General features: G+C 32.1%; 5 protein-coding genes across 5 annotated transcripts in view; all 5 read left to right on the top strand.

Annotated features, from left to right (window-relative positions):
- The first annotated feature begins 4,699 nt into the window (after nt 1-4,699).
- Nucleotides 4,700-12,456, top strand: LOC134705040 (neuroligin-2-like). The gene is made up of 7 exons (XM_063563814.1): nt 4,700-4,946; nt 5,278-5,436; nt 5,917-6,065; nt 7,398-7,402; nt 10,655-10,840; nt 11,628-11,839; nt 12,319-12,456. Exons 1-7 carry the CDS (start codon nt 4,755-4,757, stop codon nt 12,454-12,456), a joined length of 1,041 nt encoding a protein of 346 aa, XP_063419884.1. The 5' UTR covers nt 4,700-4,754.
- A 1,836-nt stretch (nt 12,457-14,292) lies between these two features.
- Nucleotides 14,293-17,755, top strand: LOC134692046 (acetylcholinesterase-like). Its single transcript, XM_063552406.1, has 5 exons — nt 14,293-14,378; nt 15,001-15,062; nt 15,947-16,085; nt 16,764-16,899; nt 17,512-17,755. Exons 3-5 carry the CDS (start codon nt 15,986-15,988, stop codon nt 17,708-17,710), a joined length of 435 nt encoding a protein of 144 aa, XP_063408476.1. The 5' UTR covers nt 14,293-14,378; nt 15,001-15,062; nt 15,947-15,985; the 3' UTR covers nt 17,711-17,755.
- A 4,800-nt stretch (nt 17,756-22,555) lies between these two features.
- On the top strand, nt 22,556-26,130 carry LOC134705050 (neuroligin-2-like). Its single transcript, XM_063563825.1, has 4 exons — nt 22,556-22,597; nt 23,438-23,596; nt 24,636-24,780; nt 25,934-26,130. Exons 1-4 carry the CDS (start codon nt 22,556-22,558, stop codon nt 26,128-26,130), a joined length of 543 nt encoding a protein of 180 aa, XP_063419895.1.
- A 14,461-nt stretch (nt 26,131-40,591) lies between these two features.
- On the top strand, nt 40,592-55,308 carry LOC134692054 (cholinesterase 1-like). The gene is made up of 11 exons (XM_063552419.1): nt 40,592-40,832; nt 41,742-41,900; nt 42,793-42,937; nt 45,134-45,319; nt 46,190-46,398; nt 46,756-46,885; nt 47,907-47,996; nt 50,493-50,551; nt 51,631-51,769; nt 52,389-52,524; nt 53,947-55,308. The coding sequence occupies exons 1-11, from the start codon at nt 40,650-40,652 to the stop codon at nt 54,116-54,118; spliced, it is 1,608 nt and encodes a 535-aa protein (XP_063408489.1). The 5' UTR covers nt 40,592-40,649; the 3' UTR covers nt 54,119-55,308.
- Nucleotides 55,309-67,368: 12,060 nt separating this feature from the next.
- Nucleotides 67,369-72,089, top strand: part of LOC134692062 (cholinesterase-like) — a 17,422-nt gene continuing 12,701 nt past the window's right edge. Inside the window, exons 1-5 of the mRNA XM_063552429.1 lie at nt 67,369-67,658; nt 68,321-68,479; nt 70,239-70,383; nt 70,720-70,905; nt 71,461-71,669. Coding sequence (XP_063408499.1) covers nt 67,473-67,658; nt 68,321-68,479; nt 70,239-70,383; nt 70,720-70,905; nt 71,461-71,669 — 885 coding nt within the window. The 5' untranslated portion in view covers nt 67,369-67,472. The remainder of the gene's footprint in view (nt 67,659-68,320; nt 68,480-70,238; nt 70,384-70,719; nt 70,906-71,460; nt 71,670-72,089) is intronic.

The following is a 72,089-nucleotide window of genomic DNA, read 5'->3' on the forward strand; positions in this document are numbered from 1 at the left end:
ACATCTTGCCGCAAACAGGGTATAGTTACTAGAAGTACTATAAAAATACAATAATGAAAAAACTACCATTGTAACTTATTATTTTCTATTACTTACATATATAACAACAAGAATATAAGAATATTTTGATACTAAAAGGGGTTTGAAAGTACAGTATAGGTTGCACTTTGTAAATCACGTGTGATTTGCAAGTCACGCCTCTTTTGGGGAGAAATTGAATGTGCACTAAATACTGCTACTGTTTACATAGTTGTTGCCATGGATGCAAAGTTTTTTTTTTTTAATTAAGACTTGATTGGAGAATTAAATGGATATAAATAAAAATGTCTATTTATTTAACTTATTTTTCAGGAGGACTGGAAGACATTTGGGTGTTGAGTCAAATTTAATGGAAAAATTCAGTGCGAACCTGCAATGTTTATAAATGGAGGGCAGTAAAACTTGAAAATATGCCGCACAGCTATATGTTTTTATTAGTGCAAAAAAAAGTAGTGCATGTCTCCTTTCCAGGGAAATCTAACATTCTCCTCAAAACTTCCTGAATGAAGAGTGACTGCATATGCAATTTAGGCAGTTCCTATGGAAAATTGCATTGCTGGTTTTACACAAGTGCAACCTATAAGGTAAATAATGGGAATTCACCCCTCAGCCTCCCTGGGATCCCAATTTCGGACCCCTTTTGGGTTTTCATTTTACAGAAACAACATGGAATCATTTTGGAATGCATTGGCTTTAGCTTTGTCTAAGAAAAGTGAAAAAAATCATGGAAATTATGACTGTACAGTGTGGGTTGGAGCTTTGGAGCATGGGGTCTATGGGAAAAAAGTTATGAATTGGCCTGATGGCACTAGAACTCTTGAAAGAGCTCACAGATTATCTTATATGCTAGATAAAAGAATATTAAAAGAAAATCTTCCCCGTTTCTCTCCAAACGGTGATCCTTTAGATATTTCACACCTTTGCCATAACCCCAAATGTATTAAACCGGAGCACCTGATCTTAGAGTCGCACAGTATAAACATAGAGAGAATTTTCTGTAGACGGGCAAAACAGTGTACAAATAATCATTTACCGTGTTGTCTTATCTGATGCAGGTAATTTATTTATTTTTAACATGTCTTGATCGGAGTTTTTTGGCAAACGAATACTCTTGAGGTTGTTTTGCGGCCAGTCGTTTTGTCGGTAAAAGTTTGTTTTTCTCATAGTCTTTTTCCTCTTGATGCTCATCATATATTTTATACAGTTCATGTTTTTTTGAGCATCTCTGATCTGTGTACTTCTTTGACTGCTTATATGATTTATGTTTTTCATTATGTTGTTGAATATTTTTCAGACCATGGGCAGCACGACTTCCTGGTTCGATGGGAACCCCAGCCGCTTGACAGAGTTTCACGATGGATTCTCCAGGGCCATTATTTACGTTATGTATAGCTGTATGTACCCTTCCTTTATAGTTTCTGGTAAATGTTACATTGCTAGGTACAGTTGCACGTATTGCACGGTTAGTTGCTTCAGCTTTTTGTGTGTTAGTGTTTTTGCATGTACGGTTTAGCATGGTAGGTCCAAGGCGATATTTTACGCATTCACGTAACAATGCTGCTGTGTTCTCTGATTTATTTAATTTAAAGTTATTTTTCAGATAAGCTGATTTTTCAGTCCATGTCTTCAAACTGTTCCTATTTGAACAAACAAGGGAATATTTTGTACAACCATTATGATCGCCCTGATAGCAAGAAACTATAGCATGACATGCATATGATAGGTGAACTTTTACCCGTACAGAGTCCATATTGAATTTATCAAAGGCAGCATTGTACTCTGCCTGACAACGTGCTGCCATATCTAATGCAAACCTTTTTAGCATTTTATCTTTCTCTGAAACTAATCGTGCCGGCATTATTTCCTTCAGACCTGACATTTTTTTAATAAAATTTCTATGATTTGCGGACACATGTCTCGTATCTAGAAAATGAATTGGCTGAGTATTGGTTGTACCAGCTTTAAAGAGAGACTCTGCAGCTCTAAATGCACTGCTGTCAGGGTCAGTGGTAATTTCTTGAACTTCCAGACCATCATTTTTCAGGTCTAACAAGCAGTCTTTAGCCCATCGCTCCTCACTGCCTATGCTGTCATGCATTTCAATGTTTGCGGAACAGTGACCTTTGTGAGATTTAACTTTTGTTTTTGTTTTATGTTCACTCTTATTTGAGCAAAGCTTAGACACTTGTCTTGTGCTTACAATACTGTGCTTATAAGTATTATTTTCTAACATGTTATACGTACATTGAGTAGCTGGTTGAAATGGTGTTTTACCCATTCCGGAATAAATAGGGTTATTATACATTCCGTCGGCCTGAATGTTAATAATATTAGGATTATCACCTCTTAATATGTTTATTTCCTTCAGTAATTTTCTTTTCTGAACCAAATCCTTTTGATTGTACTCTTCTATAATTTCAGAAACAACATTAGCACTGTGTTGCATACTTGAAGTGGAAGGAGCTGGTATATTAGAACCAAGAAATAATTTCTGTAGACCAGTTGTGCTGATAGCTATGTGATTAAGTGCGACTTGTATGGATAGATTAATAGCTGCTGTTCGACGACCACGTTTCTTTGCGATCACCTCATTGTAAAGGTTGAACATTTTTGAATGGTAAGAACACTTATTGCAGCTTGCCTTTTCCCTCCAGGCAGCCCCTCTTTGCTGTTCTGCACTTAAATCCCATGATATGAACCCTGTACACATAGGGGATATTTTTCTGTGTTCTATGAAAACCTCATTCCACATCTGTTCAAGTTCATTGATCCGAAGGAGTCGAAAACTATTTTTCTCTGACCTGAAGTTGAAAAATGTTGCCAAAATTGAAGTGAATTAGTTTTTTATTTGTAAAAACTAAGTTTTGGAAAGGTGAAAATAATTTTATTTTGAATTACCTCCCTTACAATAGTGTTTTCTTTAAATAAGCTTTTTGATCAAATTTACTCTCAAAAGTGCATATTTTTTTCTTTGCCTGTGTTTTTATATATATTATATATAAAAATCATGCACTATTTAATTCTTGAAAATATATATAGGACTAGAAATTTAAAAATAAGTATTATCCTAGCTTGCATTTTCTTCAGCTGTCACATTTAAAGAATTGGCATATAAGACACATGCCTTTTTCTTCATAGTTGTTTATAAGTGACTTTTTTAAGCAAGTTTAATTATTTTTGAAAGCTTAATAACAAAAAAAAGTATTCTTACCCTGTTTTTGTTTCATTTTCAGCACATTTTTCAACTTCTGTTTTTGTCGGAGGCTTCGGCCTTAGAAAGCGAGCTGATTTTGTAGAGGCAGGAATGAGTTGAACATTCTTATTATGAACAGATTTAGTCACTAAGTCATACAAGTCTTTTGGTAGTCTCACAAATTTGCCTTTTTCAGCAGGTAAAGTCTTATTTCTGTATTTTTTCCCCTTATTATATGGCTTGTTTCCTTTCTGAAATGTGTATTTCCTTAGACGCCATGGGATTAGACCCATTGTTATTGTAAGAATTGTTTGAAATGCACTTTATTCCAGTATTTTAATATTTAAATAACAAATATAGGACCTTACAACTAAACAATCATGAATGACTAAGTTTTTTGTTTATATCAGATGGTACTGAAGGTGACCCCAGATGTAAGATTTTTTATATAAATCATATAAAAATCATCATGATGGTTAATCTCATTATTTTGTAATTTGACAAGTTCATATAATTTGACCTCTCTTCATTGAATTTTTTTATCAGTGCTGACAGGCTTGTGTGCTATAACATAAACAGAAAGTAAAGATAAGGTGTATGTTTTTGTTATAGGGATAGTTTTTTGAAGCTTGTATGACAACTTTTTATGCATTTTATGGTATAGTACATAAAGAAAACAAAAATTCTACAAAATAAACAGATTGTAGTAAAACTAACCATGATTCAAATAGCTATTACACAAAGGTACAAGAAAAACACAAATATATAATGAGTTTATTAAGTAGACAAAAAAAAATATAAATTGCATAAAAAAAAAAAAAATAGTGAACAGGAAAAAAACACATCTTGCCGCAAACAGGGTATAGTTACTAGAAGTACTATAAAAATACAATAATGAAAAAACTACCATTGTAACTTATTATTTTCTATTACTTACATATATAACAACAAGAATATAAGAATATTTTGATACTAAAAGGGGTTTGAAAGTACAGTATAGGTTGCACTTTGTAAATCACGTGTGATTTGCAAGTCACGCCTCTTTTGGGGAGAAATTGAATGTGCACTAAATACTGCTACTGTTTACATAGTTGTTGCCATGGATGCAAAGTTTTTTTTTTTTAATTAAGACTTGATTGGAGAATTAAATGGATATAAATAAAAATGTCTATTTATTTAACTTATTTTTCAGGAGGACTGGAAGACATTTGGGTGTTGAGTCAAATTTAATGGAAAAATTCAGTGCGAACCTGCAATGTTTATAAATGGAGGGCAGTAAAACTTGAAAATATGCCGCACAGCTATATGTTTTTATTAGTGCAAAAAAAAGTAGTGCATGTCTCCTTTCCAGGGAAATCTAACATTCTCCTCAAAACTTCCTGAATGAAGAGTGACTGCATATGCAATTTAGGCAGTTCCTATGGAAAATTGCATTGCTGGTTTTACACAAGTGCAACCTATAACGATCGTAAAATCAAAAATATTGTATTCAAGTAATATCAAGGGGATATTTTAAGTTAAAATGTTTATATCTTTATTTTTTTGTTTAATATTCATTAATGAGATTTCTTCTTACTCAAATTACGGACCGACTCGAAAAACAATTTACGGATGGATTCGTGGGAAAGTCACTTCGCGTATTCCAGGATTAAATGTTGAGGAATATTTAGGAATGCCATATGCATTGCCACCTATTGGACAGTTTCGTTTTAAGGTATGATTAGTTATTTCATTTTGAAAGCGGGTTTTTGTCAAACAAAATTAAGTGGAAATATTCTCTTGACAATAATGCCATGCCACATCTTCTTATTTTATGATATACGTAAAGAAACATCATTTCATTAAAAATTCTACTTTTTTAATTGTTGAATTAGTTTGTTCTTTTCCCTTCATACAATATTGAAAGCGTTAGATTTTGTCAGTTTTCATTTTATCCTCTTGTTAAATTTGCGTTGGATTTTTTTTTATATTTAGTTTAATCTTGAGGTATAGCATTTATATCCTTGTTTGATTGTTTTTTCCCTTTTTTTATTTTTTTATTTCAGAGACCACATGAACCATACAAATGGCACCCTAGGGTTTTAAAAACAACAACAATTCCTCCTGCATGTCAAACTATAAATCTTGCCTACATACAGTGGCACAAACCAGGATTCACAAACCTCAACGAAGACTGCTTATACATGAACATTTATAAACCTCTGGTATGTTAAATATACAATAATGTTTGAAAAGATGGTTGCCATCGAGTTTAGTAATATGCACCTTGAAAACTTAAAAGTCTACTTATTGAAATTCAAATCCTTGCAGTGTTTGCAGTTTTGCACGAAATGAATGTGAAAAAAAAAACCCAACTAATAGAATATGCGAGAAAGAATATAGAAATATATCAATGATGATACCTGATAAACCAATGTCTTCTGAAAATCTGGAAGATTTATATTACTTTTGATTCTCAAATTCAAGGAACGAAGGATGACCTTATCATTCTTGTCGTTAAGAAAATATAAAGTATGTGTTTAATTCAGAGAATATTAATGTGTATAGCAACCTCTTAATTTGCTGTTCTTCGCGACTGTTTTAAAGAGATCGCGTCCATCGTAGTCTTTTATCGTTTCAAACGCATCTTCCTGAATTACTTTTAAAACATTCTCAAATCACATAACATTTTATTTTGTAATTAGACCCGTCAACGAAAGCTGCCAGTCTTACTGTTTATACATGGAGGGTCTAACTCTGATGGTATGGGTGCTATGGTAGACGGAGACATATTAGCGGCATATGGACAAATAATTGTTGTGACATTCAATTTCAGAGTAAGCGTTCTAGGAATGTATACGGTTCTATAGATACTTGAATCTTTTGAATAGCATCTTGATTATTCCATTGAATTAAAAGGGTTTTTAACTTATGATTTGGCCTTTTTTTGTAAATGTTTGAAGTGAAAATTCGATAAGGTTTTATCAATTGCAATATTTCTGGTGGTTTTGTGACGTCTAAAACGTCAACAAATTTTGTTAAATTCGGGATTTTGTGGATAGTTTGACAGATTTTTGAAAAAATTACATCTGCTTCACCATTCGCCCAACAATTTGTTTTTTTTGCTGAAATGTTAATTTTATATACAATACTCTTTAATTGTTTATTCAACGTTTCAATAGTCGAGTGATTGGTCTATGAAATCAGATAAATCAATATGTAGAAAAATTTACTAAAATAAAAAAAAATGCTATCTTTATTTGGCCCATATTTTTATTACATTTGAATAGCTATACAACTTTTCTTATGATACTTTGATCAAACGAGATGACGACCAGTAATTAGAACACATCAATCATCAGGTATTCCGGTATCACATTAGTAATAACTTATCAAAACAGTGATATCACTAATGTAAATCATCATAAGATCCGTGACGAGTCTAAACAATTCTAATGGTATGGAAAATTAAGTATGAGTGAAACTGAGACAACTCACATCAAGTCACAATTTGTAAAAGGAAATCATTGTAGGTCAAAGTACATCCTTAAACACGGTGGTTTACATGGCTGTCATATTGTACATTTCGAAGGAGAAAGTATCACTTAATGCTGAACAACAAATTAAATACTAGTACTTGAAAGCTGAAACATCAGATACAAAATAGAAGTTAAAATTAGAAAGGTACAATCAAATAAATAAGTTGGCACAATGCCATGGCACAAAACCGGAAAAAGACCAAAAGATAAACAGCAGTATACAAAACATACGACTGAGCAACAAGATGTTTCTTTGACAACCCAGATCTTTAACATTTGTATTTTATTTCGGATTTTAATGTATTGTATGGCCTCAAGTACCACTGAATTGGCATTTCTGGTCGAAATTTGCATCTGATGCTTAGAAGTAGTACCGTTAATGGCAATTTTGTAATCATCTTAACCATAATTATAACAATAAAATACATATACGAAAGGGTTGTAACCATCACGTTGTTACCTTTGAATTGAATTGCAAAAACGAAGAAAACATGTTTTTACTCTATCACAATCGATTTTCATAATTTGTAGTCTTTAACAAAGCATTTCAAAAATGATCAGTTTAAGCGTCGCCTAATCTAGTTTTGTATCTAGTGCTTCAACTTCGTAACTTATTTTGCCTTTTAACTTTTTTATGTCTTTTATAGACCTGGTATCTATATTAAAAAGAAGATATGGTATGATTGCCAATAAGACAACTATCCACAAAAGACCAAAATGACACAGACATTAACAAATATAGGTCACCGTACGGCCCTCAACAACGAGCAAAACATATACCGCATAGCTAGCTATAAAAGGCCCCGATAAAACAGTGTGAAACAATTTAAACGAGAAAACTAACGGCCTCATTTATGTAAAAACATATGCTTAGTTTTCACGTGTTCTGATAAATGAAGAAATTAATTCTTATAATTGCAGTTTTATGTTTAAAATACTATAACAAGTTAAATCAAGGTTATGTTCATGGTTTGTTTGTATTTTTGCCACACAATTGTATATCAGGAAACACACTTTAAATATTTCATTTTGTAAGAGAAGCTAAAAGGTGATATATCCGAGAAAACACTGTTTTAAAGAAAATCAGAAAACAATCATTTGTTTGGCCGCCAAGGTGAAAGTATTTTGAAAATGCTTTGATAGGGATGATATGTATTTATTTGTCCTCTAATGAGAACATATTCACCATTGAACTCTTGATTATTCACACCTCATACATATCAGGTCGCAAACCTATGAAATGTGGCCTTCAATATAAACTTGTTAAAACAGTTTTTTTAAATTATTCATTTAACAACCATATGTTGCTGGATGTTGTTTTTGAATATCATTATGTCGATGGTGTGTACCTGTTTTATGTCACTGTATGGTGAAATAATTTCAATAATGGACAGATCAGAACTATTTATCAGCAGTACCGGATCATAAAAGCTATAAAAGTCCTAGCAAAGGTTCCAACTATATGTATGAATCAAAATTTACCAATTATCGTTCTCACAAATCGAAAAGAAGGTATGAATCAAGGAAACAAACAAAAATGCTCCAAAAGGACAAAAAACCATTGATGTGTATGTCGAAGAAGGCAGCATCTGGTGCTAATAATACAACACTCGCCATACGAAAGATAATTTACAAAAATTATGTATATGAGCGCTAGAAGAAATGCATCAACAAGCTGAAGATGTGATTATTGTTGCGACATTCAATATCATAATTGCTATTCTATGCACGAGCAATACCTTACATGAAGATAAGTCATTTGTATAGTTTTATAGATCCTACAAAATAAACAAAATCTCGACTTGTATCAAACGTAGAAAATCAACAATCATAAGAAGAAAAAAAAATCCGCTTGAACCAATTAGAAATGACGACTAGGTTTGAAAATACCACAATAATAAGATATCATCATTTGCATAACATCAAATAATTATATCGAGATCACTAATGAAATCAATTAAATTGATTGATTGATTGTTGGTTGCTTAACGTCCAGTGGCAAATATTTCATGCCATATTCAGGACGAGAACAAGTTAACAATATATACAATAGGTAGGTTGTTAAAATAGAGGATGATGGTCGGAGAAATTTGGACTGCCACAGGAAAATGAGGGTATATTGGATAGAGACAGAAATTTTGCCTTGCAACAGGCCACCTACGGACCCCTCAAAGAGTTGTTGCAAGGGTTCTTAACGTGCAAAGAGCGTGGCACTCTCTTTACACGAGGCATCTGATTTAACGTCCCCCTTCTGACCGGACGTGACTGCGAACTTATACATCCCGCACAGCCAAACGGACGCCCCACTTCGGCAAGCGTTTACTGCCGGTCGGGAGAAGACCAAGTGACCATATTTCTATACCCCAATCACCCTTGGGGGTCAAAAAAGAAATCAATTAAATGATTTGTGGCGAAATTATAAAAATCTGGCTGGCCTTTTTTACGCCAACCTAATCTTGTACATTTCGAAGGAAACAGTATCATTTAATTCAGAAATCAAATGGTGGAAAACGGACAACATACGGTACAACTTATGCTCGGCATGAATTTAAAACCGAATAACAAGTTTATTTTAGAAAAACAAATTGACCACGTTTTGTATTCAGTGTTTCATAAAGGTTTTTATAAACTCTTAATAAAATGCATAAATTAAATAATAAAAAAATCGTTGTAAATATGCATAACAAGATAAATCAAGGTTATGTTCATTGTTGGCATGTATATTTGTCACAGCTGTCAAGCAAAACAATAAAATGCTAATAATTTCATTTTTTATTGATAAGATTATAAAAGCCCAAAGAAGCTATATCTAAAAAAACACTTTTTTGACAACAAAATCGTTCAATAATCAAGCATGTTTTTCGATATCAGTCAATCTGCGCAGAACTTCGTAAATAAACAGAGCAAGGCTTTATGACGGCATACACGTTAGCCCAGTAAAGATTACTCTCACCTCAACATATCGCCGTGGTCAGTAGGAATGAATATATGTTAATAGCTTTGACCCTAAATTATTAAATAATCTTCATATTTGCTATTTGAACACAGAAAACGCAATAAGAACAAACCAATGAATCGATCATTAGATTTAAATTATATGGATTTTTAAAAATATCTGCTGCTCGACAAAATATGAAGTATTTTTAACACGTTCACTGCGCCCACTTGACAAAAAACTATAAATTTTGACGTGCCGCTTATATTTTCGATATCAATATGCAGACAACATGAAAATCAGTACATCAGTTGTATTATTAAGATTGAGAAACCGTTACAATATTTTGGACTGCACTTTGCATTTCAACCGTTAATCGGAAGGGATTAATTAATCACAAAACAATGAATTAAAAGGTGAAAGGAAATTATAAAAAAAGTTAATGATATCCAGTACGTCTAAATTGAGATACAAACGATATACCCAAACTGGAAAAAATAGTTAAGGGGACTGGTAAAGAGACAGAAGAATATATCAATTTCTAGCGTTAACACAACATGTTAAAAGAAAAGCTGCGAAAGAATCTAAACCCGAAAGAGAACTACACACATAAATAAAAGTATATGTTGTGATACAGATCATGGTTAAGACATGTGTTTTATATGAAAAAAACAAAACATAAGAAGTGCTGAAAATCCTTCTAATACAATTGAATTCTATAAACATTGAAAACAACATTTATGTATAAGCCGATTGCGTTGCAGAGACCCATCGTTTTTAAGATAGTTATTTATAAAGACGATACGGTGGATTCACTTAATATTACAAAACTAGCGAACAATTTAATTGAATATCAAAGAATAGATACAGTGATTAAGATCACGATATACAATCATTTAACAAAAGTAGCAGCAAAGAAACAGCGCTAATTTATTGCTATTTTGCATTTAATTTTTCTTGATATTTCAGGATTTTACGCCAATGAAAGTCTTGGTATTAAGGGAAACAATGGACTAATGGATCAAGTCCTGGCAATGAAGTGGATACAGAGGAACATTAGATATTTTGATGGTGATCCATCTAAAGTTACGATTTATGGGCATAGTTCAGGGGCTGGAGATGTTGGTGTTTTTTTAATATCGCCTTTGACTAAAGGTATTATTTTGTATTGTACAAAATGGATAAGTATAATCAAAGAAATAAGAACAAGCCGAAAATATTCAAAACAATAATTCAATGATAGTTGATATAACAAAAAAGATATGATAAAATGTGGTATAATGGCCAATGAGAAAGCTCTTCACACGAGACCAAATGACACAGATATTAACAACTAAGTAAATTTGATCGACACTACGGCATACACTTCTGAAGTGGGATCTGTTAATTCGTCTGGGGCACTAGATATACTCCCAGGTAGGATTTGTGTTTTTCATTCTTCAGTTTTCAGTGAAGTGTTATGTAGATTGTTGTCCTCATCGTATTTCCCTTTAGACATAGTGTCTTTTGTTAATAGAAGATGAATTAATGAGCATTGTCTCCTAAGCATCTTCTGCATATTTTTTTAATGATAACACAATTTATTTTAAGATTCAAATTTTTCAAAAACATTAGCTAAACTTAAAGGTTTCATCGACATAGGATGTCGTGTATACCTAAACTTGAGTCGAACGTTAAATCAAATTTCTTATCCTATTCTCTAGTCTGATCTATGTATAACACAATAATCAATTAGGCAATAATGATACTCTTAGCTAACATTTAAAGCATTCAAAATGTAGAAATGTCCTTTTATACAAAACACAAATCGAAAAATTTATCTCCTTTAACTTGTGTAACAAACAGGTTTTTGTCCTACACTTCTAGGTTTTGTTTTCGCAATCTGATAGGATACTTATTTTTATTACAACCTTTCATTAATTTGAAATATATATTTTGTCAGGCTTGTTTAGAAATGCCATTATGCATAGTGGCTCGCCAATTGCATTCTGGTTTATGTCGAATTGTGTGCGGTCTGGTAACACTTTGGTTATTCCGAAAGAATGTAGACGAGGAACTAGTTTAGTATCAAATGAAACAGTAAAAGCAGAGATTATAAAACTAACTCAAGGTTCCTCAATTACTGATTTCTTCTCGTCCATTAGATTTGGACAGGTAAGTCTACTAGAAAATTCTTAGGTTTAGGAGATATGAATTATATTGCAAATAAACATGGTTCCGAAAATAAAATTGTTGATTGACTTCTTGTATTTGTTGGTTTATTCTCGTCGTGTTCCATTTTGATTCAATTCAGTTTTATTAAACTCCTGTTCAAAACTTTTTTCTAATTGTTCTCTCTCTTTAAGAACTATAAGCACATTATGCTCTGATTGATAACATGCTATGCATATTTCAATGCTAGTCCAATTTTTAATATTGATTGATTTAATTTTGAATCAAATATTTCTTATTAAGGTCAATATTTTCAACTATAATCCATAGAAAAACTTATTGTATGTTGCGGCTTGAAATAGGGTATCGAAAGTGGTTGTTTAGAATGTAATCGTTTTTATGTAGAATGCTTATGTCCTATAGTACGAGACACCGTTTATGAAGCTAGCACTTAAATATCAATCAATGTAAATTGTTTGTAGGATGTCTATGAAAGTGTTATTGACGGAGATATCATAACAGATAGTCCTGACAAACTGTATACATGTGGCCGGTTTCATATCAATTCAGTATTGTTTATTATCGCACGCGATGAAGGTCTTCAAGCCTTCATCGCGTGAGATTATTAAGTACATGTAATTTCAAATTTATTTTTCAAAATATTGGTAGCGATCGCCGAGGAAATGAGATTAATTATTTTATAGTACCCACATTTGCACCGAGTACCATATTGCCTTGCACTTGTTTTGTTCAGCAAAACAAACAACGGAAATCATACCAGTTTTCTCAGACTCTAAACAAGTTGTATTCATGTGATTTGACATAAAACATATCTTTTTACATAGCAAAATATATTAAATTCACACAAAACAGTCTCAGTTTGTATCAACATATATTTGGTTAAAATGGAAACTCTACAGAAACGTAGCAACAAAAAGTCGACTATTAAAAATATGCTGACTTCGTGCAGGAACTTCTTAGGAAGAAAGATAAGAAGTTAGCAGTATCCTTTAACTCTACTTTCCGCTATATAGATGGCGTTCTTTCACTAAACAATTCAAAATTTGGTGACTATGTGGATCGCATCTATCCCATCGAATTGGAGATAAAGGATACTACAGATACAGTTAAGTCGGCTTCATATCTTGACTTACATCTAGAAATTGACAATGAGGGTCGGTTGAAGACAAAACTTTACGACAAAAGAGATGATTTCAGCTTTCCAATTGTGAACTTTCCATTTCTAAGTAACAACATCCCAGCAGCACCTGCATACGGAGTATATATCTCCCAATTGATACGATATTCCCGTGCTTGCATTTCCTATCATGATTTTCTTGATAGAGGGTTACTGGTCACACGGAAGCTATCAAACCAAGAGTTCCAAATGGTGAAGTTGAAATCATCCCTTCGTAAATTTTACGGACGCCATCACGAGTTGGTTGACCGTTATGGAATAACTGCTTCACAAATGATATCGGAGATGTTCCTTACGTCGTAACTACAATCCCCTTCCCTTTCATGAATTCGACCTACCGAATTAGACTATTTACCGGATTTTTAATCACATAAGCAACACGACGGGTGCCGCATGTGAAGCAGGATCTGCTTACCCTTCCGGAGCACCTGAGATCACCCCTAGTTTTTGGTGGGGTTCGTGTTGTTTATTCTTTAGTTTTCTATGTTGTGTCATGTGTACTATTGTTTTTCTGTTTGTCTTTTTCATTTTTAGCCATGGCGTTGTCAGTTTGTTTTAGATTTACGAGTTTGACTGTCCCTTTGGTATCTTTCGTCCCTCTTTTAAGGCTCTTGTTCTGATGAATAAGTATTTTGTTTGAGTAAAAAGTGTTATTTAGGAGTTTTGTATAAGTAGTCCTGCGTATAACTGCGTATCGTTTGTGGTGATAAATAATATTCATAGATATTTTGTTTTGTTTATGTACTGGTTCCTAGATATAACCTCTATGTTTCATCTCTTTTAAAGACATAATTTGGGAGTGTTACAATGAGCCAGTATAAATGCACATGGTAGGCACTGAAAGTAAATTCTGGGAAAGGCTTGAAGTAAAGTGAGGGGTGGTGCCTAATTTTTAGTACAAGTTTAAACTCTTTGAAGTCGGGGCATAGAAATGTTGATAATAGTCGCACAGCCCTATATGTTTTTGATTGGTGTTTCAGTAGTTCGACTACTATGACCACTAAACCACCGAGGCGCACAGTAAAACAAGGACATATCGTTGTTAAGATTATGCTATTATAAGCAATTGAATACACATATGAATGAGAATAAAGATAATAGTAAGCAGTTTTGAATCATTTTTAACTATGCGTAGACACACTCTTCAATCGGCGATAAATAACGTCAATTATCCTTTAAGTTAAATAAAATTTCGTGAGAGTCATTTTATAAATTTATTATTTAACGTGGTACATTTTGTTCGTTTTATTTTAGCAATTGAAGACTATTATGCAAATAAAACAATTGATGATATTGTAATCGAGAGCAATAATTTGTTTCCTGAAAGATTAGTCCAATTTGACGGTAATCAAAGATTAAGTCATTGTTTTATTAATGTTTAGTGCATATGGTGCCATGATATATTACAATTTGAAGAAAATGGTTGAGACAAATAAAGCAAATTTATCACAAACATTCATCTGAAAGCAATAGATTTTTTTCTAATATCTTCAGAAAGCTCCTTTAAAATGTTGTCATCAAAGTTGTAATCAATGGAAGTGAAAACTCAGAGAAGATAAACTTATTCAAGAATTCAAATACGACTATTTCTCGACTTTCAAATTTTAGGAATATTTGTTTTCAATGTTAACGTGTTTTTCCCAGCAAAATTCTTAAAATATTTCTCATAGTATGTTTTAACTGATGGATTAAATTCTCTTCCAGCGAATTCGTTTTTTTTCAGTGCCTTTCAGCAAAATTTCGATAGTGAGAAAATAAAGGCAGTTACTCTTACAAAATACAAAAGCTGTCCTCTTTTCTTTGACGATTTGTCTCTGTGTAATATCCTTTTTCAAATTTAGTCATACAATTATAGTAACTTATATAAGACACTTGTTGAAATAATTAAAGTAGACTATTATTTTTTTTTAAATGCTGAACACAAATGTCTTGTACATGTAAGATATCAGCTAGTACATATTTGTAGATGACATTAGAAAAGCATACGAGGAATGGACACGAGGAGACACTTTCCTTAATTATTCTCACGTACGTATAACTTAAATGAAATTTTTCGCTATTTTACAAAATTTTCCTTTGATCATACTTACTGATAATTTCCTTTCTCAGCACAGTATAGTAATATAAAGAATTATCGCTAGAAACGCAAGTGTCGTTGTCAATGTAAATTTCAACGTCGTCAGTGGCAAAATAGCGATCAACAGAATATCATTGGTAATATCAATTCGATTGATTTTCTCACGTTTGCGGTACCGGGTGAAGCGAGGAAATCAATCTAATTTAGATGACCAACGATTATCTATACTAAATTATAATCCTGGTGCCTTTGATAACTATTGTATTTCTTTAATTCGTAAACGAAACCAAACTCCACGATATTTTTAATATAATTAATTCACCGCAGATATCACTTAGAAAAGTTTATATTTTTTTAAACGGATCATGTGTAACGATTAATTTATAAGGATTAATATATATATGAATTAATCAATAAGGAAATTTTCTAACCGACCTACAACCACTACAAGAAAAACGACTCGCAAACACAAATACGAATGTGAAAAAATATATGAGAAAGACAGTTTCTTAATTCTATTTGAAGAACACGTTTGTTCTCCTGTGTGAATATGTTTTCAAAAGAAGAAAACGGAATTCTTATTTGACATTTTAACATATAAAGATGTTCGCTTAATTAACTGCTTAACAAAATGTTAGACTGGAATTAGTATACCCATTCTACAAAAGTAGTAGCCGTAGTTTTTATTGAATAACTTGGAAGAAGTAAATACTTAAACAAAATACCATAAATGGGACTAAATATGCTGTTCGAAACAAAAATCCCCCAAATTACCTGTGTTTCATCATGCTTACTAAAAATGTATATGCATCAAATTTTAAACATTTCGTTTAAGTATTTGCAGCTGAATGCAGACAAATGGTTTTTCACTCCAATGATGAAAACTGCGGATAGGATTGCCGAAAAAATGAAGAGGGTGTACATACTTAGTTTTCAGTATATCTCAGAAAACAAACCAGGCCCAGACTGGACAGGTAAATTATTATTTTGTTTTATATTCTGCAGGACAAAAATATACTATATATTAACGTAGTACGTTGTTCTTAAAGAATTTCAAGGACTTTAGAACCTCGTTTTGACATTTTAGTTAGAACGGAATCAAGATGTGAAGTGATGTCTTCATCTCATTTCACTATGTTCTGATTATGAAATTGATTTCTATTAATATGTATCTATTATTACATATGTTATTCTACAACTTTCTCCTAAATGAAATCGGCTAGATAATGTACACATTGACCCGAGAACATTTACGATACAAATTCTGGTGCACCAGATGTACATTTGAACAATTTGTGATGCTCCAGGCCAACATATTTTAAACCAAAAATTCATTATAAAATCTAAACTAGACAAAAATTCACAGATGTGCACGACGATGATACATTTTATAAATTAAGTTTTATTTCGGAAATTTGAAACAGCTGATTAAAATTAACAATATCTGTATTTTTGTTATAGACTAAAGTAGGTTAAATCGACAAGTGTCTTCAGAAAATGCCTATACCAAGTTAGAAACATGCCAGTTGTTTTCCATTCGGTCCGTTTGTTTAAATAATCGACCGTTTGATTTTGTCAGGTTTTTATTGACTTCCTCTTTCTGAGTTCACATTAGAACTTATTTACTTCTACATATTGGTTTGTATCCAAAGGTGTACAGCATGGATGGGACTTATTTTATACGTTTGGAGTGCCAACAGTTGGACATCCGAACATCGCCTATACACCACGTGATGCCCAAGTCTCAAAGGACGCGATGAAGCTAATCAGTGAATATGCAAGAAAAGGGTATGTTATGATTTAACCACAATCAGGTTAGGCAAACTCTATTTTAACGATCACTCCTGGTCATTTATGACTATTGTCAAGTCAATATGTTTGAATTATTTAAAAAGTTATACAGTTGAAAAAAAAAAAAATTTGAAATGAATTATCAGAAAATGGAAAGAACTATGTTTTTCGACGCGTTTTCCTTTCGGTTCAGTGAAACGCCATTAACATAGTATGACAGTAGCTTTCCTTTTATGTCTTCAGAAGAGAAAAAAATTGCAAAATTTATTTCACGTATCAAATTTTATTCCACTGAAAGACGCGGTATTGTGTTGAAACCAATGTTATAATCTAGAATTAATTTAATCGTTATGGTATTTGATCATATTAAACATGAGACTGTATTATGAAACGATGGTGATTTTAAGAGCGAAAATATATCTATTGGAATTAAATATAGTATGAACATTCTCCATGAATATTCAATAAATGTGATGAAATGTTTGACTCTTAAGTATTTGTAAGACATCAAGTAGTGCAAAGAAGAATGTTTGAGGGTTAAAACAAAATTAGTTTGAAAGTAAGGAAGTGTAGCTTTAAATAATAAACATATTACTTTTTCTTTCACAGTTATACCACGAAAGCCAGTTTGAAGTTAAAAAGTTACAGACCAGCTTGTAAATCGTACAACAAACTGGATTATGTCAATGGAAAAACTATTGTGACAAATGAATTGAATTTCAGATCTCCCCGAATAGACTTTTGGTACAAGTACCTGTACGGTTATGAAAATTACAAATGCGATAGATATCATAAGTATCAAGGTTAAGTCAAGGAATGGTTATATAATGATTTTGGGATGATGAACATTTGCAACCAGTAAACGTATGAATAATACAATAAAGGTTCAATAACTATTGTGTTATTTGTTTCAGTACCCAAAATATAAGGTTAAAAAAATAATTTAAGTGTTGATTTGATAATAGTATCAGGCATAAGGTGTGATAAAACTTTGTGCATCATGGTCATGTGCTGGTTTAGATTGTTTCATGTATTCGTATTTATTCTGTAGTTAGTCACCACCTCAGTGTTATCATATTTATCTATTATATAGTCAGTTTTATCAAATTACTGTTTACAAAAGTATGTTTTTTTCTAATGAATAAGGATGTTCTTATCCCGGGCAGAAAACGTAAACCGTATGAGGCACAACTTTTTAGATTTTTTGGTCCTCTATGGTCTTTTAAACTTTGTGCTTGTTTTGACTTTGAAACTTTTTTTATCTGAGCGTCACTGGTTAATATTGTGTGGACGAACCGCGCGACTCGCGTATAAAATAATAAACCATGTACCTTTTGATAGCTATTATGCGTGTGTTTCTCTGTCCTATATGTTCTTCTATTTATTTGTATTGAAGTCCTGTCATGTAATACTGTAATTTTAATGTTATATCTAACATTGCCAAAAAAAGCGGAATGTTTGGCTTACCACAAAATCCACTATTTTTTTCTAAACAAATGTCCTGTATCAAGTCAGAAAAATGGCAATTGTTATCGTATAGTTTGTATCAGTGTGTGTTGCGTTGTCCTTTTTGCTTTTTGTTCACTTCAGTGTTTCTGTTGTTTCGTTGTCGAAATGTACTATATTGTATTGTTTATTTGTGCTAGAATGCAATGTCCTTTAAACGTCATTTTATGTTATCTTACCTTAATAGAATGTAATTTTTAACAATACTTTGCATTTTGCACAAATTTTAGTTTTCAATGTTCAAAATACTTTGAATGTATTAGTTTTCAAACAATTTTTATTCAAACACAACTGTCGAGTTTGTGCATATACATCCCGCTATCTGTTCATTTGAATGTCACCATAGGTGTCAGATTACCAATTGTTATATATTCAACCAATTTGAAATTTTCATAACCTTTTAACTTAATAGAAACTAGATATATACAGTCCGCCAAAAGTTAAGCACCACCGAAATATAACTGGCAATATTTTTATAACTATTACGAAAAAATATTAATGCTTGGTGTTATGAATAACCTTTAACATACACTAAGAAAATTCATTACGACCAAAAAGATTGAACTCCGATAAAGCAGTCAAGCAACCTCTTATCAAAGGTCATTTGCGCGTTTACAAATACACTGTTTCTCTAGGTGGTCGTGTTAGTGTTCGTACATTGGTCCGTCGACTTCATAGAGGCAACCGAAGAGCAAGTATTGGTGTATAGAGACCTGTACTTACAGGTAGGCACTATAACGTCAGGTTTTAATGGGATAATGGCTATCTATGCTTGAACATAAGAAGGTAACAAAACACTCATTGTTCAGATGGTAGTCAGTTTCTTTTACTGTCAGTAGACGCCATTATACGAATTTCGCGGGGAAACAAAACGGTCTATGACCAAAAACAATGTTTGCATAAGGACTGCATTCAGTGCTGGTGGTGTTCCAGTTATGGGTTGCTTCTTATACCGTTATAAGCTGGGTATGCATATTCTGCAGAGTAACATAACCCGACAGACATACAGAGATTCGGTGCCTTAAAACATTGTAGTCCCTCATTTTAATAATCCTTCACTTGCGTCTACAATGACAAGACCCTTGTACATGGACGACAACGCTGGAACACACAGGGCAAGGATTTTAACGGAGTCCAAAGAGCAAAAAAGCATTTACACTATTTTTTAGCCTTCCATGTCTCCATACATAAACCCTATCAAACATGTTTGAGATGCCATTGGCGGAAATCTCAATCACAGAGATCCACCTACACAATATTTTGTCGACTCAAAAGAGGCATTTGTTGTTTAATGTAAAAGATTTCCTAAAATAAAGCTTGAAGGCTTGCACCGAGAATGATACTTCGTGTTATGAAACTGTACCGGAAGAGAGGTTGTTACACATTGACTCAAATATTGAAATTCAATTTGCCAAACATACCAAAGTTTATGTGTAGAAAATTTGAATAATATTGGGTGATCAATTGTTGTAAATATATTAAAATCACAGTGAAACTTAAATTCTGTTTCTGAATTGTGTAATTTACACTATTTTTATGAACGAAAAACCTACATGCTTACAATCTTCATAAGTGACTAAAATTACATTTCTGTTTTTTTTATGGTATACATTAGCAAAATTGATAATGATTGTTTTCTTTTTTTTGTGGAATAATTATTTTTTTTAATTTGAAAAAAAATCTATTCAATAAAAATAGGTGGTGCTTAACTTTTGGCGGACTGTATATCTTGAATTGTACATGTATCACCTTTTTACATGCCAATTTTCAAGCAATGTTGACAGTAATTGTATTGACGTTCTGACGTGTGAAAGCCAACTACTACTACAAAATAACCGCTGTTTTGTTTTGTGGAAAACTTTAAAATGTATATTATAGAGCCCACTTATCTCTTCTGACTGGCAATGAGCCAAATCTTCACAAGAGACACAGAAAGTAACAACTATATGTCAATTCTCATCCTTCAACAATGCTATTGTATGTGTCTCTTTCACCATAAGTTTTATTATTGGAAATTAAATTGTTAGTTTATATATAAACAATGCAGCAAAACACTACTTTTGTCGGCGAAGTTCTACAATAAATAGTTCTAAATTGTAATCAATGTATTGATTAAAGTCACGTACACCGGTATGTAAACATTACCACGTGTATTGGTTTTTAACTATACACGTGTTGAAAGTATACAATAGTTTAAATGTTTTCATCAGTCGAGTTAGAACTGACCATAATATTTTATAAGGTCAATTCACATATTTCATGCTATACTTTTGGCGGTGGTGCGAATTTAAGATATTGTCATTCGAGGTTTGCTTTTGGTGCAGTAAAGTTTCCCACTCTCCCATCCGAGTTGATGTGTTTTTCTTATGTTTTTTTTTGTTTCTTGTAAATCATGTGTGTAAAAAATAGAATCTTTAAATTGATTCACTAAATGTCTTTGAGTACATAATGCAAAGTAAAATCACAAAAATACTGAACTCAGAGGAAAGTCAATACGGAAAGTCCATAGTCACATGGCAAAATCAAATACCAAAACGCATCAAAAACGAATAGACAAGAACTGTTATATTCCTGACTTGGTACAGGCATTTTCAAATGCTTTTATCTTTGTAGATTGGTTTTTGTGTTCGTTACCTTCAGCGGCATAGACAAACAGTAACAGCTAAACATTTAGTATTTTGCATTTGTCTTTAATAAAATTAAAGCTTTACTGCACACTGTCAGGCATGCTGATCCCATACAAAGGTTTATTTTTGTAATTAATTTATGTTCGCTTAAAGTTATGAATTAACACATAATGTTAATGAGTTAATATGTGGTCTGACCTACTCAATGCGTATGTTTATGTTTTTTTTCTGTGAAAACTCATTTGCATAATTCAATCTTGTTTCATGTTGAAACTAAATTGCAGAACAGTTAATTTTGATGTCACATTGTCGTTAAAACAATTTGTTTAAGTATTTGATAAGAATTGGCTATCAACAGAATAGCTGTGCTAAAATTTTATACAGTGTAACCTGTGATATCCAACACACTGGGGGACCAGACAAAACTGTCGGATTAAGCAAGTTGTCCGTATACTCGGCTTCTTTCCTGCAAGAATAGGCATATTTTGGGACCATGAAAATGTGTCGATTAAAGCAGGATTTTGGAATACTCAGGGGGCGGATTAGGCAGGTTACACTATACGTGTCTTGAGAGTTTTAAGATTGATTTTTTGATAGATTGGTGTGTAATGCTACTTTCATTACTATTAGTTATTCTGTCGATGTCCCTTTTTATTGAAGAATGAATTGTGTCTGGAAAAAACCATCGACCTTTGATTGGAAAATTATCAATCTTGTCAATTGAGACTGAAGGCTCACTCATCTGCTCGTGCAGGATTCGAACTCATTACCACAATGTTAAAAATCTAGCGATACAGTTTTTGAACTACTTTGCCATCGAGGCCCTTACGATAAAATAATTCGACGATGTTGTGTCTTTTGGTTAAGGCATCAATGTAAATATAACGGAATTTGATGAGACTGTCATCAAAGTTAGAGGTTAAGCGTTTTAAAACCAGGTTTTATCCACCATTTTCTACATTTCAAAATGCCTTTACCAAGTCAGGAATATGACAGTTCTTGTCCATTCGTTTTTTATGTGTTTTGTCATTTGATTTTGCCATGTGGTTGTGGACTTTCCGATTGGATTTTCTTCTGAGTTCAGTATTTTTGTTATTTTACTTTTTTCTTACAACTAAATTACAATTTCTAACATTTTACAGTTTCACATTGGCAATTTTGTCAAGAATGTTTGTAATACAACGAGTACAATGTAGTTTTAACTTTCTATGAACTTAAGTTCAAATAAAAATCATTCACAAAAACCATTGTACACAGCATATGTATAAAGTTCAGAAAAAACCATAAACGGAAACAGTATATATTTATAAACGATCATAAAAATACATAAATATTGTATTATAATTCTATAAGGTGCTGTGGAAGATAAAATGTTCATATCTTTAGTTTTTTGTTTGATATTCTTCAATGAGGTTTCTTCTTACTCATATTACGGACCAACTCGAAAAACTGTTTACGGATGGATTCGTGGGAAAGTCACCTCGCGTGTTCCAGGATTAAGAGTTGAGGAGTATTTAGGAATGCCATATGCATTGCCACCTATTGGACAGTTTCGTTTTAAGGTATGATTAATCATTTAATTTTGGAAGCGTTTTTCTTAAACTTAATTCGGTGGAGATATTCTCATTGGCATTTATGCCACATCTTCTTATATTTATGATATGCGAGAACACACATCATTTCATTAAATAAAATTGAGAAAGGAAATGGTGAATATGACAAAGCGACAACCACCCGACCATAGAGCAAACAACAGCCGAAAGCAACCAATGGGTCTTCAATGTAGCGAGAATTCCCGCACCCGTAGGAGTCCTTCAGCTGGCCCCTAAAATATGCATAATAGTACAGTGATAATGGACGTCATACTAAACTCCGAATTATACACAAGAAACTAAAATTTAAAAATCATACAAGACTAACAAAGGCCAGAGGCTCCTGACTTGGGACAGGCGCAAAAATGCGGCGGGGTTAAACATGTTTATGAGATCTCAACCCTCCCCCTATACCTCTAGCCAATGTAGAAAAGGAAAAGAATAACAATACGCACATTAAAATTCAGTTCAAGAGAAGTCCGAGTCCGATGTCAAAAGATGTAACTAAAGAAAATAAATAAAATGACAATAATACATTAATAACAACCGACTACTAGCAGTTAACTGACATGCCAGCTCCAGACCTCAATTAAAGATTAGTTTTTTGCACGGGTTCGTTCTATTCCTTTCTTTCACTATCGTTTGACTTTGTAAGTTTTCTGGACTTCCTTTCTGTGAATTTTCCATATATGTAGTTTTTTTGTTGCCTTTTTAATTTTTGTTTTAACATATAACATTGATATGTGACCATACATATGAGTGTTTAAATACAAACTGTTATCCTAGTTATCTTAAATGTTTTAATTGCAGAGACCACATGAACCATACAGATGGCACCCAAGGGTATTAAAAACCACTTCAATATCTCCAGCATGTCCTACAATAAGTCTTGCCTACATACAGTGGCATAAACCAGGATTCACAAACCTGAACGAAGACTGCTTATACATGAACATTTATAAACCTATGGTGTGTACGTTATACAATAACGAATTAAAAGATGATTGCCATCGATTTTGGTATATATTGTTTGTGAACAATTTGGAAACATAAGATATCTTCATGTAAATCTGTATTTTGATTATTGTCATTACCATCATAGCTGCGTTTTAGTTGAGGGTAAACGTTCAAATTGTTCAAAAAGAGGGCAATCATTTGCTCTTTGCAATTAAAAAAAAACTTATTTAAACATCCGATATTCTACTTATCAATTGATTAATGAAAGGGAACATATGATCAGGATTTGTATATGGAGAAAGGTAATTTTGATGTCCCTATCATCTTGAAAACATGTCAAAATAGACATATTTGACAAAAAATCGAAATTTTACAAATAGCTTAGGGTCAAGATAGTAATGTTGCAACGTCTCACCAAAAATAGATATAGGAAGATGTGGTGTGAGTGCCAATGAGACAACTCTCCATCCAAATAACAATTTAAAAATTAAACCATTATAGGTTAAAGTACGGCCTTCAACACGGAGCCTTGGCTCACACCGAACAACAAGCTATAAAGGGCCCCAAAATTACTAGTGTAAAACCATTCAAACGGGAAAACCAACGGTCTAATCTATATAGACAAAACGAGAAACGAGAAACACGTATATATTACATAAACAAACGACAACTACTGTACATCAGATTCAAGAATGTTTAACATATACAAATATCTGTGTACAATACATCGTGGGACAATGTCTTCTTTATAAGGATTCTTTTTTGCAGTTTTGCAGTAATTCACTAAATACAAGCGATAAAAACTTAATATGAATCTGTCAAAACAGAATGAAAAAAACCATCAATGCTGGTTTCTGACAGACCACTGTCTTGTGAAAATCGTAAAGTTACGTTTCGGAAGATTAATCATAATTTTGATAATCGAATCTAAGGGATGAAAAGTGTATGTAAATATATAACGTTCATCATAGTTCATTTATTGTTTCAGTCTCTTCCAGAGTTACTTACAAAACATTCTCAAATTAACTGACATATTTTATTTTGTCATTAGACCCGACGTCGAAAGCTGCCCGTCTTACTGTTTATACATGGAGGTTCCAACTCAGATGGTATGGGTGCTATGGTAGATGGGGACCTATTAGCTGCATATGGACAAATAATTGTTGTGACATTCAATTTTAGAGTAAGCGTTCTAGGTAAGTATACTGATCTGTAGATATTTGAATCGTTTGAATAGCATCTTGAGGTTGACATTGAACAAACAAACAAAACAGTTTGACTTCTAACTCATATTTTTTGGACCTTAAAGGCTGTTCATTTTCAAATGTGACGATGATGTTTTTTTTTTTAGTCCAATGGTTTCAATTTTTAAGACGGGTTCGATCAACTGCTTTATAAGGGATGTGTTTGTGAAGTCAAAAACGTCGGTGAAAACAGTATTTTTGCGTTATTTTGCCAAGTTTTGTCAGGATGCTCTTCGTAAATTTGAATATTACGGTTTTATGAAGTCACACAAGTCTAACCTGGAATTATCACCGACGTCATAATCAATTATACGATGTTAATAACTTTTACCCCAACTCGGTACATTGATTGTAATGATTTAGATTGTGAAACCGTTACATTATTTAGAGGGTGAAACTAACAAAAATCAATAAAATCAAAGGTGAAAAAAAAAAAAAATAATAATAATATCCAGTGCATCTGAAAGATACACCGCGTCATGCAAATAGTAAAGGAAATGGAATAACGAACAAACTGGCTAAGGAAGCCGATAAGAAAACAGAATAATATATCGATTTCAATAAATACCCGTTAACAAAGCATGTAGAGGAAAAGCTGCGAAAGGATCAGTTTACAAGAAAAGAATATGAATGCGAAAGCTGATACAGTGTAAGACAATTAACCTTGTGTGTTGCTTTCTCAGTGGTCAAAGAGAAGATGTAGAACAATACTACTTCAGATGTGAAAAGAAGAACACACATATGAATAATATCATATGTTTGGTACAAATCAAGTTTAAGTACATTTATTTGATATAAAAATAACACAAAAGAAGTGTTAGAAATGTATTCTAAAATGAAAAATTTTACGATGCATCTATATAGTATCTAACACACTACATATGTATATGCCGATTCCTTTGCGACCCACTGATTTTAAGATAGTTATTGTTAAGAAGATACAATTGATCCTTTTACTAATGCACAACTAGCGAACTTGTTAATTGAATATGAAAGAATAAATTTGTTGTTTAGATAACGACACCAAATCCCTTAATAAAACTACCAGCAAAGGAACACTGCTAAATTGATTGTTTTTTTCATTTAATTTTGCTTTATATCTCAGGATGTTACGCCAATGAAAGTCTTGGTATTAAGGGTAACAATGGAATGATGGATCAGGTCCTTGCAATAAAGTGGATACAGAGAAACATTAGATATTTTGGTGGCGATCCATCCAGAGTTACGATTTATGGGCACAGTTCAGGGGCTGCAGACGTTGGTGTTTTTTTAATATCGCCTCTGACTAAAGGTATGGTTTGATATTGTATAAACTGATAGGTCTTATTAAAGAAGTGATAAATATCCGACAATATTTAAAACAATATTTCACTTTATGAGCGTTAAGCACCATTCATCAATACGAAGGCATAATCTTGTGAAATAGTATTTGCTTATCAGTCCGAAGCACCTGCTATACACCCATGCTTTGGAAGGGTTCATGTTGTTCATTCCTCAGTTTTCTGTGAAGTGTTATGTAGATTATTGTTTTCATTGGTTGCACTTTAGCAATAAGATTGATGATTTTTTATTGTCTCCTCAGTAACTTCTGCATATTTTTTGCATGAAAATACTATTTATTTAAAGAAACAGTGGCTGATCTTGCAGACTTCATGTTACATACAAATGCATGTATGTCACAAATAAAAAGACAACGAGACCAATTTATAGTTGTCAGTTTAAATAAAGGCAGCAGTAGTATACAGCTGTTCGAAATTCATCAATTGAGAAAAAACTAATACGGGTTACAAACTAAAACTAACCGAGGGAAACGCATCAAATATAAGCGGAAAACTACGACACAACAGAAACAAAACATTCAAATGTAACACACACAGAAATGAACTTTAATATAACAATGGCTATTTCAAGACTTGGTACAGGAAGTTCTTAAAACAAAAATGGTGGGTTGAACCATGTTTTGTGGCATGCCAAACTTTCTGCTTTTATGGCAATGTTAGATACAACCTTAAAATGATAACATTACATGACAGGACTACAATACAAATAAACAGGAGAACATATAGAACAGATAAACACACGAATAATAGCTAACAAAAGCTACCAGGTTAAAAAATTTTTACGCCAGACGTGCGTTTAGTCCACACAAGGATTAATCATAAACCCGTTTAAGACACTTATTTAAATGAACTTGAGAGAGAATGTTGTGTTATTATTTTTTTAACGACCTGATAGGATACTACATTTTGTGATAACTTATCAAACGTCTGCTTTTATATTGTCAGGCTTATTTAGAAATGCCATTATGCATAGTGGCTCGCCACTGGCATTCTGGTTTATGTCGAATTGTGTGCACTCTGGTAACACGTTGGTCATTCCAAAACAATGTAAACAAGGAACCAGTTTAGTAGCAAATGAAACAGTAAAAGCAGAGATTATAAAACTAACTCAAGGTTCCTCAATTACTGATTTCTTCTCGTCGATTAGATTTGGACAGGTATGTTTACTATAAACTCCTTAATTTAACACGCTTATTCTTTGTTTAAAAAAAATCTTCTTTTATAATGAGGAGATGTGGTTTGATTACAAATGAGACAACCATCTACCAGAGTTCAAATGAAGTATCTATGTGGCCTCTAGCTTCACTGACGATTCATTAATTGTCGCTATGCGCATCTGGTGTCAAAATTAAATACTAGCGTTATCCCAATAAGAAACAAAACTGAACTTTAAATAAGTTTTGAATAATAATCTCATCATAGAAATCAAGATAACAAATTGTCGACAAAAGACTCATCAAAGACGCTTTGAGGACCCTTTAATTCTGAAAGACTTTTCGAATTAAATTGTACCAGAACACCTCTATCTAAGATGAGTGATGAGCGCAATAACTTGTTCTTACTTGACTGCATATTACAGAGGGTATCATTAGGTCAGTAATATGTGCGTTGCAACTGACATATAATTTTATTTCTTAAATTGTCCATTTACCATGTTAACCACTTGTCGTAATAAGAATCAAAGCCTCCTTACCTCGAGTATGCCATTAACGAATGCAAAATTACACCTTACTTTTTCAATGCAAAGTAACAAGACAGGCGCCTCTAGTGCATAGTGCAAATGATAAATCTAATGGATTTGAATGAGTGCGTGATTCTCATTTTTTAGTGTATTTCCCGTATTACGTATTTGTTAGTTTCTTTCTTGATCCCCTAGTTTTATTGAACATCTGAATTTTAATATTCATTTTACCTTTCTTTAAATGATTAACAAATTATGTTGCTATGTATTTTGGCGTTTGTTTATTTAGAATTACTATGTTTCTGCTGTTCATTTGTTTTCCTCTGATAGTTCATGTCTTTCCGTCGGTTTCGTTTGTGATCCGGATCGTTTTCGCTTAATCGATTTATGACTACTAGTATTGAATAGAGCCTTTATTGATAACATACTATGCAGACATCTACACTGATCTATGATGGTTTACTTTTTTAAATTGTTATTTGGATGGAAAGTTGTCTCATTGGCAATGACCTACTACAGAATTGACACATTCAAAAGAGGAAAATATTGTTAAACCATACAAATAGATATTGATTTCAAGGTAAAAAAGTAAATTACATTATCCCAAAACATATGAGACACAATTCATGAAGCTAGCATTGCCTTTTCAATCAATGTGATGTGTTTGTAGGATGTCTATGAAAGTGTTATTGATGGAGATATCATAACAGATAGTCCTGACAAACTTTATAAATGTGGCCGGTTTCATACCAATTCAGTATTGTTTATAACGGCACGCGATGAAGGTCTTGTAGCCAATCCAGCAGGTAAGAATGGAAAGTAACTTTAATTGATTTTTGTGTAATGAAAGTTATGGTAAGATTGCATAAAACTTGAGATTAAGTATTTTACATAACAGTACCCAAATTGAATCGAGTACCCAAATACACTCATTTATCTTAAATAACAAGGGAAATCATACACGTTTTCTTTAGAGACTAAAAAATTTGTATTTATATGATTTGACATAAAGCATATCGTTCAACATGGTATACATATACTGAAATTCACACAAACGGTGAAAATTTAAACTCTTCGGAAACGTCGCCATGGGAAATTCAACTTTCAAAAATGAAAAATTCAAATATTTCACAAGTATCCATTTCTTAAAACTGAATAGTAAGCATGAACTTTCGTAAACTTGTTTTGAATTTGATTTCTATGGATTTAGAATTAAAATGTTTTGGAAGTGTATAGTGAATAATAGTTCATTTACAAAATAAACACAGATGTACACTTTTGCCTGTTTAGAAATGGCAAAATTGGTGCAATTTGTTTATCCTGACGTCACCTATGTTTTCTTATTTTTAGGTAAAACAAGATGTTTATCCTTTGGTTCCTTTTATCAATTATCATAACCATTTATAGGAGTTTTGTGGTGTGTAGAAGATATCATAGGAATATCCAAACTCATAATTTGATAACGAATTGACAGCGCCATTACAAAACCATGAAAATTAGGATGTATGCATACATATCCCAATGATCTTATAATGTACAAGGGATGAGGAAAGTGTGTTCTCAATTCTGGTGTTATTAGTTTTGTGAGAATAATTATTTTTGTATTTTTATTTAGTTTAACAAATTTTGTTTTCAAAATTATCTCGAGCTTTGTTACATGACCTATTTAAGACTTTTTAAAATTCTACACGTTACGTCTAAATCGAATATATATATTTGTAAATCCTTGAATTAATATCAATTTTATGCTTAAAGTATACTGGCTTCTCTTGAACTGAATTTGAATGTGCGTATTGAGACGTTTACTTTTCTACATTGGTTAGAGGTATAGGGGAGGGTTGAGATCCCACAAACATGTTTATCCCCGCCGCATTTTTGCGCCTGTCCCAAGTCAGGAGCCTCTGGCCTTTGATAGTCTTGTATTATTTTAATTTCAGTTTCTTGTGTACAATTTGGAAATTAGTATGGCGTTCATTATCACTGAACTAGTATATATTTGTTTAGGGGCCAGCTGAAGGACGCCTCCGGGTGCGGAAATTTCTCCCTATATTGAAGACCTGTTGGTGAACTTCTGCTGTTGTGTTTTTTTTTATTTGGTCGGGTTGTTGTCTCTTTGACGCATTCCTCATTTCCATTCTCAATTTTATGGCATAATTGATTTTTCAAGTGTTAAAGCAAATAAAGCCAACCGTAGTATACGACTGTTCGTAACTAAAAAATCGATAGACAAAAACAACAAATCCGGGTAACAAACCAAAACTGAAACGCATCAAATATAAGAGGGGAACAACGACACAACAGAAACACAACATTAAAATGTTACACAAACAGAAACGAACTAAGCATTTGAGAAAATCTGATGAGAATAACAAATGTAACATCAAAACTAAATACATGAATTTGGGATGGAAAAGTACCGTGACACGTCTTAAAGCAATGCGAATTCACACTCTAGTATAAGAGGAAACAAACGTCACCACAGAAACACAACATTAAAATGTAACACACACAAAAAAGAATATAGTATTACACTGGTCAATTTTTTTACTTGGAACTGGATATTTTTGAAAGAAACAATGATGGGTTTAACCTGGTTTTGTGGCATGTAAAACCTCCCGCTTTAATGGCAATGTTAAATATAACATTAAAAGGACAACAAAACATAACAGGACCACAATACAAATAAATAGGAGAACATATAGGACAGAGAAACACTCGAACAATAGCTAACAAAAAGGCACTAGATGTAAAATGCAATACACCAGAAGTGCGTCTCGTCCACACAAGACTAACCTGTGACGCTCAGACGTTAAAAATAACCAAGAATTTATGAAACAACTGTTTATTTGGGTGCGTTTCTGTGTTTGTTAGACTATGCCCTGAAGGAAAAAACTTCATCAAATATTAAAATATTTTTTTTTGTGTCATTTTGATGTATGTACGTTTTAACTTGGTATATTCTGTTTTATTTCAGACATTGAAGGATATTATGCAAATAAAACAATTAATAATGTTATATTTGAGAGCCTAAATTTGTTTCCTGAAAGAATAGCCGAATTTTTTGGTAATCAATGATTAAGTTTTTTTATATTTAGTGTTCATGATGCTATGGGTGAAGAAAAAGGTTTAAACAAATAAAAACGCGACAATTTACATTCATTTGAAAGCCTTCAATAAATGCAGGTGAACACGGAAAAAATATAATAATCCTGTATTACTATGGTGTCTAAAGTTCAAATATTTAATGAACATTTCATTATTTACATAGTGATGTTCGATTTTAAAGATATAAGTTCAAATATGAAAACATTTCACTTACAGTTATTCTCAATGGTGAATGTATAGCGAATATATATACAAAAATACAACAAAAAAGTATACATGTAATATCTAGGCCAGCAAATTGTTTTGAAATTATTTGGTTTTTAATTTCCTTCAACTTTATAGATTGATAACAATGTGGTGCTGTTATTTTCGAGTAGTTTCTGATATATCCTTAAGGGCTTTATAGAACAAATTATGTTCTTTTAATATCAAAACGTTGTCAATAAAGTTGTAATCAATGGAAGTGAAAACTCGAAAAATAATTAATTAATACAAGAATTCAAATACGATTATTTTTTTTCGACATTCGAATTCCTTGAATAGGTATCGTGATTTTTTTCTCTCAGGAAAACTCTTAAATTGTTTTTTAAACTTGTTTGTTCGCATATATTTAGACTTAAATTCACTTCCAGGGAAGTTCAATTTATGTGCCTCTCGGTAAATTATAGACAGCGAGCAAATTGAGATAGTATCTTTTACAAAATACGAAAGTTGTTCAGCTGTTATTTTCTGTGCATTGTCCGGTTTTTTTTGATTTTTTTTTATCTAAGTGATACCATTGTATTATGCACATGTACGGACGTTACTATACATAAATACAGTAAACTATTTATTTTTCTTCAAATGCTCGAAACAAATATCTCAAACATGTAAAATGTAACGTTGACTAATCAGCTGGTACTATTTATAGGTGAGATTAGTAAAGCTTACGGGGAATGGAAGATTATAGGCAACTTCTATAATCATTCTCACGTGAGTATCACAAAACAAAAGTAAAAACACAAAAATACCGAACTCCGAGGAAAATTCAAAAAGGAAAATAAAAAATCAAAAGGCAAAATCAAAAGTCCAAACACATCAAACGAATGGATAACAACTGTCATATTCCTGACTTGGTACAGGCACGTGAATCAAAACATTAAAGTTTAATTTTATTTCTTATTTTGTAAACGGACAATAATCTAGGATATTTTGAATTAAATACATTCACCGCAGATAACACAAGGAGAAATAACTTAAGAATATAAAAAAAACTGTTTATGTTTTACAGTAAATTAACAAGAATTAAAATTTATGGGAACTGAAGCACTTGCTTCAAAATGTAAACAGCACGTCATGCACCGAAGCGCTTTTTTATATACCTTTATGAGAAACGCTCATAGTCAATTATTTGAAAGTTGTAGATTTATAAGAAACCGAAACAATTGAGGAGTTATATGACCAAAAATAACATGATAAACAATTGGATTGACAATCTAACCCACAACTACTTCCGGGACAAAAACTAACACACACACATAGGAAACATTAATAAATGAACAATGTTATAACTCATCAAAAGTGATACACTCCAGACGAAACAAAAATAAACATATGTTCGATAGAGTAGATACATTGTTGTCGTTGATGTTATTCATTTTAAACTTTCTCACGCTGTTGTAATGAAAAAAAAATATATATAAGCATTTCGTTTAAGTATTTGCAAGTGAATGCGGACAAAGAGTTTTTCGCTCCAATGATGAAAACTGCAGATAGGATTGCCGAAAAAATTAGGAAGGTTTTCATACTTAGTTTTCAGTACGTCTCAGAAAACAAACCAGGACCAGACTGGACAGGTAAAGTAGTAAATTGTCATGTATCCAGCAGGACAAACAATATACTATATAGCAACGTATTACATTGTACTTAGAGAATTTAAAACACAAAGAATTTAGAACATCGCTTTGATATGATATACAGAACGTAATAAAGTATCGAATAGTGTTGTCTTCATCTTGTTTGGTGATGTTTGTATATGAAGACGATCACAATTATGTATTTATATATATATTAATGTTATCATTACCAATATTTCCAAACTACATCTACTAGATATCTTTGTACTGTTGTTCTCCATTTTGTTTGATGTTTTGATTTTGTCATTTAATAAGGGACTTTCCGTTTTAAATTTTCATCGGAGTTCAGTATTTTTGTGATTTTGCTTTTCACTTTAAAAGACATTCTCATCAATTTAAAATTATGTGTTAAAGGTAGTATTTTGTCTATCAAATTATTATTTATCATAAAGTTCAACTATTGTTATTTTGATTTTGATTACAATTTCAGTTATGTGTATGGTAAATATGTTCTATTAAGTTTTTTTTTTAAAAGACGTGATATATTTTGAATTTTCCTCGGTGTTCAGTATTTTTGTGTTTTTACCTTTTTTTTATATACCAAAGGGTGAAATAAAACTTCATAAATGAAGAGAGATTAACAAAATCATATATAATTTAGTTATCTTTTATTATCGCAATCATCCAATTTTGTTAATATAATGCAACTGTAAAAAGTTGTTTTACAAGTGGGAGAATACGCTTGCTCTAAACCAGGTTAAACCAATCATTTTCTTTGGAAAATGCCTATACCAAGATAACAATATGACAGTTGTTTTCCATTTGTTCCAGTTGTTAATTTGATCGACCGTTTGATTTTCTCAGATTTACAGACGTCCCTTTTCTGAATTTACTTTAAAATTCAGTATATTTGCTATACATTGTTATATTCTAAATTTCGTTTACTTCTTTTTTGGTATTTGCAGGTGTACAACATGGGTGGGACTTATTTTATACGTTTGGAGTGCCAACAGTTGGACATCCTAACATCGCCTATACACCACGTGATGCCCAAGTATCAAAGGACACGATGAAGCTAATCAGTGAATATGTAAGAAAAGGGTACGTAAATTTAAAATCACCATCAGGTAAAGACGATCATTTTTTTTACAAACATCCATAAAACATTATAATGTTGTCCAGTGACAAAGTTTTTCGGAGAGTTAACGTTGTGCGATGGGATTAGATTTTTGAATGTCCATTACTCGTGCCGACTAATAAAAAAATCGGTTATTTAAAGGACAATGAATTGAATTGACCCTTTTCATAGACTGACAATATCAAGTTGATAGCGACAAATATGCAACTATTTTCAGTTTACAATTTCGTCTTGGTTAACAATGTTTTTTCTCGGGAAAAAAAGGCTCTATCACCCTCTCGGCTATGTGTTATTTATATAATGTACAATATCATAACCATATTGTAACCAATATAGAGACCGACATGGCAAAATGTAAGACATATCAATCGAGACATCCAAGGTCCTGTTTTATAATAAATCAAAATATTAAACACATATGATAGAAAGCAAGTGTTGCAATAACTGCTGGATAACAAACACATAAATAACGTGGTGGTGTTAAACACGGAATGAGAGTTACACACATAAATTGGGACAATTATATAGCAGCACAGCATAATGAAGACACATTGGATTTGTTTGGAAAGGAAATCCACCGGATCCAAAAACAAAAACAACTATACAAGAATAAAACACAAAAGTACACATCAAGGACTGACTTCCGACATATTCAGGTTAGTTACTTCATAACCAGTCTTACAAAAACAGGACCAACGTATTTCTGATAAAAAAAAACACGAAACAAAGGAGAAAGAAAAAGTATAAAGGATACTTAAATGTCCTTATAATGATTGAATATCAAATGACAAGACCTAACATATAAAACTTTCTTTCCAGTTATACCACCAAAGCCAGTTCGAAGTTAGAAATTTACAGACCAGCTTGTAAATCGTACAACAAACTGGATTATGTCAATGGAAAAACTACTGTGACAAATAAATTGTATTTCAGGGCACCAAGGATAGATATTTGGTACAAGTACCTGTATGCTTATAGTAATTATACATGCGATTATAGATATTATAAGTACCAAGGTTAATTCCAGTTCTTAATCAGGTAGAAAATGGTTTGTTACCATAAAGAATTTGGTGTGACGAGCATTTGTAACCAGTAGACTAATACAATAAAAGGTTCGATAACTATTGTGTTAATTCTTTCTTTACCTCCACACAAAAGGTAACCGAAATGTTTGTTTATAGTTTTTGTTTTGAAAGTGACAGAAAAGAATATAATGTAATGAAACTATTTTCTTGTCTATCAAAGACAAGATTATCTTTGGACAAGAAAAATATTAGATACCAAGAGAGCAATTGTAAACGGTGTCGATTTAAACATCGGAAATTTACTGTCGCCTTCATTCAAATCCTAGAAGACAAAAGTCTATCATAAACATACCACCTCCAGATGCAGCATTTTCTCCCTGCGTTGAAAACTAATTATTGAACTTCTGATGTTGTCTCTTTGACGAATTCACTATTTCTATTCTCAAATATATCCTTTAATTACTATACTCAAAACTAAAGAATGAGTAACACAAAGCGAAATGAAATACCGGGACTGAAGTTAGATGCTCTGTAAGTGTAGGCATTTCCTTCCCAACTAGGGGCAATATATCATAATATATTAAATTAACCTGAATTGTACATGTATTCACAAATTTCTTTCATGTTCCTAGATCTTAAGTTACCAAAATAGATGTCTTATCTGTTAAGCTGAAGGTGTGAGCTACCACTATTTGAAATTTCAAAATAGATATTCACGCCTTAAATTGGGAAGAATGAACATAGTTTTTGTCAAAATATATACGCGATAAAGGATTGATTGATTGGTGGATTTGTGGTAAATATACTTTAATAACTATTGGCTTATTCGTGGAAGTAATTTATTATTGATGGACGAAGCCGGTGTCCCCAGAGAGAACCATCGAACTCAGATATAAAAAATGATAATAGGTTGTTTTCCTATTTCTCAGTCTTTAATAACTTTGTTGTGTTTTGTGTACTGTTGTTTGTCCTCTGATATTTGTCTTTTTTTATCATGGCGTTGCCAGTTTATTATCGACCTATGCGTTAGTATCTTTCGCCTTTCTTTTATCTCACGACAGATTAATGTATGATATGACATCTGAAGAATGGTGTTTGGTAAATTCTTAAAACTATTTGATAAAAAAAACTTTATGTACTAGTTTCCACGTAGATCCTCCCCTTTTTTTTAGAACTGCGAGGATACAGTGGAATCCGAACTCCAAATTGGGATAAATGGAAATGTGTCACTTACGTATTAACATTAATATTTACTTGGACAATCCAAGCTCCAACAAAGTGCTAGGCACCTAAGCAGTCTATTATTATGGTGGAGGAAGCCGAGATATTTGAAGATAACGAACGGGCTGCTAGGCAGAAACAAAAATAACTACCAGAAGATTTATAATCTATACAAGTAGAAGGAGGCAATTTGACCTACCGAGGGCCCAAACATACCCATTCGAGTTCAAGCTGTGGTCTGGGTACTGGAGATGTGTTTACGAACTATTTAAATCGCCTTCTGGTGTACTAAAATTACCAGCGCCCTGAGTCAGTTTCGTATTCCGGACCTTCAAATGTCTTAACAAATACAAAACTTTAAAACCTGTTCATACCATCTATGTTACCCCTTATGTCATATTCCAAATCGTGACATTTTGACTGAGTGTGGATTTGCATGGCGGTAATATGTGCATTGCAAGAGACGCTAAGCCATAGGTTGGTTCCCTCCGCAAAACATTCAGTATGCCTTCGGAATATACAAATATGGTCAAGAATTTCAATAACGGCCGGGAAACAGACTTCTTAAGCCATGACAATTAACTTTAAGGTTCTGTGACACCGCTGCTTGTTTGTATTTATCGGCGAACATAATAAAATAAATATACAGAATGTGTCAAAAATCTGCGATATACAAACGTGCTCAAAGAACGCTAATTCTAATGTATTCGGAAGCTCTGGATTTTAACTCTTTTGTATTTACAGAAAGTTTTGAAAAAAGTAAGAACACAAAAATACTGAACTCCGAGGAAAATTCAAAAAGGAAAGTCCAAAATCAAAAGTTCAAACATATCAAATAGATAGAATAGATAACAGAGTTGGTATTACTTTGCTTCATAAAAAAGAATGGCCAACGTAGATACAAGTATCTTGTCTTAGGGAGGGATAAATCATACTTTGTAAAGAACCATTCTGATTCAAACAAAAAATTCTCTGAAACCGATATTATCAAGATGCTTGATTTCTTGATTGACAACATATTTGTTACGTTCGGAGGACGTGTTTTTCAACAGACTGTCGGCATCCCGATGGGAACAAACTGTGCCCCTCTACTTGCTGACTTGTTTTTTTATTATTATGAGGCTGACTTCATGCAGGAACTTCTTAGGAAGAAAGATAAGAAGTTAGCGATATCCTTTAACTCTACTTTCCGCTATATAGATGACGTTCTTTCTCTGAACAATTCAAAATTTGGTGACTATGTGGATCGCATCTATCCCATCGAATTGGAGATAAAGGATACCACAGATACAGTTAAGTCTGCTTCATATCTTGACTTACATCTAGAAATTGACAATGAGGGTCGGTTGAAGACAAAACTTTACGACAAAAGAGATGATTTCAGCTTTCCAATTGTAAACTTTCCATTTCTAAGTAGCAACATTCCAGCAGCACCTGCATACGGGGTATATATCTCCCAATTGATACGATATTCCCGTGCTTGCATTTCCTATCATAATTTTCTTGATAGAGGGTTACTGCTCACAAGGAAGCTATTAAACCAAGAGTTCCAAATGGTGAAGTTGAAATCATCCCTTCGTAAATTTTACGGACGCCAACACGAGTTGGTTGACCGTTATGGAATAACCGTTTCACAAATGATATCGGATATGTTCCTTACGTCGTAACTACAATCCCTTCCCTTTCATGAATTTGACCTACCGAATTAGACTATTTACCGGAATTTTAATCACATAAGCAACACGACGGGTGCCGCATGTGGAGCAGGATCTGCTTACCCTTCCGGAGCACCTGAGATCACCCCTAGTTTTTGGTGGGGTTCGTGTTGTTTATTCTTTAGTTTTCTATGTTGTGTCATGTGTACTATTGTTTTTCTGTTTGTCTTTTTCATTTTTAGCCATGGCGTTGTCAGTTTGTTTTAGATTTACGAGTTTGACTGTCCCTTTGGTGTCTTTCGTCCCTCTTTTTTTAACAACTATCATATTCCTGATTTGGTACAGACATTTTCTAATGAAGAAAATGGTGGATTGAACCTGGTTTTATAGCTAGCTAAACCTCTCACTTGTATGACAGTCGCATCAAATTCCATTACATTGTCAACGATGCATAAACAAAACAAACATACTCAAAGAGTAAAAATGTCAAAAATAGGGGTACAGCAGTCAATAATGTGTAATCATCTTAATAACGATAAAAACAACAAATGTAACGAAGAAGCACAAAAAGGCATACATAACATATAACATACTCATTCTAGTCTTATACGACTTTATTTATCTATGTAAAGTCTACCCGTAAAGGATGGAAGGTTTTCAGTACTGGTGTAAAATTGCGCGTTTGAAATTCGCACAGGTAGACATACAATTATATTGTCGTACAAAGTATGTAGGCATACATAAATGTAGAGTCACGTAAAGTAGATGTAACAGAAAACAGACTTAACAGTAAAAGTAATAATAATAAATAAAATAATTGTGTGGTTCAAAGTATGACGGGATACATAAGTATAGTATCACTTCAAATGTATATCATAAAAAACTGAACAGAAAAAGTAGTATTATTGGATAAAATTGTTTCGTCATTCAAAGTATGTGAACTTCGTTGCTATCAATGCAAAAAACACCAGACTTTCTAACGATATCAATAAAATATATCAAAATTGATGTATCGATAAATATATCACGTATCGAAATTATCATACGTTTACGTATTTCCACAGCTGTCGATGTTGATACTTGCTGTTGAAATAAGTCTGACTAATTCAAGAAGAAGAAAGCTAATAAAAACAGACAGAATAAAATGCTATTAACAAACGGAACAAGTGCAACATAACTGCCATATTCATCAAGTGAAAATACAAAAATAAAGTATTGTTTGATTTTTTACCAAAAGTGGGACATATTAAGGTGGTATCTAACACTGTATAAGAACCCGGCCACGTCCACTTTTATTTTTTGTCTATCTGATGAGTTAAGCCTTTTTCAACTGATTTTTATAGTTTGTTCTTATGTTGTACTGTTATACCATTGTCCCAGGTTAGAGGGAGGGTTGGGATCCCGCTAACATGTTTAACCCCGCCACATTATTTATGTATGTGCCTGTCCCAAGTCAGGAGCCTGTAATTCAGTGGTTGTCGTTTGTTTATGTGTTACATATTTGTTTTTCGTTCATTTTTTTTACATAAATAAGGCCGTTAGTTTTCTCGCTTGAATTGTTTTACTTTGTCTTATCGGGGCCATTTATAGCTGACTATATGCGGTATGGGCTTTGCTCATTGTTGAAGGCCGTACGGTGACCTATAATTGTTAATGTTTGTGTCATTTTGATCTTTTGTGGATAGTTGTCTCATTGGTAATCATACCGCATCTTCTTTTTTATACTACAGGGAGATAACTCTGTAAAATCAGCGAAACGTTCTAATTGCGTTGTGTGCTTAAGGTAATGTTAAGCTTCTCAATGATCAAAATAAGTGTTTTGTCAAACTGCAAAACAACCAGTGTAATTTTTCTGATTAAAAGGTTGGTTCAATTTATTTTGAAATTTTTATATCTTTGTCAAAGGGTCAAAGTAAATACTTTGTCAAAATTTTAAGAAAATTAAACGAGTCAAATTATTTTTAGTTCAGGTGATGGGTACCATCTTAAGGGTATTAGATAATTAATTGTAACTATTTCAGTCAATGTTGATCATTATTAGAGTTTGTTGTCTTTACAGTTCCATTTTAATGTTTTGGTTATCTTCAAAATTAACAGGTACCGATATCTCTGAATTTTGAGCAAGATTACCTTCAACATTTTTAAGTTTCTGTCGTTTTCTCTAAAGTTAAATGTTACCCTGATCATCGAAACAATCAAATTAAATTAAGCGCGTGCAAACAGAACTTTTTTCTGTAAAGATAAGCATTTACAATTTGTTTTAAACATAAGTTTTTCCGGTAAAAGCAATTTTGGTAAAATGAAAATATGCAATTTCAGAGTAATTTCAGATTTTTTATATGGGACGTTTATACACCATTAATAGACATTTCATTATAACATTATATTATAGCATGATATATAAATCTTCACGTTTTAACGTTTTAAATTAATTTGGTAATCGTAGAAGAAAAGAAAAGAGTTTGTCCTTTTGTTTGTGAACACAACAAGACATCTTAATCTTTTAACTACACATAAGGTTAAGATAAAACAGAAACACAGAGAATATAATTGAACGGAAGCTTTATTTTAGCATACTATCTTTTGTACAAGTTTTGTCCTCTAAAGTAAAGCCTCCGTGTTATTTCATAACCAATAGTACCCCTTAATTCAACTAAGTACTAGCAATTTGAGAATGTAATACGTTACTAGTTGTATCCTAATTTAAAGCAATTACCTACTATTAGAGTAAAACAATACATACACACAGTAAACATATAAACCTTTTTTTATTGTGAAAATCCAAACAAAGACTCGAACACAGAGAAAACAGGACGGTAAAATGTTAGCATTTTGTATCCCCTTGATGTTAATCAGCTCCTGTACACCTATGAATTTACCAATAAGAAACACAGTATATGGTAAAGTTAGCGGGAAAATATCCGTACGTGTTCCGAATGTAGAAGTGGAGGAGTATCTTGGTGTTCCTTATGCGTCTCCTCCTATAGGTCATTTACGTTTCAAGGTAAGATAAATTTCCGATTATCATTAATGTTTATATCATTTCTTCAAACAAATGGCAATTTCACTATACAAATAAAGTCTTCATACAAATTTATGAGTTATCCGCACATTATGCGAAACGTCTGCATCTTCTTTCTTGAGTGAACAATGCTATTTAAATAACTCTTATTTGCTGTCATCGTCACTGTCCATTTCTATTCCATGTCTTTAAAAACAACGATTGTGCATATTGCGAAACACTTTAGTAAAACGAATTAATCGAGGTATATCAAACCCATCGATATACAATACTTTAGTTTTTTCTTCTAGATTTACGTTACATCTATATAATTCTCATAAGTTGCGCTTGATGCAAAACAGTTGGATAGCTAAATCAATAACCAAATTGATGAGCAACCGAATGTCCATCATATTGCGAATAATCTAACAACTTTATTTCAACAATAAACTTATGTCTGTATCATATTGTTTTTCCCCAATGTTAAAATTTTTTTTTTGTAGAAATTTGACTTTTATTATGAAATAATTGTTTTTTTAACATGATTTGATGTATGCTGGTCTGATACTTTTGTCGACAAAGTTTTAAGACTGTGAGTTATTTGATGTACATGATTTAATTCTTATAGTAATGTAAGGTAAAATGAATATTTTATTCATGTATTTGATTTTGATGTTATATTTGTTATTCTCGTGGTGTATTGTCTGTTGCTTGGTCCGTTTCTGTGTGCTGTTGCGTTTCGGTGTTGTGTCGTTGCTCTCCTCTTATATTTAATGCGTTTCCCTCGGTTTTGGTTTGTTGCCCCGATTTTGTTTTTTGTCCATGGATTTATGAGTTTTGAACAGCGGTATACTACTGTTGCCTTTATTTATAATTCTGAGAGTAAGGTGATATAATACTTTATAATTATAGAGACCACAGGAGCCTAAACCCTGGAAGCCTAACATTTTAGAGACCAGTGAATTATCACCAGCATGTCCACAGTATTCAATGAAATATATACAGTTCCATAAACCAGAGTTTGTTAGAACTGACGAAGACTGTCTATATATGAATATCTATGTGCCAAAAGTGTGTATTATTTTGTAATATATTTTCAAGATTTATTTTTCGTCACTCATATAAAGCATACAGAAACTTCAAAGTATGATGCAAGTTAATGGAGATAACAATTTTTGTTTTTATGTACCTACGTTTCCTTTCTTAAAACAAGCCAAAGTATAGCTATATCTCACTTATGATACTCCCACCCGTAATGTATTCTGGAAAAAAGAGAGTTGATGAGTATTGCATTACATAGTAAAGCATGATCGTAGGGTGCTTCATTCCAACTTCCTAAAGCTTTAATTTGTAGGTCCTGTTAATAATGCGGCGAAAATGCTAAAAATGGTCATTATGTGTACCAAGATTTACGTAATTTGTAAATATGAAGCTTATGAACGGTGGATCTTAAAATGCATTACTAGTAAACAGTATAATATGTTCAGTTGCATGAAGCTTCAAACAACATTTCAAGAAGCTCTGATGTGAAGATCCTGAAACAAACGCAACCACTCTTAAATGGGACCGACGGACTGAGGTATACACGAATGAAAGAACGAAATATCGTATACCTCTTTTCGGAGCGGGGTTATCAATAGACTCATTTTAAAAAAGTATAACGAGAAATGTTCTCTAATACGCTTTTGTGAATTGTAATCTAAATACATTTTACAAACTCTACAGTTACTTTTTAATACAATATATTAGGAATAACAAGAAGTGGTTTAATTGCATATCAGACCTGTATAATTCCACCAAAAGGACGATGATGTAAGCAACTTAATCTCAACGTACAGGTTGTCCTGAACACGTATTGAATATGGCCTTTAGCTATGAGCTAATCATAAACTAGTTCCGTGTACTAAATCTGCATTAGTTTTTTTTGGAAAATATTTTTTACTTTTACACGATTATTTCACAGGTCGATACCGAGTTACTGCCAGTACTTTTATTTATTCATGGAGGATCCAACGTAGTAGGTATGGGCGCCATGCTGGATGGCGATATATTAGCAGCACATGAGGAAATAATTGTCATAACTTTTAACTACAGACTTGACGTTCTTGGTAATTTCTTTTGTTTTTCAGTAAAAAGCATAATCTTATATTACATAATTTTAGGTGTAGCATTCTACTATTTTCACTAGATATCACGATCAGATCACGTTGTTCTTTTACGTTTCCATAACTTTGTTTCTATTTTTATGTTGTTTGACGCTACGTCTCAATTTATTTGTATCTTGGTGGTCAATACAAATCAAATCTTGATTAATTTATATTTATGATGTCTTGACGTCAAACATAACAACCACAAAGGTAGAGCGGCACCAGACAATAAAGACAATTTGCAAATTCATCACTGGATGATTTAAGAATGTAAAGTTAAATGCAGACGCTAAGAATAAAAAAAGCTAAAGCAACAAGCTATGAAGTTATTAAAAATTAATATTTTCAATAACATGTTATTATTCTTGCTAACTAAAATTTGAAAATATTTATGTTAGATAATGATGACACTCAGATATTCTGAACAGGTCAATACATAACGTATTGACCTCTTTAAAAGTCGATAATTGATAATTATGTATAGTTTTAGATTTTACATTTACTGTTACATAATTTATGTTTCTTTATTTTGAAACGTTTAACTTCCCTGATTTACTATTTTTAGTTCGAATTATATTTTTGTGTTGAAGCAGGAAAACCAAAACGTTTTTTTAGCATCGAAGTTAGAAAAATATTGTTATACGTCGGTCTGAATATGATACTATGACATTGTGAAATTGATCACTTAAAGTGTCTACATTATAGTTTAATTTGTTTATTGACATATTGCAAAATATGATTATGAAATAATTTTCTATTTAATCTATAATCGTGATGCAATTTTAGTTAATACTACTTACTAACCATTATTTAACAAGATGTCGTAAATAAATTATTCAAAATGCATATAATAGAGATATCAGTAGTAAATATAATACAACACTTAAGTTTATATTGTCATTTTTATCAGTTTATTTATCATCAGGTTATTGTGACAGCCGAATATATATAATTATTGGAAAGTCATCACGATTGTCATAGATTCGAGTTGAAGTCATCCATATAAGATAAAATGTTTTTTGTCTTTCTGTACGAAGTCTGTACTTGAAAACCCAACTGTCTGATCAATAATATACCAAAATAAAAATAATATGTTGTCGATGAAATAGTTTATCATTTTGATATATATCATATTTGGCTTATTTGTTCATAGAATCAACGTGAAATCAGAAATGTAATGAATATTCTAAGATTTTCTTATCCAAAGAATAGATTACCTTAGCCTATTTGGCAACTCTTTGGAATATCGGGTCCTAAATGCTCTTCAACTTTGTAATTGTTTGGCTTTATAACTATTTCGATCTGAGAATCACTGATAAGTCTTATGTAGACTAAACGCGCGTCTGGCGTATGAAATTATAATCCTAGTACCTTTGATAACTATTTACACCACTGAATCGATGCCACTGCTGGTGGACGTTTCGTCCCAGTGGGTATCACTAGCTCAGTAGTCAGCACTTCGATGTTGACATGCATATCAATTTTAGTTATGGTCCTTTTGATAAATTTCCTGTTACAAAACTTTGAATGTTTCGAAAAATATGGATTTTCTAATCTCAGGAATAGATTACCTTAGCCGTATTTGGCACACCTTTTTGGAATTTTGGGCCCTCACTGCTCTTTAACTATGTACTTGTTTGGTTTTACAACTATTTTGATCTGAGTGTCACTGATGAGTCTGGCGTATTAGGTTATAATCCTGGTACCTTTGATAACTATTAAGGTTCTGTCATACTGTTATTCTAAGATAGAGAAATGTCAACAATTAAAAGTGTCAAACCTTTAGAGTATTTTAATTATGTTTTAATTATCGCCCTAAAAGAAAGACGAAAGATATCAAAAGGACATCCAAACTCACAAATTGAAAATAAATTGACAACGCAATGACTAATAAAAAAGACCAACAGAGAAACAATAGTATGTTAACACAGAAAACAAAAGACTGAGCAACATAATCCCCATGCACCAAAAACTGCTTCACATATAGCACCCGTCATGTTGCTCGTGTTATAATAGACCCTTATGGATAATTTAAAAATGTAAGTCAAGATAAGAGATATAAGCCATGAAAATATCATTTCACTTCCATGGACAGACTAATCTGTTTTTTGCTAACTCGACTGCATAATATATTTTGTCCAATTGCAATATGAACAGGATTTTATGCTGCCCCTGAAAATGGAATAAAAGGCAACAACGGTCTAATGGACCAAATGCTGGCTATGCAATGGGTTCAAAGAAACATTAGATTTTTCAATGGTGACCCGTCAAAAGTTACAATATATGGACACAGTGCTGGAGCTGGGGATGCAGGTCTTCACATGTTATCCGATTTAACGAAAGGTATTAAAATAAAACTAGAAAGATATAATTGTGCAAATATGAATAATAGATAAGATGTGTGTTATAAAACGTTTCTATGAGAAGAGGTCTTAGTCTCCACCACTCTCGATAAGAGAGACACACACACACACATATAAATATATATATGTTTGTGGCATAACATCTTGGCCACAAGTTTTATGTTTTCAGTTTAGTATTAAATTTATATCAGGATCCATTTTGTTACATCTCGTGATCAATTTTATTTGGCAATTGTCAATGGCAGTCAGCAGGGTTAAAGAACATCAGTTGTTCGACCTGTTAGTCAAATGCGTTTTGTTTAAATATTCTTTTTCACTTTTTTGGTCTTTTGGAAAATGTTGTTTGTGCTGTTCTACAACGAAATTTGTTTACATGTACACGTATAAAATTGCGGTTTTTATACAACGTTATCATAGGTTTGAACGTAGTTTTCAATTTAGACTCGTTTATATTTTTTTCTTTTGGGCTTGTATTATATTTTCCCTCCGGTTTATACGATCTGTTCATCCTATATTGACTCTTAAAGAGTTTATCTAAAAATGAGAATTCAACTTTAAACCACAAACGGATTAAAAGTAGTTGGTAAAACCTAAATTATACACATTCTACAATATGTCATTTGACATTGTTTTCAATGGAAGTGTTGCATAACATTTTCAAGGTGTATAGTAAATTAAAAAAATACACACAATAAAAATCTGCCCAATTTTATCAACAAGCTCATTTAACGTAATAACTAACTTAAGCAAAGAAAAGAACAACGTATCAAGTTGACATGCTAAATCAAAGTGAGCTCACTTCAACATTATGCTTTCATAGGGCATTTAGATATTATTATCCAATTGACAGGTTTATTCAGAAATGCAATCATTCACAGTGGTTCACCTTTCGCGCACTCAATGTTATCTAAATGTATAAAATCCATTAGAACGTCAGTTATCCCAACCAATTGTCAACCTGGTACCAGTCTTATAACTGACGAACATCAAGAAGAGGATATTTTAGATCTTTTAAACGGGACATCTATAGACAAATACCTACAAAAATGGGGCAGACAGGTAATAACTGATGGTAATTTTATTTCTACACTGAGTTACTTCATATTTTATATAATGTGTGCTTCGACCAGAATTCAGCTTAATTTTGTAGAAAAGAACAGGACAAACATCAATCATAACTTCAATAAGATTTATTATACAATTTTACTAGAAAAATTATACAATTTGAAATTACAACTTATCTGTTAAAGTATCTGAATATTGGAACCTAGTCTTTTCTTTACACGGACGTATCCTTATACCTCTTATACAGTATAATACAAAAAGTTAATAGAATAATTGTTGCAGAATAAATTATGTAGAAAAGCATTAAAGTGTATTTTAGGAAATGCGATAACGTATTTTTATTATATTCAGGCTGCTGTTGTTATTGATACAGAATTTATCACAGAAAGTCCAGAACAAATGTTTACCTGTGGACAGTTTCACGCTTGTTCAGTGTTGCTTATAATGGCACGAGACGAAAGCTTTCCTTTAGATATGTCAAGTATGTATGCTTGAATATCCAAACATAGCAATCTAAGAATGCTTGATTTAAACGAAAAATAAAAAGCAAACGCCGAATGTTTTTTGTAATCACACAGAATTGATAATGTAAAGGGATGTATAAATGCATAAAAAATTATCAAAAATAGATACTTATTTTTTGTGCAATATTTAGGACTCTACAATTGTTCAATATTTCTATTAATGTGAGACGAGATGAAGTTGGTTGTGGTTAATGGATATATGTTTTTGTTAAATAATGAATCTTATGAAAATTACGAAATGCTAATTCAAAGCACTTAAAGAAAATCAAGAAAGAAATAAAAGTAGAAAGAAAATAAAATAACATATAAACTATAAAAAAGACATAACAAGGACAGCTGTTCTGGAAGTGTAAATATGTCCTACTTCACATGTTACTAGATATAAGAAGATGTGGTATGCGTGCCAATGAGACAACTCTCCATTCAATTCGTCACAATTAATAAAAGTAGTACGGTCTTCAAAGGGCCCAAAACCATTCATACGGAAAAAACAACGGTATAATCTATAAAAAAGAAACAAGAAATGTGAAACATTTATAAACTAAATCAATAAACGACAACTACTGAACATCAGAACATCAAAGCAAACACCCACATAGATGCACTTAAAGTTAACAAGGGTATAAGTCATGTTCGAAGACACAAGAAGAACGACATTGTGCCTACCTTATACAAGAAACATGACAACAATGACAAACCTATCTTGATGTATTTAGGAGGTTTGTAAAAAACAAAATCTTCAATTGTGTCAATACAGTTTTAACCAGTTAATGAAAACTATTTTTTGGTTAAATAAATAGAATATGGTGTGTTTGAATATCAAAAAAGTATAATACTCTTTATGTCCATGAATGGTATAGTTATTATAGTTTATTATCTTATGTAGACGAAACGCGTGTCTGGCGTATAAAATTATAATCCTGGTACTTTTGATAAATATTTATGTCCATGAATGGTATATCATACATATAATTGTAGGCTATAATGGAATAAATGACCGGAATGCCATAAAGTATTTTATCGAACATGTTGCACCAGATTTATTTCCGGACAGACCGGGATTTCAAGGTATTAATTCTCATGACATAAACTGCCCAGGACCTTCTGAGTGCACCCAGGACTAAACAAATGCACTCAAGACTCTTTACACACAAACAGTATAACTTGAGAAGCTTATAAATTTGGTAGATGGCATTATAATCAATTTTATTTTTACTTAAAACTTATGTAATTTCGGTGATATTAAGGAGGTCTTTTTATATTTGATTTTTTTCTTCATGAATTTACAGGTACCAACATATATTTATCTTGTGGCAAACTTTTCAAGCAAGTGAAATAAATAAGCATAATAAGCATTCTTTGGAGTAACACTATGAAATTCTATAGATTAAGTATAGTCATACAATTTTCATTAATAAAGTAAAAGTAGTAAAAGTAGAGCAAGAAATATAGGAGCATGCATATGGGGTAACAGTATACAAATACTTTCAAATACTCTTACACACACATGTATATGCATTTCCCTCAATTTATTATTTTCATAGAGGCCAAAACTGACAATACTAAAATTTAGTTGAATTTCGATTTGAACTGTATCGAAAATTAAGAATTTAAGTTATGCCATATTTCGGCTATAATGGGACAAACTCAAAGTAAATTTTCTGTAGTTCCAGGCTGTTCCTTGCAAAATGTACACAGATTACAATATTTTTTAAAAAGTTTCATTTTAAATAGTTCAGCGTTTGTCCTCAATATATATTGAATAAGTCTGTATTAAAATCAACATCACTTATTGTTTTTTGAAACCTTTGTTACACATACGTGTGTTTTAAAATTTTCTACAACTTTATTAAAAATACATTCCCATTTTTTTTTGCTATAAAATTTATAGGTATAGTTAATTGATTTAAAATAGTATTCATGTCCTTTAAGTTCTTTTTGGAATTCAAGAAAATATTAATGATAAAAGGTTTAATAGCCTGATGTTTTCGCTCTCTTTCAGTGTTGCTTCCAATGGCTTACACCCATTTTTGCAATGATGTGCCTAATTTTTAAAGTAAACGCTGACGTTATCAATTTTAATATGTTCATAATGTTATATAGTTACCCAAAAGACTACCTCAAAATGAAATGGACTTCTTAGTTTTGACCTAAGTTTTCAGGCATGAAAAAACTTTATTCAAAGATTTTTTTATTTTATTTTTTAATAATTTCAAAATAAGTCAATTCTGCAAAATTTATATTTTGTGTGGAGGAAAATTATTGAATCCATTGCGATTTTGTCTTAAATAATCGTCTAACCTAAGTAAGTTTAACCCTTGTATACATTTTTTTGGAAATCAATCATGTTAGGCCCCTTTTGTAGTATTCTCGACATAGAAGATCCCACTTAATCTTGTCAGGCTAATCATTCGAAACGAATGAATACAATTTACTATTAAGTTAACTTATCATATTATCACCCGGACCTAGGATGGACAGGAATATACAGCGTGTATGCATAAATTGGAAGACATTATTTCTCATATATATAAGGTTCCAATGGATTAACTCGTCATATATACCAGGATTGATTATTGTATCTGCGCGAAACGTGCGTTTCGGTTACAAAAGACTCACTTGTGCCGCTCGAATATTTTTTGTTATTGAAAAGACCAAATGCGAGATCAACATGAGAAGGAATCAGTTTACTATAATCATTATTTATCAGATTGAGCCATTGGATTTCCTGGAGAAGAATCAATCACAAAAACTGCAATTTTTTAGAATAACAAATGTAATTCTATATTTGTGCAACGACTATACAAGACTCTCATGGGTAATAAAGAATTGCAAACACCCCCTTTTGTACATTTTTACCTATTATGCGTTAATTTTGTTAACACATCGTTGTAGATATAGTAGAGTTTCACGCGACTGTCATACAAGTCAGAGGTTAAGCTTGCTATAAAACCAGGTGAAACCAACCCTTTTAAACAAGAACATGCCTGTACCAATAGATATAAGAAGATGTAGTATGAGTGCCAATGAGAACACTCGCCATCAAAGTAAAAATTTATAAAAGTAAACCATTGTATGTCAAGGTACGGCCTTCAACACGGATCCTTGGCTCACACCGAACAGCAAGCTATAAAGGGCTTCAAAATTCATACTGTAAAACCATTTAAACGGGAAAACCAACGGTCTAATATATGTATTTATGAAAGAGAAACGACAAACACGTATGAACTACATAAACAGACGACAACTACTGTAAATTAGACTGTTCTACGTCTTGAATATGACAGTTGTCATTCGTTTGATGTGTTTGAGTTTTTGAATTAGCCATTTGTTTACGGACTCTCTGTATTGAATTTTCATCGGAAGTCGCTATTTTAGGTATATTACTTTTAAAAATGAATTATCTTATTTTTGATATTTAATAAGTTCAGTACTTGATAGTTAAATTGTTTTGTGTAATACTTTGTTAGTTTTCAATACAAAAGTAAATGTTGAAAGGTATGTAAAGGTAAAAAAGAGAAAGCATACAAAGTACATCCCAGTTATATTTAACTTTTTTTTTAGATAGCCTTAAACAAGAACTGGAGAAGTGGAAGCATCTGAATATTTCCAGTTACCCTCAAGTGAGTGACTACACAAATATAATAATTCTATTTTATACATGTATACCCTATTTCGCGTTGCGTCTATACAATTCTCGTCAGTGACGCTCGAATGAAAACAGTTAAAAAGATTAAACAAAGTACGAAGTTGAAGAGCATTGAGGACCAAATATTTCTAAAAGTTTTGCCAAATACAACTCAGGCATAATATTCCATACTGACTCATTTTATAGTTAAATTATTTTGCGACGTTTTTCATTTATAAGCAGTTAATGTTACGGTGAGATATTGATTGACCTCTTCGATTTCAGTTACTTATAGTTACATTGCGGGGTGACAAAACATATATAATATATTTTTTTATGAACGTAAGGATTTTCGTTTATTTTGTAATTTCAGAAACTCAATTTTCCATTTGTACTGTTTCATACTGATCATTACTGGTTTACACCGGTTTAAATTTGCATTTAGGATTAAATTATTAGAAAGAACTGTAATATTTTATCTGACTATTTGAAATCACATAAAACATGTGGTGCACATTATAAAATAACCCGCTACATGTCATTTAGTGAGCACCACATGTTTTTTTAATTTTATTTCGAAGTAGACAGAAAAAGTATTACAAACACTCCTTAATTTTCCCTGATAGAACTCGTCGCTATGGTTTATTTATAGGGCATTCATCAGTCAAGAAAAAACAATTTTTCACCACTTGTAAACAAATAAAATCTTTTTGAGAGATATCCTTTTAAACTGTCTAGTTTATGTAACATTCATTTTTCATCTGTGTCCTCATGACCCAAATCAACCAGTAGCCACAGAGTCGATTATCTTCGTTTAAGTCAGTTGATTTTAAATCCTCATTAATAAGCTTGAAAATGAGCCATCCCATCAAAATAAACTAGAGCTCTTTAACGTTTGATAATGATGTGATTTCTAATATTTTGTTTGAAACATAAAGAAAAAAATAAAGAGATATGCATCAGATTAATTTCAGTATTTTCTTGTATTATTATACTAATAGTACTATAGCTCCAGGTAGCTACTGATATTTTATCCACTTTACAAAAGAATATGTAACACTGTTATAATTTCAGTTTTTACAAATATTGGGAGATATCGATATGTTTGCGCCAATGACCAAGCTTGCAGATATGATTTCCAAATGGATGAATGAAGTTTATACATTGAGTTTTGAATATGTTTCACAGAATGTAACTGGACCTGACTGGATCGGTAATGCAGGTTTTGTTGGCGTTTCATTCAAATGTATTATATCTCAATTACATAGACGAAAGTATAAGAATATCTAGAGACAACAATTATGTCAATATAAATATTTTAATTTAACTGTTTTTGTTTCATAATAGTGAATAACACTTTTTCGTGCTATAATGAACCAATTGAACAACTTTTATAGCTAACTTTGTACTTGTTTTGGCTTTCAAACTTTTTTCATCTGAGCGTCACTAGTTAGTCATGTTTTGACGAAACGCACGTCTGACATATTACATTTTGAACCTGGTACCTTTTGTAAGCTATTATTTGTGTGTTTCGCTGTCCTATATTTTCTCCCATTCATTTGTATTGTAGTCCTGGCATGTAATGTTATCATTTTAATGTTAAAAATAATTGCCATTAAAGCGGGAGGTGCGGCATGCCAACAACCTGATCCAACCAATCATTTCTTTCTGTAGTGCCGTAGTAATCTCATATTTGATGAGTTTTATTCAGTTTTAGTTTTTTAACCGGATGTGTTTTTTTCTTAATCGATTTATGAATTTCGAACAGCGGTATACAACGGTTGTCTTTTTTTTTTTTTTTTTAAATATTTTCATTTTATGTTTTTCCGCAGGAGTCCAGCACGGATGGGATTTGTTTTATGTTTTTGGAATTCCAACAGTTGGACATCCAAAGTTTTCCTATACACCACGTGATGCCAAAGTTTCTGAAAAGACCATGAACATTATTGGTGAATACGTTAAAAGAGGGTATGTAAACGTAAAATAGGTTCAACATGGCAAAACTTTACAGCGACGAATAGTAAATACTTGAGTATAGAAAAGTTTAATATGATGTGATAGAGGTAATAGTTCTACACTCATACCGTTTGATATGATAATTCATTGTCATCATTAAATAGTATGTGAATATTTCTTTTTCGTTGTTAACCTTGCTTTTCATCTCTGGTCGTGAATCAGTTAGAGGATTATGAATTACAGAAGTACTTAACCGCCAAATAAGAAACGGTTGTTGTATATTTGACATTTATACCTTTTATGGCTGTTTGAGTTTTTTTCACGCACCGGTGTCAATATAATTTGATTTCGTGCGACTGTCATAACTCGACGGGTGCCACATGTGGAGCAGGATCTGCTTACCCTTCCGGAGCACCTGAGATCACCCTTAGTTTTTGGTGGGGTTCGTGTTGTTTATTCTTTAGCTTTTTATGTTGTGACATGTGTACTATTGTTTGTCTGTTTATCTTTTTCATTTCTAGCCATGGCGTTGTCAGTTTATTTTTGATTTATGAGTTTGACTGTGCCTTTGGTATATTTCGTCCCTCTTTCATACAAGTGAGAGTTTTAGCTTGCTATAAAACCAGGTTCAATCCACCATGTTCTACATAAGAAAATCCCTGTACCAAGTCAGGAATATGACAGGAATATGACAGTTGTTATCTATTCGTTTGGTGTGTATGAGCTTTTGATTTTGCCATTTGATTTGGAATTTTTCCTTGTAGTTCAGAATTAATGGTGAATTTCCTTTTTGTTATTTTTTTTTATTAATTCATAAAATCTCAAAGTAAGTTTATAAACAGTTTTTTTCAATCATTGTCTGGCGTCGTCAGTAAGACCTTTGAGCAAAAAATACATGATACTGCACCATTTTCTTAAATAACCTTCAGAATATAAAAAATGCCATTTCAATAACTATCCACCAGAGACCAAGTGCACTGGAAGCAAGCAACTTTCAGTTTTCGGGCAATCAACAATGAATGAAACGCAAACCATTTAGCTTATTATTGATTTATATATATATTTACGATCAACTACTTTTAGTTACACGGTTTTGCTTTGTTATACTCATATGAAAGACATTCTGGTTAGAGTAATAATATGTATAAGAGAAAGCCATTAGTATTACCAAATGTTACCAAGACTGTGTTTATGAAAAGACAGTGACCCCCCTCCCCCCCCATATTGCACATCTTCCCTATTCACGATTCACTTATCATTAAACTTAACAACATAATCATAAAATGCCGAAGACATTTAATAGTTTCTTTTACAATTTCAATTGCCAAATGCCAGATTTATCCTGTCACTGAAAGCATATTGATATCAAACTAAGTATGTGCATCAATGTATCCAAAACTGAGATAATAATTGTCTTCCTGTTAAATATTTTAGACACTGGAAATCGGGTAGTATGGAGTTAGACATTTACAATCCTGACTCGAAATCGTACAATAAACTGGATTATATCAATGGTCAAACAGTTGTTACGCAAGAAGTCAATTATAAAGAACCAAGAACAGAGTTTTGGTACAAATATTTATTTCCGTTCAACTTTACATGTTAACGGCGAATTGACAATGTACTTCAGGAGAAAGGGATGACATGGAAAAAAATTAGAATAAGCTTCATCTCTAACAATTTATAACGTACATTTATCTTTTGTAGATGCTGACGTTGTTATCACCTAATAACGTGTTTTAGTGTTCTTTATTTATCTTGTAAAGTATTAACAGTCACTGTTTAGTCCAATGTTGGTAATATCCTTTTGGCTTGACATGTTACTTGCACCCCACCATTGTGTTGTTGTGGTGTGGTCATTTTTGTATTCTTAGTCTTTCTTTTTTGATAATGTGCTATGTCTATATGCAACTAGTTTCTTTTTCGACATAGATGTTTTTTTTATTATAAAACAATGTCAACTCTTTTGAGATTATGTGTGTTTATTTGTGCACATTTTATTCATGTGTCTGAGAGGTTAAGCTACCTATAAAACCGGTTTAATCCAACATTGTCTACATAAAAAATGCTTGTGTCAAGTCAGGGATATGACAGTTGTTGTCCATTCATTTAATGTGTATGAATAAAGGCAACAGTAGTATACCGCTCTTCAAACTTCATAAATCGATAGAGAAAAAATCCAAATCCGGGTTACAAACTAAAACTGAGGGAAACGTATCAAACATAAGAGAACTACGACACAACAGAGACACAACACCGAAACGTTACACACAGAAACGAACTATAATGTAACAATGTTCATTTTCCTGACTTATTACAGGGCATTTTATGAAAAAGTGGTGCGTAAAACCTAGTTTTGAGGCATGCCAAACATCTCGCTTTAATGTTAGTGTAAGTTATAATATTAAAATGACAAGATTACACGGCAGGGTTATAAAAAATAACAGATAAATGGGAGAAAATATAGGACAGAGAAACAAACGAATAATAGCCATCCAAATATTATTATACACCAGATGAGCTTTTGTTTTGCCATTTGATAAGGAACTTTCCGATAACAACTTCTATTGTAGTTCATTATTTTGCTTATTTAAAATTGTACAAAAATATCTATAATCAGACAAGCACCAATGCAGCTATGAACAAACGAAGAGGTTTTGTGCTGAAATTAAGTAAATTCAAGTAATCATTTGTGTTCGTTACCGTACTATCATTCTGATATTAAACTAGGCTGTGCTTTATTTATGTATAAAATACTATCATGCGAAACATAAAACATATGCATGTTTAAAATGTTTCCTTGTCAATCATGTTTTTACAAATAAATATTCGAATATAATTCTTACTGTGTCATTGATTATTAAAAAGCCTAAAATAATAATTAGCAGACGTGTTTTTATACAAGATTCCGTTTATTTCAAATGGAAAGAGTACACTGCCGAAAAAGATCTTTTAAAGACGCGCACTGTATGATCTGATTGATTGTAATGCTTTCTTATCATAGACGATTGACTTACCAGGTTACGAGATATAACATGTTAAATAGAGGAAAATAAGTTGATACAACAAAAGATTTGTATCGTACGACTATACAAAAACATGTTCAACCCTGTCACATTTGTTATGTGCCTGGTCCAAGTTCAGTGGTTGTCGTTGGTTCACGTCTGTCTTATTTGTTGTTCGTTAATTGTTTTGTTATAAGTAAGGTCGCTAGTGTTATCAATTAAATTGTTTCATATCTTTCATGTCGATGCCTTTCATAGCCGACTGTACGGTATGGATTAATTTTCTTATGTTTGCAGGCCGTATGGTTGCCTTTAATTGCTTACATCCATTTAATGTAAACTCTGGTGGATAGTTGTCTCAAAACCAATCTTACCTCATTGTGTTATTTTTATACCTATAGTTAAACGGTAAACGCATTGGGCAGATAAATTACGTGTGCAGAACTGATAAAAAGTCTGATGAATCATTAAACTTTTAAAAAGACCACTTCCCATTGGCTGTATACCACGCTAGGACCTAAGATAACTAGAACTAAGCAGTGGTTGATCCAGAAATTTAGATAAGTGGGGACCCATCGACGCCCCCTTACAATTATGCTTCAGTTATTCCCTATATAATCTACCAAGATAGGGGGGGGGGAGGGCTGAAAAAAACTAAATCCGCCAATTGGGAAGTAATTTGGTCTTATACACACGTATATTTATGTTTATATATGTATTTTTGTGATTTTACTTTTTACAGTGAATTTGTATAATCAGGGATGCAATTTTTTCAGGGATTATGTAGAAGCACTAAAATCATTAGTGATTATATTGATTCCCTCAAAAAGACCAATGATTTTATATAATCACTGATAATTTTAATTATTATACTACAAATTATCTTATATAATTTCAGGGATTATCAACAATTTAAAAAAAAAGCTCCAAAGATGATGAAACAAATTTTAAGACAGACAGCTAGATACCATAAACATACTACGTATACACAAGCCAGAGTCTGAGTTTGATTTGCTATAACATATAAAAACTAAACTGACAAAAAAAGGTCATTTATTCAAAATCATAAAATTCAAAAAATAAATTTTGCAAATAAAACATTTGACATAAAAGTTCATATTTAATATGAAATAATAATACATAATTAATACGAAATTACATCAACTAATATCATGTCAATTGAATGAATGACAAAGAATAGCAAAGGTCACTGGGGTAAAGCTGATGACCGTAACTGCATTCACGGTCATCCCAAGATGTCGGACGAAAAATTAGGTCAGTTTCTGTATTGTCTGTTAAAGTGTTTCTATATCATTTTCTTTACAAATCATACATTGAAACGATGTAAATTTATAAAAGAATCACTCGGAAATCACTAATTACTTCCCAGAAATGTGCATGAAACGGGGAAATTCGATTTGAAAAAATCGCTAAGATGACCGTAAATCATAATCAAAATATTTTCAAGATGACCGTAACATAAAACAAGGATGACCGTGATTGGTAAAGAGATGACCGTAACTTGTAAAGGATGACCGTAATTTGTAAAGACTGACTGTAATCTATATAGGACGACCGTAACTTTTATATGATGACCATAAATTCTAAGAATTATCCGTATTGTATTTTAAGCTTTTACGTTGAGTTTGTCGATCTCAATAGGTGCTCGGTTAGCGGATATAAATATGTTTCATAAATTTCCTTTTTTAAACTACAATATAATTGGGCGTATTTTGGATTTAGGACAATGGTAGTAAATTGCATATTTCCCGTAAACAAAGAAATATATATTGAAAACGACGTTAAAATTTTAACACAAATTGACAGCGATACGACGAAAATTTGAAGAAACACGAATGTGTCCTTACTGCACGGATGCCTCATCTACACTATCATTTTCTATGTTTAGTGGACTGTGAAAATGGGATAAAACTGTAATTTGGCATGAGAATTAAAAAAATCATACCATAAGAAAATGTGTACTAAGTTTCAATTTTATTTAACTTGAAGCTGTACAAACGGACAAGCACTCAGACGAACGGACGAACATACGCACAGACCAGAAAAACATAATGCCAAAAAATGGAGCATTTAAAACAAATAATAACACATATATTTGGTAATCGAGCCCATGTGTATGGTTCCAGAGGAAGCAGATTAAAATCTTAATTTGTCTTGATATATGCAAGCGGAAACACTTTTGAAATAGAACAAAAGAATCGAAGCTCTTTGTTTATCGAGAAAGCGATAAATGTTTACTGTAATGTTTGATATAGTAACAAAAAATTTAAAAAGTTAATAGAAACAAATAAAACGACAATTTTCTTCTCAATTACGAAGTGTTTTTATTTAAAAAAAAACATTTGCATAAGTTTTCAATGTATCTATTACATAGTAATGCAAAACAATAAGATATCAAGTCGACGACATGGGTATCTATAAGTTGGATGTAGAAAATGCATAACCTCCTATTTTTTTTTTACCGCGGACGGAGAACATACCAATCTTTATAACGTTAAAAAATTACAGTACGAAAAGATGAAATATATGGGTCAAGTGAAATACCTATCTAATGATTCACAAAAACAGAGTAGATGTGTCCGAATAGCTATTTTTTCCAAAAGTACTTGACGACAGACTTTTAATTTGGATGATGAAAATGGATATCTTCGAAAAAATATGATTTTCTTGTGTGTGATAACTAGGATTTATAATCTTCAACCACTGAAAATGATAAGTCTGCGAAATATTTACTTAGAATTTTTTTAAATGCTTAAGAATTTTCGAAAATTCCACCTGACATCCGAACAGACAATATTTAAGTTTAATCAATGCAGACAAGATCATTAACTGATGCTCATTAGCTAGTAGATACATTTGTCTTTTAAAATATAACTGACATATAACGATCGATCGTAATGGTGCTATGTGGATAAATTTATCAGTTTTCAAGAGCAAAATTGGCAGAGCGTCATCCCTACAATGGCTTCCATTTCTACGATTGTGAGTATGAACTGGCGTAATGGGGAGATAATTTGAAAGAAGTAGAATCCTGACTATGAATAACATTTCTGTATATATACAAATTGACAACTGTCGGCCTTGTGGTACGCTATTCGTACAAGACTATTTTAAGCATCTACTTTGCTGGAGCTCACCTTCACTAGTTTAGTCGTATGATATTTTCAAAATAGTTCTTTTATTTTATTTGCACGACAAAATGGAAGATGATATAATATCAATGGGTATACATGCATTGGCATTTTTAAAAATGTGTATTTAATCCCAGAAATAAAAAAAAAATCTTTTGTTGAGCATTTGGAGGCTGTGCACCGCATTTTTTTCATTATACTTGTAAGGTGTCATTTTATCACGCTTTTGTAGCATGTTTTCCCTACCTGTTCATTTGCATGTCTTTTTGCAAATTCATTTTAAAAATTAAACCCTCTACTGAAAAAAGATACATATGGTAATCTTTGCATTTGAATCACGTCTTATTTTCTTCTACCTATAGGATAATACTCTCATATTAATATGGTTATACCAACACGATTAATCATTTGATACAAAAAGGTAGTTATATAAAAACGGATATTTCTTAGAATTGAGGGTCACCCTTTACAAGTTACGGTCATCTTAAAAGCAATTACGGTCACCCTTGTTATGAATCGCTGATTCTGTTACGGTCATCTCGATTGTGAGTTACGGTCATCTGAGCGTTTTTTTCAAATCGAATTTCCAGTTTCATGCACATTTCTCGAAGTAATTAGTGATTTCCGAGTGATTCTTTTATAAATTTACATCGTTTCAATGTATGATTTGTATATATGATATAGAAAAACTTTAACAGACAAAACAGAAACTGACCTAATTTTTCGTCCGACATCTTGGGATGACCGTGAATGCAGTTACGGTCATTAGCTTTACCCCAGTGAAAGGTGGGGGGAAAAACCTGCCCCATAAATAAACATATATACATATCTACTTCAAAAGATAACATAAAGGGTGGTATGTGGGTGGGAATTTTGAACAAATTGTTTGATAATAATCACAAGTTAACACATCAAATGCTGATGATTAAAGGAAGTGACCACAATGCACTTACACGTGAACTCGTGCTGACCCGCAAGGCCATTGACCAATAAGAAAGATGATATCCAATCATTCATTGGTCACAAAAGAAATTTCTCTGCCCGTGAAAACAAGTTATCTAATTTCAACAATTAATCGTTTAATTAAGTAGGACACTCTGACCCTTTGACCAGACTAGAGACATCATACATTTACAGTATTTTAAAATAGCTCACTCTTTAAGTCGGTTAGTATTAACCGATTAAAACAGAATTATCTTCTCGGATGTCTTAAATTATTTTATTCCGCTTAATTTTCAATAAGGAAATAAAATTGGTTTTAAGACAGACAGCTAGATACCATGAACATACTACGTATACACAAGTCAGAGTCTGAGTTTGATTTGCTATAAGATATAAAAACTAAACTGACGAAAAAAGGTCATTTATTAAAATCATAAAATGCAAAAAATACATATTGCAAATAAAACATTTTACATAAAATTTCATATTTAATATGAAATAATAATACATAATTTTTCAGGGATTATGTAGAAGCACTAAAATCATAAGTGATTATATAGATTCCCTCAAAAAGACCAATGATTTTATATAATCACTGATAATTTTAATTATTATATTACAAATTCTCTTATATAATTTCAGGGATTATCAACATTTAAAAAAAAAAGCTCCAAAAATGATGAAACAAATTAACATAGACAATATTGTTTTTCTTATTCCTTGAAAGTTTAAGTAAAGAGTTTTCATTCCTGATCTACTATGTGAATCTTAAGTCTTTATATTTTATTCAAGTGTTGAATCTTATTATATCACTAACAAATAAGCTCGGCACAGGCACAGATGTTGCTTGGGTTGAAAAAAAAACGAATGTTCAAAAGATAATGCAAATTGCAGAGGAAAACAAAATGCAACATACGCATATCTCAAACCAATTCCACTAGTGGTTCCAGGAAAGGGAGATAAAAAAAAATTAATGGTCATTATTCACGAAAAGACTAAAGAATGATATTGTCTTGCCATATAGCATGGAATCCTGCTCGGATCTTTTATACAAGAAATCAGTTTGAGGTTAATGATTTCACTTCATTGGTATCTTCAGATGTTTGTGCTGAAAACTCTACATCTCTGAGACGTGCCGTAAAATCTGATTTGATATGGCTGACAAGATTTTTAAAATGTTGATATTGTGTTAAAAACAGATATGAATTTGATAGATATGCCTGTAGAAAAGCAGGGCAATGATGTAATAGTCGATGCCATCCAAATTTAGTTTGTAAATAAAATGATTATTTTTAAAGTATTGTGCATAACATTAACATTTATTAAAACGATACATATTTCATTTTATTTCATATTCTCAACCTAAAAACAATTGCTAAAACAATACCACAAAAAAGAATAATCGTTATGCCTTTTAATATTTTCATACTGACTTCATTAACCCGCCCTTGTGGGCTCGATTGACATTATTAATACTGATACAGTCAGTATAAAAAAGGGCTCGCTTGATATTATTACTGATAAAGTCAGTATAAAAAAACCCATCAATTATTCTATATATATTTTGCTTATCATTTAATTATTTGTGTAACATTTTCAATATCTTTGAGTCTTTCATATCAAAATATTATGCCTAAGATTTTACAATATTAAGGTTATTATTTTCAAGTGATTATACATAATCCCTGATTACACAAATACCCTGTAACATATATCTATTATGTACAAACTTAAGAGCCGCTTCTAATATATGCATATAAAATAATGGTACGTCTCAAAAACCGTTCAGGATCTTCTGGGTGCACGCGGGACATCATTTAGGACATGTATATATAAGTTTCAGTGAGCGTTGAGGGTATACATTCGATTGATTACTTATTTTATAATCTTGTAATTTTTGTTTTGATAAAATCAGAGACATGCAATACATGTATTGAGATATATAATACATTAATCATATGTCTATGTCTTTGATACAATCAAATTATCTTTAAAGTACTTAGTTAAGTTTGAATCGGCTGTCATTTGCATTGGGATGCCAAAACGGTAATGCTATTTACAAAAATGCCAAAACCTGCAAATATATTTTACGCAGAAAGAGACATTTATATATCGATGATTTTTACACTAAACGTTTTCGAAATTTGTTTTAAAATTATTGATAAATACATATTCATAGTTTTATAAAGTCATTCATTGATTCAACCCCTTGATGAAATATCAATGGCGAGACGTTAATTAATGAACTATCTATCTACACAGACAATGTTGCATAGGTACTATGTCTGTACCAAAAATCTGTAGTACTGGAAATCTACTTTTCATATTCATTACTATTTTGATACTCTAAAATTATTGTATTATTTAGGTACCTGTATTTCACAGTACTTGAAAATTTTTAAAGTACTACATATTTTTGGTTATAATTTTACATTTTCAGCGTTTTGATAGTATGTCTATTTCAAATCTCTGAAAATTATGATTTTCAAACATGGAATATTGTGATCGCTTTTGGTATTATTTCTGTGCCAAATTTTTAAGTACAAATCAAGTACTGTAAAATACAGGCACGTAAATAGTACAATAATTTTAAAGTAAAGAAATAGTGATAAATACCAAAAGTAAATTTTCAGTACTACAGATTTAAAGTACAAAAATAGAACCTATGCAAATTTGGCTGTGTATCTATCTATCGGCATGCACCGTTATTTGGGATACGTCACGGATGACCGATGATAATATTCAATACACCAATCATCATTTGAATTTGGTCAATTGATCTTTAATGATTAGGACTGATTGGTGATGGCAGAGTATATGTCTGGTGATGGTTATAATCACAAAGAAGTAAACTTTCCAAAAAAAAAAGTTTCAGTGGAAAAAATAAAAAAAAATATATGAATATGCTAAATAATTGTTTCGTATGTAATAAAAGAGAGACGAAAGATACCAAAGGGACAGTCAAACTCATAAATCTAAAACAAACTGACAACGCCATGGTTAAAAATGAAAAAGACAAACAGAAAACAATAGTACACATGACACAACATAGAAAACTAAAGAATAAACAACACGAACCCCACCAAAAACTAGGGGTGATCTCAGGTGCTCCGGAAGGGTAAGCAGATCCTGCTCCACATGCGGCACCCGTCGTGTTGCTTATGTGATTACAAATCCGGTAAATAGTCTAATTCGGTAGGTCAAATTCATGAAAGGGAAGGGGATAGTAGTTACGACGTAAGGAACATATCCGATATCATTTGTGAAACGATTATTCCATAACTGTCAACCAACTCGTGATGGCGTCTGTAAAATTTACGAAGGGATGATTTCAACTTCACCATTTGGAACTCTTGGTTTAATAGCTTCCTTGTGAGCAGTAACCCTCTATCAAGAAAATCATGATAGGAAATGCAAGCACGGGAATATCGTATCAATTGGGAGATGTATACCCCGTATGCAGGTGCTGCTGGAATGTTGCTACTTAGAAATGGAAAGTTCACAATTGGAAAGCTGAAATCATCTGTTTTGTCGTAAAGTTTTGTCTTCAACCGACCCTCATTGTCAATTTCTAGATGTAAGTCAAGATATGAAGCCGACTTAACTCTATCTGTAGTATTCTTTAACTCCAATTCGATGGGATAGATGCGTTCCACAAAGTCACTAAATTTTGAATTGTTTAGTGAAAGAACGTCATCTATATAGCGGAAAGTAGAGTTAAAGGATATTGCTAACTTCTTATAATTCTTCCTAAGAAGTTCCTGCATGAAGTCAGCCTCATAATAATAAACAAACAAGTCAGCAAGTAGAGGGGCACAGTTGGTTCACATTGGGATGCCGACAGTCTGTTGAAAAACACGTCCTCCGAACGTGAGTAATAATTGAAGACATTTAGAAATATAAATAATCTTCACATAGTTCAATTCGAGTTATTTTATTTGAAACGTTTAGAAATATAGATCTGATTCGATGTACAATGTGGCTCGCTTGGATATCAACTTGTAAACGATCAAGATCCCCACCCCTAAACTATATATATTCTTGTATGGAACAATAAAACACATCAAATGAAATATAGGGAGAGTCCATGAGGGTCACCCCACTCCCATATATTTAAAACGACTTTTAAATGGTGGAGATCCCCAGTGGTTAGGTGAAACAATTTCCGGATTCCTGGTCCTCATCCCGAAACCATCTATATTCTTGTATGAGACAATGAAACAAATCAAATGAATATGGAACCATAGGAATGGCGAGTTATGGAAGCTTTGTTTTGGAGATTTTGTAACAGCATCCTGTTACAATTACTTCTTGTTTGAACATATTTTTGGTTTTTATTATGAATGTCTTTCTTCTACATTTTAAAGATAAATAGACTTATAATCAAGCATTGCATGTTGAACCTTCTTCAGTAGGCCTATCCCCATCAGAGACCAAATGATGCACATGTAAGATAAGGTAACGATATGAATGCATGCAACTATGAACAAAAGCCATTACAGTGGGGGATCCAAGGGGAGGATTCTATGGGTTGGAAGTTCATCTTATAACCTCCCCATTTTTTTGGACAATCAATGCATTTGAATGGGAACATATAATTTATACTCTAGTTGGAACCCCCCCCCCCTTTTTTGTCTTTGTTGGGAATCCCCCTTATTTAAATAGCTGGATCGGCCCTGACATACCATCTAGCTAGCTTAAAGAAATATTGTTTCTGTTGTCTGCGTTTTGTATAATATATTGCAAATTCTTGTTAATAATGGAATGTTATTATAATTGCCTAAATTTGTAACATTGATCTAACTGTGTATATATATTAACACGTCTAAATTGAAAACTACGTTCAAACCTATAATTCCATTGAATAAAAATCGTAATTTTTATACGTGTGCATGTAAAACAAAAAATGTTATATAGTATGAGAATAGGAAGATGTGGTATATTGCTATTTTGACAACTCTCCATCAGAGACCTAAGGATGTCGGAGGTTAGCAACTGATGACACTGGACAACCTTTAACAATCAGTAACATCCATACTGCATAGCTATTTTTATTGAAAATCACATTATTGCTTCATGTATGCAAACATAATACATAACATCAGATTTATTGGTTCTTTTTCAGAAGGATTGAAATTCATCACCTAGCATCAATGGAGAAAACACAGAAATAAGACCAGAATAAATTCAAAGACAAAAGTTGGATCAGTTATTTTTTTCATCCCTCAGTCAATGATTTGATGTTTTCTTAAATACCAAAAGATATTGAAACCACAATAATGTCAATGTTCTGTGTTGAATGACCAAAAACTGGACTATACGATCACAAAATGCTGGATGAAAAGACAATATTTATGTGTTGTGTGGAGGGATATTGTGAACAAAATAGATTAACTTGAATAGCTACTAGTATTTTAAGCCTAATAATAGTTTTTCATTGATTTCAAATGGTAAATTATTGTGTTTCAAGAAAGTATTTTATAATTCATACACAAACATATATTGATTCTAACAATTAGTTTTGAACAGTTATAGAATAATATGTAGAATTAATATTTCCAAAGAAAGAAAGATATTCCATTAAAAAGATTTATCTTATAACAATTTACTACCAAATAGAATGCATTGTAACATACACATTTATACTGGATATTTATATCTATATATTTATAATTTAAATCCGATAGGAGTTTAATTTTAGTCCCATGGGATACTATTAGTCCCAAGGGACAACAAATATCCCATTGGACTACAATTATCCCATGGGACCAAAAAACAATCCCATTATATTTAACCAAACTCCCATGGGATAATGATCGATCCCATGGAATTTGGCCCTGACCCATGGGATATTGAAAATCCCATGTTTTTGTATATCAAGTAACAAAATAGATACAATAACAACAGTAGAAAACCAATGAAATTATTGAATCCCATGTAATTCCGTACATTTTGTTTCTATACATGACATTGTAGTTTTTGTTTGAGGCGGCAGCGGATGAGTGTTTTGCAAATCAAAAATTTCCAGTTTTTTTAACTGGTTGTATTAATAAGTGATCGACCGATGATATGAAAACCAAAGGCAAAATACAATTGATAAATCTTATGATGGAGAGGTTAAACGACTGTTTCATGCAGCCATAAACCATTAAAACTAACTGAAGTAAGACAACCACATATGTGTGTTGTGTTATTAAAATTGGATCCATTAAAACGTTTAATCCCGCTGCAAATGTTTGCACCTGTCCTAAGTCAGGAATCTGATGTACAATAGTTGTCGTTTGTTTATGTAATATATACGTGTTTCTCGTTTCTCGTTTTGTTTATATAGATTAGACCGTTGGTTTTCCCGTTTGAATGGTTTTACACTAGTAATTTTGGGGCCCTTTATAGCTTGTTGTTCGGTGTGAGCCAAGGCTCCGTGTTGAAGGCCGTACTTTAACCTATAATGGTTTACTTTTTAAATTGTTATTTGGATGGAGAGTTGTCTAATTGGCACTCACACCACATCTTCCTATATCTATAGTATGTAATCTAATTCCATCAAGTATCATTTTTAGTTGAAAAAATACAAAATAACCGAATACAACAAAAAAAGTTACTTTTCGAAATTTATTCTAAATTCCTATGACTTGTCACCCCATAATTTAACAACAAGAAAAAATGACGAACAAAAAAAATAAAAATCTCTTCTCATTGCTTATTTGTCTGGAAGACCAAAATGAACACTCACACACCTTGTGTCAGTTTTCTAAAATATCGATTTAGCTGCTACAATGCTGTTACCATCCGTCCTCCGTAAACTTTTTTCAAACATATTTCTTCGCAGCCATTGAATTGATTTACGGTACATTTGAACTGTATTACAGTTTGTAAGCTAAATTTCTGTCTATCAACCAAAATGGCGCCATTGTCTTATTTTAGGACTCAACAATTAGTTTTATTTTATGAAAATCGTAATATTCATATATTTTTGGAGCATGGGTAAAAATGTTTAGAATAGTAAAATTATACCTACCTTATATTACAAATAAAATCAATAATACGATTTTTTATAGGAGTAATTTGCACAAAAAGGAAGATTTTTCCATTTTTACTAGTATCTTGAAAACTGTAATTTATAAACGATTAGCAGAAAAAATATCGTCATTCTAAAAAACTGCAAATAGTTGGTAATATCAACATTATTCGACTGATGGGTAGTTGGATGCCTCATTAGTTAGCAAACTAAATCCCTTTATTTCTATATATTATCGTCAATGCAGAGAGTGTTAGTTGTTCAGTTTGGTTTGGAAAAAGGGGATGTGTCTTTCAACGATATATCCATATGTTATTAAAAAGCATGGTGATGCAGGGTATCTTCTTTCATTTTAACGACATATTGGTGCAAATGAAGTATACTAGTTATGATACTACAATTGTTAACCTCACTGTCTTATAGTACATTGATATATAGTTTTGTCATTAGCAATCACTCATTCATTACATAATCATTATCATTATATAAACAACATAATTTCATGTAAATGATCTTAACTTTGAAAATGGAAGTAAAGACCAATGTTATCTTTATTACCCATCTTACCCAGGAATATAGAATACGAATATTTATTGAATCCAATTAAAAGGCACTTTTCCGAGGTTATATGTATGTTCCGTCCAATAAATGAATCTTTTAGGGATCGCATTAAATAAAATGACAACAAACAATTGCACTTTAATCAATGGTAGATAACAGATGAATGGCAAATAGCTTTTCTCTTAATTATTTTCCCATATCGTGGGAAATCTATTATGATAAAGGTTATAAGTAGCACACATATCTCGATGAAAACAAGCATACTACATCGTAACTGCAAAAATGAAATTGTTTTGTTTATTTACATTGGTTAATCAGATTTTTTCCACATTAATTAATTCTAATGTCCGACATACAATGTATGGAGAAGTACGAGGTTTTGTTTCATCCCGAGTTTCAGGAACTGACGTTGAGGAATACTTAGGTGTTCCGTATGCAGCTCCGCCGATAGGAAGACTTCGTTTCAAGGTAAGACATCTGATAAATTGCTCTCTAACGAACATTATTATTTTCTTGTCTATTCTGAAAAAAACCCACCCGGTTCTCAAATTGAGAAATTATGTTTTTTAGAATATTATTCTTCCAATGGTCTCAAGTGTAATAACCTGTCTCTCTCGTTTACATACCTTTTGGATTGACTTCAGATGGATTAATTTATATATTTTTATAATTGTCAAGAAATCATCCATGCAAAAAAATAGTTTTGAAGTTAAAACAATTCACTGAGAAGAATTTTACAAGTTGATACTTCAAACGACCCTTTTAAAACCTTATGAAATCATTATTTAATTAAATCTTCAATTTCCGGACACTAAAAAAAATACCAAATACCATTGAAAAGAGACGAAAATTAGAATGTTTTGATTTATTTAACGAAGGTTAGTTTAAATATAAATTACACACAGTGTCAACCAGACATATTTAGATGGGTATCAAACCATAGAGCTTCGACAGGACGAGGTACTTTACAGTCCTTCTATCATGTCCGGGAATAGCGAAGGAGAAATTTGAATGTTAAACATGTTAAATCATTCATCATAACTAAAGTACTAATTTTGTTGCAAAATGGTAACACAAACAGAAAGAAATGAACCAATTTAAAATCGTTGCATATAAACTTGTTTTTATAGAGACCAGAAGACCCTGTAAAATGGTGGCCAAATATTTTAGACACGAAGAAAATATCACCAGCATGCCCAACAATTAATTTGAAATACATTCAAGTTCACAAACCAAAATTTAATATGACGAGTGAAGATTGTTTGTATATGAACGTTTACGTGCCTAAGGTAAGACTAATAAAATATGCACTGGTTCGGTAATATGAATATTTAGTATAAGTCATTGTTGTTTAAAGTTTATAATGAAGAAAATAAATATTTCATAACTTTTAATAAATTAAATACACAGTTCAAATATGTATGTTGAAACGTATGGACGTGAAACATTTATATCAGTATGATATATTCATAATTTACTGATAAAAATCTTTTAAGCAGGCTACGTTTAGACAATTAAATCAAGCTACGTCTGCGAAAACCAGCATCTATCGTTGATTAGATACTAATATTTTGATTCGTTTGAAGTGATGTTACAAATCGTCGAATGATTGGGATAACGAACTTATTAATTTAACATATACTTCAACACATCTGTTTTGACTTCAATCCTCGTGTTAAAACTTTTAAAAATTCTTTTAACTTCAACACGTTTAATTGAATGAAAGCTATAAAAGAAGTGCAATATGTCTTCTTTGATATTTCCGAGAAAGAAAATCCTGTTTGAGCCTCCTTACGCAATTAAATGGAAAATGGCAGAATATTTACAAGCATATTATTAACGCTCATATTTTCTGACTTTGTTGGGTCTAAAAAAAACATATAAGGGCAAGCAGACATACAAAATAACACAAACATCAAATAACGACATTACGATCTACATATTGAGATTTTCTACAATACCCAGAGGAACCAATAATTTCATGTAGTTGAAGCACTATTCAAACAAATACATGTTATCATCTCAGGCTTCGTAAATTTTACGGACGACATAACGTGTTGGTTGACCATCGTTTCACAAATGATATCGGATATGTTCCTTACGTCGTAACTACAATCCCCATCCCTTCCATAAATATGATCTTCCGAATTAGACTTTTACCGGATTTGTTATCGCATAAGCAACACGACGGGTGCCACATGTTGAGCAGGATCTGCTTACCTTTCCGGAGCACCTGAGATCACCACTAGTTTTTGGTTGGGTTCGTGTTATTTATTATTTAGTTTTCTATGTTGTGTTAAGTGTTCTATTGTTTGTCTATTTTATTTTCATTTTAGCCATGATGTTGTCAGTTTATTTTCGATTTATGAGCTTGACTGTCCCTCTGGTATCTTTCGTCCCTCTTTTACCACAACAACCATGTCTTACTTTCACTATCGTATCACATTTAATAGTGAACTGCTATGTCTTGATAAAAAGTTCGTTTTCAAACTCATGAATAGAAAATAAACTAACAATGCCATGGCTTAAAACAAAACAAAACCGGACAATCAGACAAACGTAGTACACAAAACACAACATAGAAAACTTAAGCAACATGATAGTTTTGTGTACTAAGTTTAAAGTGGATTGTACCACAAGTTCACCGTAAACTATTTTACAAAACAACTGAAAAAAACGGCCACTAGAAAGAAAGGAATAACAAATACAACAAAGCAAAATACTTATTGTACGTATGTAAAAAAATATTGTCTTTTTCTGACAGTTGAACTAGTTAGACATGATATAACAAAATGGTACTTGAGAAAAAGAATTTGCATTTCTTTTTTTGAGAATCTTTAGCGGTCCGCCTTTACAATAGTTATCAAAAGTACCAGGATTATAATTTTATACGCCAGACGCGCGTTTCGTCTACATAAGACTCATCAGTGACGCTCAGATCAAAATAGTTAAAAAGCCAAACAAATACAAAGTTGAAGAGCATTGAGGACCCAAAACTCCAAAAAGTATAACAATAAAATGAATGCAATGAAACGATTGTATTTTCAGGTTGGAAAATCTGATCTTCCTGTCCTTTTCTTTATCCACGGAGGAGATAACGCTGACGGCATGGGCGCCATGTTTGATGGTGACATATTAGCAGCACATGGACAGATGATAGTTATCACAATCAATTACAGGGTTGGCGTCTTAGGTGCATAATCTCTTAAAATAGGATAACAATTACTGCTGTTTCTTTTCTTCAAGTTGCGGTTACAATAATAATTTGTTTTTCAATTCGAGTTTAATACATATGTTTTGCCTAATAGTCAGTTAGGGTGTAACATAAACATATCACATAGATACAGAAAAGTAATAGAAGTATATGATGTCTGCACTCGTAATCTAATAAGAGTTATCACAAGCGATAGTTATATAGTTTATAATAGATTTTTCACTTAAAAACAGAAAAACAAATTGTATCTTGTTATCAATGATTATTGATTCAAATTAATTTTGTAAAATTAGTTTTCATTTATATTATGTACAGGGTTTTATGCAAACCCCGAACAAGGTATTAAGGGAAACAATGGATTAATGGATCAAGTGAAGGCAATGCGTTGGGTTAAAGAAAATATCGGGTTCTTCGATGGTGATCCGTCCAAAGTGACAATACATGGACACAGCGCTGGAGCAGGAGATGTAGGTCTACATCTTATGTCCAATCTCACTCATGGTAAGCTGCAAGGTTATCACGTTACAATGATAAGCTATGAGTTATCATCTAGAATAACTAGGTAGCAACATCTACTTTATTTGGCCTTTTTAACATTTGTTTTATTCGAGCGTTACTGATGAGTCTTTTGTAGACGAAACGCGCGTCATGCCTATATGCAAAATTTAGTCCTGGTATCTATGATGAGTTTATTTATATTATGTATAGGGTGTCATACTGAATGAAATGATAATTCAAATACTGTCTTGTTATCTCAGCTGAATGTAGTTATCAAAATACATAAGATAAGTAGCGGATGTTCGTATTTGGATGAGTCAATATGACAAGTAACAAGAAAATGAAATCAAAACAATACAAATTAGTAGTTTGGAAACGTTTTAGAAAATATGTAAACATATAACAGAAAAAGTGGCTTGATTTGTGCATACACTTAAATGTGATATGCCGATGTCAATCGCTCTTTGTTATGATTCGAAACCATGTTTTATATTAAAAAGCATTATCAAAATGGTTTCCGATGGAAAATTATCTGACATTTTTTTATATATTTGGCAGGTCTTTTTAGATATGCAATAATTCACAGTGGTTCACCAATAGCCCATTGGATGATGTCTTCTTGTGTGGAAACCAGTAGACGAAGTAATATTCCTACATCATGTAAACAGAATACCAGCCCTACCAAGAAGGGAGTTGAAGGTCATATTACAAATCTTGTTGCTGGTTCAACCATCGACGCTTTCTTCTCTTCGATCACTTATGGACAGGTAAAGTTTAACACTACGAAAAAGATTTATTTCAATGTTCATCGTAATTCTCTTCCACTTCTCTTTGCCATTCATGTATCTCCGTCTCTATTTATTTTGTCGATTTACATTTTCCATCTCATTATCATAATTATGAAGATTTCTTTTCCATTCCACTACCTACATTTCTGTACTTTGATTTCGATATTGGAAGCCGGTCACAATCACGATTTGATATAGTATCGTTCAGACTGCTTCAGATGTTCAGAACATCACATATTACTTTTAACGTTACATTTAAAACCAAATTTGGTTTTATATTTTTTTTTTTATATTTGTTTCCTTTGCTTAGCAGAAATAGTATACGATATAGATTTTGTTAACAAAAATACCGGTTTCAAAGGTAAATTCAATTTTAAATGCTCGGCGGGTTCTGAGACT

This window comes from Mytilus trossulus, chromosome 1, assembly GCF_036588685.1.
Source record: "Mytilus trossulus isolate FHL-02 chromosome 1, PNRI_Mtr1.1.1.hap1, whole genome shotgun sequence".
Lineage (NCBI taxonomy): Eukaryota > Metazoa > Mollusca > Bivalvia > Mytilida > Mytilidae > Mytilus > Mytilus trossulus.

Coding starts and splice junctions, on each gene's coding strand:
- LOC134705040 (XM_063563814.1), top strand. CDS start 4,755: ATGTTTATATCTTTATTTTTTTGTTTAATATTCATTAATGAGATTTCT. Junction 4,947..5,277: donor TTGGACAGTTTCGTTTTAAG/GTATGATTAGTT, acceptor TTTTTATTTCAG/AGACCACATGAACCATACAA. Junction 5,437..5,916: donor TGAACATTTATAAACCTCTG/GTATGTTAAATA, acceptor TTTTGTAATTAG/ACCCGTCAACGAAAGCTGCC.
- LOC134692046 (XM_063552406.1), top strand. CDS start 15,986: ATGATGAAAACTGCGGATAGGATTGCCGAAAAAATGAAGAGGGTGTAC. Junction 16,086..16,763: donor ACCAGGCCCAGACTGGACAG/GTAAATTATTAT, acceptor TTGTATCCAAAG/GTGTACAGCATGGATGGGAC. Junction 16,900..17,511: donor AGTGAATATGCAAGAAAAGG/GTATGTTATGAT, acceptor TTTCTTTCACAG/TTATACCACGAAAGCCAGTT.
- LOC134705050 (XM_063563825.1), top strand. CDS start 22,556: ATGCCATATGCATTGCCACCTATTGGACAGTTTCGTTTTAAG. Junction 22,598..23,437: donor TTGGACAGTTTCGTTTTAAG/GTATGATTAATC, acceptor TTTTAATTGCAG/AGACCACATGAACCATACAG. Junction 23,597..24,635: donor TGAACATTTATAAACCTATG/GTGTGTACGTTA, acceptor TTTTGTCATTAG/ACCCGACGTCGAAAGCTGCC.
- LOC134692054 (XM_063552419.1), top strand. CDS start 40,650: ATGTTAGCATTTTGTATCCCCTTGATGTTAATCAGCTCCTGTACACCT. Junction 41,901..42,792: donor TGAATATCTATGTGCCAAAA/GTGTGTATTATT, acceptor ATTATTTCACAG/GTCGATACCGAGTTACTGCC. Junction 47,997..50,492: donor GGACAGACCGGGATTTCAAG/GTATTAATTCTC, acceptor CTTTTTTTTTAG/ATAGCCTTAAACAAGAACTG.